At 34.6% G+C, this 70,527-nt stretch overlaps 2 protein-coding genes and 1 non-coding gene across 3 annotated transcripts; 2 read left to right on the top strand and 1 right to left on the bottom strand.

The window, feature by feature from the left end:
* Positions 1 to 29,231: 29,231 nt before the first annotated feature.
* On the bottom strand, positions 29,232 to 30,072 carry LOC112127800. The gene has a single exon (XM_024229246.1). The coding sequence runs from the start codon at positions 29,949 to 29,951 to the stop codon at positions 29,247 to 29,249; it is 705 nt and encodes a 234-aa protein (XP_024085014.1). The 5' UTR covers positions 29,952 to 30,072; the 3' UTR covers positions 29,232 to 29,246.
* A 26,154-nt stretch (positions 30,073 to 56,226) lies between these two features.
* Positions 56,227 to 56,299, top strand: Trnag-acc. The gene has a single exon. It is a non-coding gene; the product is annotated as a tRNA-Gly (tRNA).
* Positions 56,300 to 62,688: 6,389 nt separating this feature from the next.
* On the top strand, positions 62,689 to 63,458 carry LOC106662442. Its single transcript, XM_014386534.1, has 2 exons — positions 62,689 to 62,899; positions 63,125 to 63,458. Exons 1-2 carry the CDS (start codon positions 62,875 to 62,877, stop codon positions 63,412 to 63,414), a joined length of 315 nt encoding a protein of 104 aa, XP_014242020.1. The 5' UTR covers positions 62,689 to 62,874; the 3' UTR covers positions 63,415 to 63,458.
* Positions 63,459 to 70,527: the final 7,069 nt, after the last annotated feature.

Genomic DNA, 70,527 nt, shown 5'->3' with positions numbered 1-70,527 from the left:
ATTAATTAAGGTTTTTAGTTGAGATAAAAAAGTCAATGGCACGAGCGGGATTCGAACCCACGATCTTCGGCTAGATACGCCGCTGCTCTACCACTTGAGTTATCGTGACCTCGATCCCCTCGGACACTAACTTCCCATCTCAACCACACCTTTTTGAATTTTCCCTCCTTTTTGCCAATTTTCAATAATGGATAATAATAGAGGATCGAGGTCACGATAGCTCAATTGGTAGAGCAGCGGCGTATCTAGCCGAAGATCGTGGGTTCGAATCCCGCTCGTGCAATCGACTTTTTTATCTCAACTAAAAACCTTAATTAATTGTAATATATTAATTGGTCAAGCGGACCACGAAATTAGTGAATTTTAATTAAATAGTATTTATTTAAGTATATATTTAATCTTCTAGAGTTTTCTGGTCTGAAAAATTTTCATCCTGATCTGTATGTTTTTCTTCAACAACCTATGTTTCTGTTTTATCCTAGGTTAATCAAATTTAATTTGTTCTATTGTTCAAAGGTTAACCAATATTTTTCAAATTTCAAACAACATTACCCAATTTATATTTTTAAACCACTATTTCAGATTTATTTGTATAGTATGCAATGACCAACATATTAATTGTTTACCCTGTCAACCTTATTAATTATACCGTTGTTTTAAAAATGTCTTTATCGCTTTGTCTTGCTTGTTGTCGTTGATAAAAAATATATGTGTTTAGTCATTGTTTGTGAAATGTTTTATTTAAATTTTTTGTTACTAGTTTTCTTCTAGTAAGAATACTTGTGGAGTGTTTCCAGGCGGTGATACTCAGTGCGATCAGCACGGGATATTCCACAAGTAAGAAAGAAAAACAGTAAAGTATAAGCAATAGCAATTAACTAAAAATAGAATTTTTCGTTACCTTATACAAAGTGTTCAAATTTTGCTTTACAACTTTACTTCAGAGTATAAATAATGTTGCTAGGTCGTATTATCATCCTTTTTGCTAGTCATCGGATTTTCTACTCGAAATAAATATACTTTATGGGCAAAAAATGACTTCTGGTCCGCCTTTCTCCTTTCCAAAACATGCGATTTGTTGTAGTTCTAACGTATGTCATGTCTACTTTTTTTCACACATAAATTTCACACATCTTGTTTTATTCAGAATTTTTTTTCAATATGAACGTGAATTAGTTTTAAGGATTTGTCTTTAATGAATAATGCGTTGTCAGATCTTTAAAATTACAATAAGTATGCATTAAATTATTAATCTAATATGTACTATACAAGATTGCTGCGGAACTTCCCAGAGAATGGTAATAAATAATGAGTTTATTTCATTATTTAAAAAAACTACGTGGAAATATTGTCTGACGTTAAACGACAAATTTTGATAATTTAAAGTTCAAGTTAAAACAGTATTTTCCAGATAGGTATGAATCTGCATATTTTCCATTGCTTTCTGTCATTTAAAGCAATATATCTGCACCCTTGAGACAAAACAGTATATATAAAAAACTCAACTTTTCAGAATTGCAATTTTAAGGTTTATACCTTTAGAAGAACTTGAATTTTTGTGGTAACTTTTTTCATTATGCTCCCATTTCATCACAATAGGTGTTTTTTTAAATTTATTTACTATACGTAGACATTCTGGTACTTATAATACTTATGGATCGGCACTTTAGATAAGTTTTTATTACAAATTTAGGAGTTTTGCCGGATTTAGGCCGATAAAATGGAATAAGACAAGTTGGATTAAATATTTTCTGGACAGATAACTGTTCATCACAGACTTTTTTTCTATCATACATAAAAATGTACTGCTTTTTGAAATATTACTTGTTTTATTTTGCCATAATTTTATCCAGTTTTTACCCGAGGGTGAAGATAAAATAAAAAATAATTTGGGGGTTTCGAAAAATCATTTTCTTTATCGTGCCAACGTTTCGATTTTTATTGAGATCATCTTCAGGGCCTGGAATTTACAAACATTGTTTACATTTAACAAATACATTTAGGATGTAGAAAAGTGAATTTATACAATGCAAAATATATTTTTTATATTCAATCAAAGTATTTCTACTCACTCAAAGTGTTTGTCTTCTGTGTAATTGTGCCATTCTTGCGTGACGTGTTGAGAGTGCCAGTGAGATTTTGCTGTTTAATAACTTCAAAATAGCTTTCCAGACTGCATCTCATGATTTCTGAGTATTTATCGATTAACGGTCACTAATCACCACACATAAAATAAAAAATAATTTTTGGTTAAGTAGAACGAATTTGTTATTTAGATTTTTAGTTACTGTATTAACCAGGGTATTTTGACATTAATTAACGAAATGTAGCTGAATGTTGGCTTTATCGTCTCGCTTTTCGTAAGTTCGCGGATTTTTATACCCAAACTTTGGCAAAGCAGTCGTTATGCTACGTGGTTAATGATTCATGTAAAACTTAGTTGGGTTGTTCCTGATCTCTGTAATTCTTCTTTTAATCATTTAGCGTGGTTCTGATATGGTACCCATTAAAAGAGCCAAATGTGTCGTAACGAAAAGGGGTTTATCAAGAGTAATAGAAACGACTATCATGATTGACAGTTTGCCGAAGATCCGTCTGTTTGAATGACTATAATTTACTGCCGTGACATTACAGAAGCCAATGAAGGCTTCCAAGTTGACGTGACTCCACGGCACATCCTCCCCAGGACCCGACGATTTCGACATAGGCCGTCAATCCGGCTGTCGTCCCCCCGAGACCATGGAGGCCATTGTAAGAAAACCTCCATTGTTTCCTAAGGCTCAGAATGGTAAAAAATTAATCACGGAAGCATTAGTCAAACCCCGTGACAGAATATTAAAAAGGGAGTTTTTTCCAATCGATCCGCCGATACGGTGCACGGTAAGGAAGGCTGAAGGGCCAAATTGAACTGTCAACATGGAGCTGCCTTCAGCTGATTACCGCACGATCCATCATGCAACCTGCATCGATCCTCGGCCCTCCCACGGTTTAAAACACGCCCGAACCGCCCCCGCACCGAAACCTACGAATATCGATCCCAGGGGCACATTAGAATTAACACCGCTCCCCCTTTAATCAAAGCACGTAATAATGAATGTTTGTTTTAACACAGGATACTTATTTTTATCGAATAAATTGCAATTCAATAAAATACTCTCGAGGGTTAATTAATGTACTTTCACATTACAGCAATTAATATGTTTCGCGCGATATTGTTTAAATTATTTGCGGATAGAGCATGTCAGGTAAGTCCGAAGGTTATTACATTCTTAGGAGATTCTGACAAAGAAGTCATGCATAGTTAACCTTTCTACTCTAAGCTACTTACACTAAAAATCTCTGATAAAAGTCAGATTTGAATTTTACAAAACGAGAATATGTAATATGAATTAATTACACCATTTAAGTACGTGTTATGAAGCTATTCACTAATGGCTCTGGTTTACAAAGAACCATCTAATACTAAGTAAGCTTATGCGAAAAGCTGCAAAATGCTATTATTCATGAGATTTCGTTGATTTATTTCGATTTAAATTTATGAAAATATTAGCTGAAAATTTGGCAGAATGTTTAAAAAGTATTGAAGAAGGAACGTTAACACGAAGATAGGACCTAAAAGTCTTTCAAGAATAATTTAAATAAAAGTTAACAATCCAGGTCTAATCCAATGGATATAACAAGAAAGATTATTGTTTTATCATCAAAATTTAACCCTTTATAAATAAATACAAAATATGTTGAAAAAATTGGTTTATGGTGTAAAATCTCGAGACAGGCGAGATTTTATCTAATTATAAAAGCATATATTCACCATATGATGAACTATAGTTTAGTTTGTATAATGTATTCGTTTTTTCTATTTCTATTCAGAATGTGTGTAATTATTTTAAAAATTTTGCTTGGACGAACATGCATGTGATATTAATAATAAATTATACGTAACCTACGTAATGTCAACTTGTGTTTAGTTAACTAGTTGTTTGTATAGTTTCAAATATTTCGAACAACATAATTATTATAGAAATTATCTTTTTAAATTATTGATTATATGCCATCAAGTACTCCACATTGATCCATTATAGATTATAATAAATGCAATTATGTCAGTTAATTTTATATATCTGGTGCTATTTAATTAAATAACTACTTTAGCAAAAGGAAAACAAGGCAGTTTAATTCTCCTATTTATTCTGTAATAAATGTATTTTTGTAGGTATGGTTGTAAATTTTCAAATCTTAAATTAATATGTGGTGTTTAGTAACCGTTAGTTTAGTGATTGATTATTCGGAGATCGTGAGATGCGGTCTGGTGTGCCGTAGGTTTTAGAAAAACATTTTCTTTATCGTGCCAACGTTTCGATCTTTATTGAGATCATCTTCAGGGCTCAANAATGAGTAATCCTGTAAACGTAAACAGAATATTTTATATAGATTTTTTTTAATGAAAACTTAAAATCCTGCATTATTTTCCGGACAACCCAATATAATGGTGCAGAAAATTAAAAATTCTTTGAATACCTTTATATGGCCTTTTGTGTAAAAGTGTAAAATCATTAATCCAAAACCTCTTTTAAATGTAAATAAAAGCTATCTTAGCCGGAAGAAACTAATTGACAGCCGGTTTCCCGGGGGTCGGTCGGAAAGCCGTGAAAAAAGCCCGTTCCGTCCGAGGCGGTCCTTTTTAGATTTCACGCCGGCTCCCTAATTCCTGTCTTCTTTATCCACCGGGATACCCGTTTTCATTTTCTTGCCACCTTCCATCTGGGTTTTTTTACCCCTTTCTTCACTACTCTTCTACGCTCCTATTCAATCAGGAGCCGATGTGTGTCGCGCGACCACTGGAAAATTAAATATTGACTTTTTGGACCCACCGGGGCGTTTGGTGTGCAAGAGGGGTAAAAAACCGTTTCCTTTTTGGTTTAATTGATATCTCCCAGCTTCGGAATCCTGAGACGTTGTTCTGTTACCTACAAGGCCTTCGACACATCGATTAAACTGTTAAAATAAGCATTTATATCCTGTTGCGTATATAAAATGGACACCAGTTACGGTAATTCTTAAACGGACATGACTCGTAGAAGAGTTATTTATCTTCACCCTATTAAGAATAGGCTATGCGAGGTTGACACACGAACACTTACTTTTGGGTGAGAGTATGAACGGACTAAGGACTGCGTTGCAGGCTGAAATGACCTGCTGTTGACAGACCCCAGAGCCCAACCTCGGCTGCTGGACGGTAAGACCGACGCCAAACCAGGACCTTCCAACCCCTGGGGTGTATGATTCTCGAGGCCATGTTACTATAACTATTATAGAATAATATTCTACTTATAATAAAAATCTAAACACCTATTACATAGGATTATCTCATCCAGATCTGACAAAAAAAGAAGCAAGAGACGAAAGCAATTCCTTCAAAGAACTTAAGACATCAGAAGAGTCAAAATCCCAGCATGCAAAACATTGCCATCCTGTTTTTCTAACATTCTAACAGCTTTTATATAACTGATGTTTTATGAAGCAAGAAACAATTTGGAAGAACTAACAGACAAAACTTTAAAACTAAGTATGAAGATACTGGGCTAAATTATTAAATATATTTTTTAAACTTTATTCTTGTCCTATTATTCTAAGGAATTAGATTCACTAGAGCTTTTCATTAAGTAAAAATACAATAGTTTTAACGCTAAAAATCAAATTTTGATAACAAATAACAATTAGCATGTTCTATAATAAAGAAGACCAATACAACAAACAGAAGTGATGACATTTTTCTATAAAACCTTTGGCGAATAAAAAAAAATAAAACTTCCGAACTGGAGTCGTCTTTAATCTTTTCTAAAAGTTGGTTTATTAAAAGAAACATACTTCCCATGGTTAGCATAATATAGAGAATTTATTAATGCCATCATAAATTAGTCATCACCTTATTGTAATCGTGCTAAATCTAGGTCGGTCGTCCAATAGGATATGATCTAGCTCCCATACCGCTTAAGTGTAAATTATTATACTAACTGCCTCATTTGCATAACTTATTTTATGTATAAACTGAGAAATTGTGATGTTTTAATAAATTCATTTTTAAGCCATATTTTTAATTAAACTAGTAATTCTTTTGTTTCTCATCTGGTACGGTATGTATAAAGTCCCATATCCGAATCTACTTTTTCTAAATGGACTTGATTACATTTTATAAACGTATATAAAATTATATTATACAGGCAAACAATAATTAATTAGCAATATATAATAGACGATGTGAAAAAATTAATTAGAAACGTTTTATATGTGGGTAGGGAATGGTCGTAACTCTCAAGTATAAATTATTATTGTTCTACTTTATTAAGTTAATGTTTTATTTTATGTGAAAAAGTCCAAAATTATTAATGGTCTCAATTTTAAAAATGATATATTTTATAATGCAATATTACTAGATTTTTTCTTTTACGGCGATGAATAAATCAGTCATTGATTATTGTTCAATTTCCTTGGTATGAATTAACAATTTTTTTAGTAAATTGAATTTTTTCAAGTTTAAAACCAGACAAAGAAGGTTTTATGAACCCAGTGGTGTTGTTTTGTTTTAACTGATTTTTTTACCAAATTTAATTCTCAACCTCTAGTCTGTTTCTCACGTCTGGCAACAAAAGGAGGGGGATCCAGTTCTTAATTAACCGACTGTCTTTTTTCCGCCGAATCATCCATCATCTTTAATTACAAGCCGGCCTTTTGTGTGTAAACACCGGAGTAAGGCGCTCCTCACCGCAGGCTGGTCGACAAAGGACGAATTAAAACAAAAAGGGACAAAATTCCCTACGTGTCCTCCACGAGGTGAAAATTATTCGGATTATTCTCAGAAAGGTTGCTGACAGGAAACTTGAATATTCCCGAACCGTGAGTCAGAACGGCACTAATGATTTGTATTGTCCGGGACTGTTTTGTGAGGTGTTTGCACGTGGAAAGCACCTAGGAGTGAGTAACGCCTTATAAACACCGATTTGCCTCTTTAAAGTTGAAAAGAAGAAATCTTTATCTTGCCGATAAATAAGAAAATCGTTAAAAATTTCATTTATTAAGTTGACAATTTTTACCATAAGTAAGAGTAACGTTGGTGGCGTCGGTTACTGCAACGATCAAGGCGTTGACACGGACACCATCATTGTAAGGTTAATGGTTCCGGGTTCGAATTCAGCCGCCTTGCATCGTCTTTGTTAGAAATGGACTTTTTGCAAAAACACCGGCACCTCAGTGTTCAACCCCGTAAAAGGCAATTTATATAAGTACAACACTATCGCAAAGGGTATCGTCATGTCGTTCTAAAAAGTTTAATTTTATATTAGTTATTTAAACTAGGCTTTAATTTAATGTAGGGAAGGCTGATATGAAAAGTGTCACGAGCAGTACTCGAACTCACGACCTCTGTACCTCGGCGTTTCTACCACTTGAGCCACCATCTCAGCCGACCTTTATTTAAATTTTCATCATATAGCTGTTTAATGACGTTATCGGCTAACGGGAAATTATCGATGTAGAGGAACAAATTAATTATCTCTAATTAGTTATCTCAACTAGTTTTTAATTTGATGTAGAGAATGCTGATATCAAAAATTAATCTTTCAATTAATTAAGGTTTTTAGTTGAGATAAAAAAAGTCAGTGTCACGGGCGGGATTCGAACCCACGACCTTCGGCTAGCTACCCCGCTGCTCTGACCACTTGAGCTATCGTGACTTCGATCCACTCGGACACTAACTTTCTATCTCAACTCCAACTTTTGAATTTTCCCTCCTATTTGCCATTTTTCAAATGTCATGACATTTGACACAAAAAGGTGGGTTGAGATAGGAAGTTTGTGTCCGAGTGGATCGAAGTCACGATAGCTCAAGTGGTAGAGTAGCGACGTATCGAGCCGAAGGTCGTGAGTTCGAATCCCGCCCTTAACACTAACTTTTTTATCTCAACTAAAAACCTTAATTAATTGAAAGATATTAATTGGTCAAGTGGACCACGAAAACTAGTAATTCAAAAATTAATGTTCAGACGGGACTCGAACTAACCACTTTCGGATAGTACCACTTGTGTTATCGTCACTTGAGCTATCGTGGGTTCGAGCCCCGGTCATTTTTCATCTCAGCCTTCTCTACATTAAATTAAATACTGGTGTAGATAGCAAATAAATAATTAATAAGGTTAACGTTTTGTAATGATAAAAAGTTTTTGGGTTTTTATGGGATTTGCCTATAGATCAATATTATTCCAAGCTATTCTCTTTGGAACAAATGTAGTTAGAGAAACTTGAAGGAATAGTTATTTATTGGTTACTTATTTTAACTATTTATCGGATCAGGAATGCACTTCTCATAAGACAACTGCCAGACCACGCAAAATTCTCCCCTCCCAGAAATACTCTAACAAATGGCAAATCTTGACGTGTGCAAATTTATTTATAAATAACGAAACGACCAACTTCTCCCCCAAAGGGCTTAATTATTCCGATCCTATAAAAATGTAATCCGATTACATTATTATTAACGGGGCTTGATTTAACTCCCTACTCAGTTTATTTTACGCAAAGGCACCGACAAACGTTTCACACGGTGAAGAACAATGAGCCGTCCTTCGATAAATCATCGGACAAAATGTATTCATCGTCCACGTGATGTCGTACGGGATGATATATTGAGCTAGTTCCGATACCCTGGGGTATCATTAATGTTGGCGAGTTGCGCACAAGAACACGACACGGAGCATGATAAAACCTGTTCGATCTGCTTCAAAAAGCAAACCGATAATTCGACATTGTACCAGTATTAACAAATAAAACACTGCCTAAATTTCTTATTAATATTTTATGAAGATGTAAATTGAATGTCAGTCAAACAAACCCCATCGAATGTTAGCATCGAAACAAATGATTTTTAATTGTTCTATCAAATATATATATATAACACATATTATCATTCCATCGTTTAAATTAAAATGAAAATAGTTGAGCTTTATGTTTTATTTAATTAAAAGTATTTATAAGACGCAAAAACGAGATACCTAACTCGTATCGTTCTGTTAACAGCCAAGTAATTACTTAAAATACACAAGATTCTACCCTGAAATATTATTAATGTAACGTTAAGGTCACTTAAAATTTAATGTCTATTTATATATTTTCTATTTCTTTTTATGAACTCTAAATAGTTTAAAGTATAAAATTAACTAAAGAGAATGTACAATATGAAAGTGAATTCCCACTCTGACCATCTGTCTCCTCTCAATCACTTTTTCTCACTCTTCTCTCACTATTTCTTTTTCTGTCTATATAACCCTATATCTATCTACCTATTTGCATATTGAATATTTATTTTTATATTATTTCAGTCTTCTCTATCTATTTATCTGTATATTTTATATAATTTGAATTGTAAAACAAACTAAATAGAAAGTATTAAGATAAACTTGTCATTTCCTCTCTCAAGATGGTGAATATAATCTCTCTCTCTCTCTCTCACTCTCTCTCACTCACTCACTCTCTCTCTCTCTTTTTCTCTCTATCAATCTATATCACTCTGTCTTGGACTATTTGTATGAACGTACTGTTAAATCAATAACCTTATTGAGGACACCCCACAACCTGCTTATAACCCTGACTGCGGTCCTTAAAAAGAAATTTGATTATTTTTATTATTTAATTTTTTTAATTCAGTCTATCTATCTTTCAGTCTCTCTTTCTTTCACACTATCTCTCTCACACTCACACTCACTCTCTCTCTCTCTCTCTCTCTCTCTCTCTCTCTCCCTCTCTCTCTATCTCTTTCTCTCTATCAATCTATATCACTCTGTCTTAGACTATTTGTATGAACGTACTGTTTAATCAATAACCTTATTAAGGACTCCCCACAACCTGCTTATAACCTTGACTACGGTCCTTAAAAAGAAATTTGATTATTTTTATTTCATCATTTTATATATATGTATCTTTTTCAGTCTCTCTTTCTTTCACACTATCACTCTCTCTCTCTCTCACTCACTCTCACTCTCGCTCTCTTCTCTCCCTCGTTCTCTTTATTTTCTCTTCCTTTCTCCTTCTATCTATTTATCTATGTGCATTTTTTATTCGTTTTTATACAATAAATTATAAAACTAATATGGAGCATGAGCGAACGTTATTTTTACTCTTTTCACTGTCTCACTTTTGTAAGACATTATATTGTTAATATTACAATCACTAAAGAAACATTCAGAAAATGTTCTTTTAATTTAGAATTTAAAATTAATTGTAAGTATAAAATATTTTTGAAACGTAATAATATTATATTTATTTTTAGCCATAAATCAGGCTTTGGGTTGTAAACAATACATTACTAGGCTTATTTTCTCCCCTCGTAGTTTACATTTTATAAATTACTTGTCACCAGAGAAAAAAACTATTAAGGAGATTAATGCATTGAATTGTTCTGTAGTTCTTATCTATTTTAAACTAATTATTAAGCCTGTTTACTCTGGCAGGGAAATTAAATTTATCAAATTAGCTTTCACAGATGAAATAAATGATAAAGGTTAATTCAACGAATTAGTCTGACATGCTGACTGTTGTAGCAATTTTGAGAATAAGAGGAAATTAGAATCTCCCCAAAAAGGAAAGAAGAAAAGTGCGGTCCTAGAAACCTCATTAAAACAAGGGATAACACGATCGAACGTGTAACGGAATCGTGTTTTAATCGGGGGCAGAATTAAAGCCACAGCAGAATGTCAAATTGGGCCATTTAACCGATCGGGACTGGTCGTAAGGCGTTTCGCGAAAGCACAAAGGGCCGAATCTCGAACCAATCGTAATGGGAAGAGTGAGAAAAAGTGAATTAACCCTCGTTACATGCGTTCATTAACATGTGGCCGACACGTGTGCCCGACTCAGACATCAAAGCGCGAAGAAACCGATGAATTATTGCCCTGTCCCTTTGTAGCTCCCACCGAAAAATTTTCTGACTCGCCCGTTTTTTTTTCATCATGTGAATACAATTACCGGTAAATTCTCGGTCGGTGTATCCTTTCTTGATCTACACCGTGACAAATAGTCCTAGTCGTGGGTGACCAAGGGGAGGCCGGACGATTTGATCTGGGAAATCGTCAGCATTTCAAACGGAACTGGTGTGAATCAACAGCCCTTGACCACTGGGCCCAACGAGAAAGAACCGGCTCCAAATCTAACTAGCTGTTTCGTTCCAATCCAAGAGGGAAAACTCTATCGTAACTGGAAAAATAACAGAAAGGAACTTATGAAATCACTCTAGGAGGTGAGGAACAGTTTTCAGTAGATTCGAGTTTGAAAGAAGGTGAATTCTGGACAGCCTTATCCTTTCCAGTAGTCACGGTTCTTTCCCTCTTAAATTTCAAAGGATGTCAGAAAATCTGCTTAAAAAATTCATTGGTTGAATACAACGACGAGAAAGTTCATTCCGTTAAGTTCAGACACACAATTTTATTGCATAACTAAATCCTATAAAAAAAAGAACAATATAGCCAGAATCAAACTTATATGCTTACTTAATATTTATATATGCTTACTTAACATTTATATATTTTATACACAGGGTAAATTATTTGAAAGGACTTAATTTTACTGCTACAAAGAAAAAATATTACACGATAAAGAAAATGTTTTTCTAAAACCTACGTCACGCCTGACCGCCTCTCACCATCTCCAAATATTCATTAATTACTTTATTTAAAAAATGTCAGTTTGTGTCAGGGGAGAAATTTTATTTATTCGGTTATTCCATTCCAATTTATAAAACATAAATAAATTGGTAGATTAAATGCAAGATACGCCGTTGAAAAATTCTATCTTTTATCAACTATTTAACAATTTGCATGTTAGAGGGTTGAGAGTTTTATTATTATTTAAATTTTGGAAAATCTGTAGTATTTAGTAGAGTGAAATTGAAATGTTGTCAATTGGCTCTTTATATTTGATAAATATGTACATGGAAAAACAGGAATACAGTCATTGATGCGTGCTCAACCCTGACATATAACATCCATCTGCTGTCATTGTGGATTTGGAATTGCCATAAAGTATAATTTATGAGCTGTAATTGCATACATATATATAAACAGGAATATGTGGTGATTAGTGACGGTTAATCGATAATTATTCAGAAATCGTGAGACGCGGTCTGGTGTGATGTAGGCTTCAGAAAAACATTTTCTTTATCGTGCCAACGTTTCGATCTTTATTGAGATCAACTTCAGGGCTCAAAGTGTTTGGCTTCTGTGTAATTGTGCCATTCTTGCGCGTCGTGTTGAGAGTGTTTTTCTGAACCCTACATCACACCAGACCGCATCTCACGATTTCTGAATAATTATAAACAGAATGTTTATTTGTAATTGTCAAATTACAGACCATTAAAATAGAAAAAAAGTATCAAAGGAAGCTTTCATGTTGACGATCGTAAATTTAAAAGTGACTATACTTATTGAAAACACAAGAAAAACAAGACAGCAGACATTACCCAGAGGAAAGAATTATGATGGGAAACCATGATTTAGAAGAAAAAATGTAATACTCATCACCTCGTCAAATTATCTGATAGAAACATGAGTTAACCCGGCGAAAGAAAGCCTTCCTTGTAATCACCGGGTGCTTGTAACAACCCATTACACGTATGAACAAAACGACTTGTAACGATCGCTCTGTCCTTCATGTTTCCTGGTCTGTTCCATACGACCAGGTCATACAACGTGTTAGGCGAGGGACGATCTTGAAACAATCGGAAAGTGACATTATCCCTCTGGGTTCGGTGCGACGAGGTGATTCAAATCAGAGCGCAGGAATATTAAGTAGGACGGAAACGAATGAAATTTCAATTGACTTCATGTCACAATTGTGAAAAAGATTGTGCGAAGGACAATTTAAACGTGATGAACTTGTGATTGATACGGCGTGTCTCAAGAATATAAATGGCGTATAAGTATCGGATGGACTTGGCCATCTTTTTGTATCTAGTATTATTCACCGTCAAATCCTAAGCAATTCAAATTAATCTAAGGCAGTGATAATTTGGCAAAAAAATGCATCTGTACCTTGAAAAAAAAAATTACAATTGAAAAGTAACCCAATCCTTGAAAATATATATCTGCCGAAATATGCAATAAATCTATTTGATGTTGGTGTCATTTATATTTTATTTATTTAAATATTTTATATAAAAAAGCAAATTGACAAAAGAAAATTAAAAACTAAATTAAATTACCTTAAATTTAATCTTTTGGGAAAATTGGAATTTCAAAATGAGGTTCTTACATGTAAAGCATAATCAGTAATTTATTTTCATTATTAATTAAAATATATGAATATACGTACGAACTTAGAAGATCACGGAAGTTGAATATAGTGTGTGTGTGTGTGTGTGTGTGTGTGTGTGTGTGTGTGTGTGTTCTAAGAATTCTAAGGAATTCAAATTCATACTATTTATAAATTGATTTACCTGTTATATTAGTCGACAGATTTATTTTATGATTTTATCTCCAGTGTATATCTTTTTTCTGTCAAATTAACCCTTTATCACTTCAAATTAACTCTTTTTTATTTTAAATTAACTTACTAAAAGTAAGTTTACTATTTCCAATTAACATTTTTTTAACTTCAAACTAACAGTTATAATTTCGACTTAACCTTTTCTTAAAACATTAAAAAACGTAGGAAATGGTAATATAAACATGTAAAGTAAAATGCCTATGTATTTGAATGTATTATATATATAAAATAATTGGGCTCTTAGACCATAGAAAAATTAACTACACCATAAATAATTAAAAATTTTATAAGATCAAATATTTTATAAAAGGCTCTTTTATTTTGGAATTTTTTAAAATATAAAATAATTGGGCTTTTAGAAGGCCATATAAAAATTAATTACACTATAAATTAAAAATGTCATAAGATTAATTCCTTTAAAAAATCCTATATTTTGGGATGTTTTAAAATAAAAAATAATTGTGCTCTTAGAAGGCCATATGAAAATAAATTGGTTAATATTAAAAATTATATACAATAAAATATATAAACAAAGGATTCTTCTTTTAAATTGAGAAATGTGAAAAATTGTGTTTTTTAAAAGCCCAATCATTGTCGAAAAATCTCAACATAAAATCAAGAATAATTTTTTTAATGTATTTAAATAAGAATAAATTATTNATATATAACATTTTAGCGATGTAGTTTATCGACCAGCTACTTTAATGCTCTCAGTTATCGGGTTTGTGGTCAATATTGACCACAAACCCGATAACTAAGAGCATGTACATTTTACACCATATACTAGGTTTGGTGCTTTAATAAAAGGGTTAATTTGAAGGTAAAAAAAAATAATTTCAAATTATTAAGGGTCACTGACGGAATAAAGCTATATTGACAATTTTTTCAGTGAAGATGGCACAGCGCGTTTAGACGGACCAAACAACAATACAAAAAAATTTCTTTTCATACGAATCAACCGAATGTAACACTATTTAATTTCCCGAGGAAATCGTCTAAAAGAGGACATCAAAGGCCCGTGACAAACGTAAATTGAAATAATTGGCTATTTTCGTCCCCGGGGGCACTTGCCCGAGAAAATAGCCGAGATATCTATGAAAAAGCCAGTAAAAAATCCATAGTTAATGTAGCCGCAGACACCTCGGTGAGAGGATGACGATAGTTAATATTCTGAGATGTCCTGCCTTCCTAATGAGACATGAAGCGGTTTGATGTTTTGTATGTACTGGAACTGGTCCAAACTTGTGGAACGATTTACAACAACTAGGCTATCATAGCTCGAGGGAAACCGGCCAAATGTCATGTGACTAATTGCGACCAGTTCACCTTTTTTTTTATTAATAAATGACTTTACCAGGGCTAACAATGTTCTTATTAGAAGGCTTTAGGTAATTAATTTCCCAAATTGCTTCCATGGGGGTTATTTTTGAAACACCAATTAACCCTAGGAAACAGAGTCTTACCGGTTAATTTCCATTGTCTTATACAAATCAATTCCCATGTTAAACGCGTTATGTATAACTCTAACGTTTTAATCGCCGGCCCTTTGTTAAAAGGATTTATAGCCTTTGTAATATCAGCAAATTGGGTGTCGTGAAATGTGTGAATGTTCCAATTGTGCACTAGAAAAATCGCTTGGTGTTCACTATTATCAAAATCAAAAATAAAACCACATCTGTGAAATAAGTATCCTAATATGCTGAACATCACAATAAAAAATATTTGTCATAATCTATAAAAAGACGAAGATGAATCCTGAACGATTCAGCAGCTCAGAACAGGAGAACTCAACGGTAAAAAATAGTATTTAACTAAATTATATGTAATCCCCCTAATAAAATATGAAATTTGGTCTATCTAACCCAAGGGTTGATCATGGACGGTTATAAGATTCTTTTCATCGATAATTACTTTTGTATATTTTATATTACTCATTATTATTTCTAATTATCGCCTGTATTACTTTTCATCAAATTTTGAACTTGCCTGGCATGGACATCAATTTAATTATGAAAGTATGTGCTATATGTTTTTCCCCCACATCGCTGTTATTTTCATAATTTCATATAAACAACAATACTTCCCATTTTTAATATTTAATATTTGTCATTACGTAAAGGGATTATTCAATAACGTTTCCAAAAAAATTCTTAAAATCATTTCACAGGATTTTCGTTTAAGAAAAAAATTATGTCTCTTATACAAGGCTAAAATTAACATATACAGATCGAGGATTTCTGCCTTTTTTGGCTACCTGGAAAATATTGTATACAGGGGATAAATTCTAATAAAGTATTTTAGGTGTCTTGTACGTTGTCTACGAGAAATCGGGATTTTTGTAATTTGTTTTCGCCTCTCAAAAATTATATATAATTTTAATTTTTTCCGTTTTAAAATTGCCTGCTATTGTATAAAATACTGTTATCTTAAATAGTTGAACACAAGCAACAATAATTATAACTCTCTTGTAGCAACGCCATTTTTATACTTTATTGTATCAAACGTTTCTCTATGCGGATAAAATAAGGTAAAATGGAAAGAATAATCAATTAGACTTCGTGGTCCGACTGACCGAATAACTTTTTTCAATTTATTAATCTTTACGTAAGGTATTGGTCGAGTCAAAAAAGTCAGTGTCACGAGCGGGATTCGAACCCACGACCTTCGGCTAAATAAGCCGCTGCTCTACCACTTGACCTATCGTGACGTTCGGCGTATTGAGCCGAAGGTCGTGGGTTCGAATTCTGCTCTTGATACTGACTTTTTCATCTGAACCAAGACCTTAAATAAAAAGAATAATTAATTGAAATAAGTAATTTGGTAATTTCGATCCACTCGGACACTAACTCCCCATCTCAACCACACCTTTTGAATTTTCCCCTCCTTTTTGCCATCTTTCAATTCAAAAGATAATGGAAAATTCAAAGGTGAGGTTGAGATGGGAAGTTAGTGTCCGAGTGGATCGAAATCACGACAGCTCAAGTGGTAGAGCAGAGGCGTATTTAGCCGAAGATCGTGGGTTCGAATCCCGCTCGTGACACTGACTTGTTTATCTCGACCAATACCTTACGTAAAGAAAAGCATAACATTTTCCCTTTTAAATTTTTTGAAGAGGGCTTTGAGATTTTTAGTGTGAATAGGAGCACAGCAAGAATTGAGTCCTTTGCATGTTTTCTTACAAAAATTTCTATGAAACTAGTGAAGGAATGGACCTTTAATTGGTATTTTGGGAATGATTTGTACTATAAAAAACTTTTTGACTTAATGGTTAATCTATTATTCGCGTTTCGGTAATTTGCAACATTTGCTTGTAAACAACGCCGTTAACGATGACAAACCCGAAATTGTAAAAATGAAGAAGCGCAGATCAAAAAAGCAATTTCATCGAGTTTTTTAACAAATGATCTCCCATTATATAAAATATGATTGTAGAATCAGTTTATATTTTAAAAGATGAACTGGAAGTTATTGCATGTTCTTCATTTTGTTTGTGATGGAGCCTTTGTAATCCAGGATACTTGTAGGAACGGAAATTTTCGTTTGATCACTCTCCTTTCGTTCCACCATTGGCCGAGGGGAGATTGGCTATCGGCGAAAAAACAAAAAGATCGGTTTTAAGGAAATAGTTGAAGAAAACGACTATAAGAAGCCGGATTGTTTTCCTCCCGATTCACTGAGCATGAGCACGTTTTTCAATTTGCAATTAGAGCCCAGACAGCAGGCCGCGAGCAGGACCCGTTTAACCCTTCGCCCGGCGATCTTCTCCCCAAGAAATTCGTACCGGATCGAGAGACAAGAAATAGGAAATCACCGTTGGCTGTTGAAAACCGTCGATCCCGGCTCGACGAAGCGGAACAGGAAAAGAGTGATTAGGAACTCCCCGAACACAAACTATCTAGGATAATCGCGGTTTTCGTGAAGAAACATCGGATTACTTAAAACAGGTGAAAACTAAAACTACCCTGGTAGAAAGTTTTGACGATTATGTTGATTCCAGAAAACCTCAGAACAGAAGTGTTTTTAAGTCTAATTATATCGGCCTGGGCGAATCGCTCCGACAATCCGGTCCGCCTGTTTTCGCCAGTGTGTGGTATGTTCGAGTGAAAGGATACATTTCAACAATTCAACTGAAGAAAAACAGCGAGGCACGAAAAAACCAATTTATGTATCATCAAATTCAAATCATTTCAAAGTACCAGTCTGTTCTTTTTCACACCATAATGGGATTAAATGGTTAGGGATGTAAAATGTGCGTTCATTTTGTAGTAAAAGCTGTTGTCATATAGTCTTGAGTAGGTAAGTGGTCTGTTTTAAATATTTTGAGTCGAGTGAGGGAGTTTCAATTAAGTCTTTGTGGATATGAAGTCCCAAATTTTTGGCGACAGTACTTACCGGAGAGGTGTTTACGGCAGGGGGCACGGATTTGGTTTCAGACTCAACGAATCCTCCAGATCTGATCAGATTCTGATCCTCTAGTTCACCATTCTACCAAACAAGAGAAATAATCCTTTAGGTTTCTGAAGGTCACTATTAGACCGGGTTAATAACGGTATACCGAATAAAGAATGGGACCATGGACGCTGCCTTGCAGAACATCAAAGTGCATAGTGTGTAGAGAACATAGTTTTTAACTAATCTACAAAATACATCAATACCTATATATTTGGTACAAAGTACTTTAGTTATTATTTACTATCATTATTGGCCGACTCGACTGACGCGCGACTCAAGCCGACGGTCAACCGGTGGAGCCCGGCGGGGATATCTCGAAGGGAAAGCGTTATCCAGACCCGCCTGCGGATCGGTCACACACGTGCGACTCAAGGGTCCTGTTGGTTGGCGCGAGTCGACCTAGGTGCCCAGCATGCCAAGATTAACAGACTCACGGTGTCGCACGTGTTGGAGGGGTGTCGCAGCTTGGCCCCGTATAGGGACCGAAATGGATTACCGCCGGATTATAGGAGAATGCTCGAGCATGGATGGCAGCGAGTTTAAAGATTTTTTAGGTCTTAAGAGATATTGGGATAATGGGGTGTACATAGTGGGGTATTTATTTCATAGGTTAAAGTTTAGATTTAGTATATGTTAGAATAGGATTATGCTGGGCGGCGGTGCAGCATAATATTTCAAGGCTCCACCGCTGCTCCGCTAAGCCGGGACGGGGCTTATCGAGTACTCTCTGACCAGAATTCCAGACAGAGGATATGCATGTGTGATTGAGTTTGTATAGAGGAGTATGTATGTATTTATTGTATGAGTGAGTGTGAGAATGACTAGTTTTAGGGAACGTAAGAGCGCCGAAATGACCAAAGAAGTCGATGGCGCCCGACTAGAGCCCAACCTCGGGGTCGCTCAGGCACCAAGGTGGGTGACTCCCCCTGATCCATCAGGGAGAGGCCAGAGACCTCCTAGGAGGTTTCGTAATTCTATTTTCTACTATCATTTTTTATATTTAAACCGATTTTAACAGATATTGTTGAAAAATTAGTTACATGTAGTTGAAGAACAGGGGACGACTTTGTTTAAAAATACGTTATAAATGGAACGTTTTATGGCACACATATTGATATCTATAATCAAATTATGAGTATCTGTGACGCGGTATTCCTCAGAAACTTTCACGGTTTTCATATTTTACTTTCATATTTTTATCACTATTTTTATTAAAATAATATAATTTCTGTCTACATTATGACTGCAGCGCGTAAAACTTGTCTATGTTCCTTTAAATAGACGTATGTAGGCCCATTTTCCTACAAGAGAAATCGTTATATTGTAAAGCTAAAATTGTTAAAATGTCCTTTTCGTTCTATAAAGCCCTGAAAGACTGGAAAAGTAGTCGCATAGACCATATCACTGATCATTTAATCTTCTGGTCATTATTTAATCCTCACGTGGTTTTAATAACGTTATAACTGAAACATATTACTTTATAAACGTAGCTATGTCATAAAAGAGGAGCGTGATACGAAGAACACTGTTATGCTTTAATGTTGTTATGGTTTCTTTAGATTCTTCCCCTATTTAATAATGACCGTTGATTATATCGGGTACCCTTTCCGTTTCGCACGGCCAGTTTTTCTTTTTAAGTTTAAAATAACTTAATATAAAGGCATCGTTCAATTCTTTTATCTTAAAAATATATAATTTAAATTGATAATAATACTCTTTGAATAAGGATAAAAAATATGCCGTATTAAATTGGTTTTTTGCTTAGTTGTCATTACTAGGTGTTGAACCGTGCCCATACATAAAATTATGTCTTGGTAATATAAAAACAGTGAGAGCCGTTTTATTACAAATTGGACAAAGCATGTTTTTATGCGATGTTTTGTTTATCAGCTTTTCCCCTTTCCGGTGTCTTTTGCATATCTGACGGTCGCCTATTTAGCGCGAGTTACGAGCCGGTTATCACCTTCGGGGTTTCATTATTTCGTAAAATTAACGGCGCATTCTGTATAATTTAGGTGAGAGATAGCGGCGGCGCCGGCATCCTTTTGATCTTGACGAGCTAATGGATGCAAATTAATTTTGTAATTTATTGTCACTTTATTCGACCCTCCTCTTTCCTCCCAAATCTTGACGGAAGGCTTAGTAATAAAAAGGAGCCCTCTTACGAATTTTTATTGTATGGAAAATTCTTCCAAATTTGCAAAAGGTTTTATAAAAATTTTTATTTCGCTAAAAGAAAATACCAGCCGACCAAATTGCATAAGCAGACAGCCAAATCTTCTAAGCCAGAATCCTCTTTCCTCTCAAAAGAGAGGAGAAAAAAGAAAAAGTTTCATTATTCGTTAATGAAATGTACTTTGTAACTTCGTAGTTTCCGAACCTCGCTGTTTTTTCTTCTCGCCATATTCATATAAAAGACAAAGTTCAAAGTTCAAAAGCTAGCGTTCCATGGACCAAAACAATGATAGGCGTACAAAAATGGTGAGCAAACTACAGGTTTATTATCCCACAGTCCCCAAGAGAAAACTTCACAACGAAAAATGCACAGATAATTTCTAAAAAAAATTAAGAGATATTATTCGGGTTGAAACATGGAACAAATATGTGTAGCGAAGTTACTCTGTAAAAACAAAATTTTAGATGCAAATTTATTCTGTAGCTATTAAGCGAACTAATTCGTGTCACGCTGAAGAGTTCGATGTTCAACACCCGTCGTGGACGAAGCGCCAAATTGTTCATGCTATTATCGATTGAAATGCCAAGGGTTATACCGGGATTCGAACTCACAACCTCGACCCTGCCAAATACGGGTCGGACCAACCTCACGGCCCCGACCTCTTATTTTATAATTATTAAATAATGATATAACCGTTACAATATGATTGAAGCCAATTTTTAAAAAAAATATCTGTATGTTAAAACAACATATTTTCAGTTTTTGTGTCTGTTAGAAAATATAGCATTTCCTAATCTATTTGAACCTTTCACGTCAAGTGTAACCTTTTACAAATTAAATGTTGTCTTTCTAAGCCCCAAGCAACCCCAAAGCATATGTAACTCTTTACAACTCAATTTTAATTGCTTTATTTCAATTGTCCTTTAAAACAATTGTCCTGCGGAATGGTAAAATTTGTGCACCAGAATGCACCGGGAAAAAACAATCGAAATTTTTCCCCTGAAAAATGTTATTAACACAAATATACAGCATATTAACGTAAATTAATTTTCAAAAAACTATGTTTTTCTTATTAAACATAATTCTTCCTTTTTACAAAAATGAAAAAGAAAACAAATGAAATTAATCAATTCCCGAAAACACACATACATGTAAACTGAATTTTGCAAACTACGAACATTAGTTAACTATGATCAGTTTTTTTTTTTAACAAAAATTATATTTATAGCACAATTATAGAAATTGTTGTTAAATTCAGTTTTTCTGAGAAAATGTACGTTTTGATTTTTTATTTTTTCCTTCATTTTCCTAAAACAGAACAATTATGTTAAATAAAAAACATTGATTTTTGAAAATTAATTTATATTAGTTTGATTTACATATGTACTAATAAAAGTTTTGAAAAAAAAAATGGCAATCATTTCTCCTAGTGGATTCTCTGGCCCCAATTTCATCGATTGCACATTATATCAAATCTTTTCATTTATTTCAAGGGTAACAATTGAAATAGAAACGGTTACAACTGAAATAGAACAGGTAACAATTAAGTTGTTTACGGAAAGAGTCACATATGCTTTGGAAAGGTTTTCAAATCATATGGAAAGGGTTTTGATTTAGAAAGAGTTACATTTGACTCGGAAATGATATACATAGTCTATCACACTATTCCAAACAGTGCGCGTTATGCTTGAATAAAATGTGCGTAAAAGAGAGAAACGTACGACGTACGTGTTATTAATTTCTTCTCGATTTTTCTTTATTCTTTCTTTTAAAAAATTTATGGCATTAACCAGTCGTATTTTTACACAATGTACGCTAGTTTTTTGTGAAAATGTTTAGGATATTAAAAATAAACGTAAAGGTACAGGTGGGAATCAAAGCTATTGAGTGTCCTTATCAATTTTTGTAACCAGAAATTCACACGCTAAGAATTCAAAAATGGCCAATGCGAGACCAATTTATTAAGCAAATTATTTATCACACCTGTCCTTTTTTTTAAAAAAGGAAGAATGTACTTAAAACAGAGGCAGGTGTTTCCCGGGAATTATAGCATCACAGTTATTGGGTTGTCCGGAAAATAATGCAGGATTTTGGTATTAAACAAAAAAAAAGAAACTAGTTACTTTAAAGCAATGTTCTTTAATCAAAATAATTTCCCANAAACAAACAATATCATTTGGAAGAGGATTAATAAGTGTTGACATTCATACAAATGAGTAATCCTGTAAACGTAAACAGAATATTTTATATAGATTTTTTTAAATGAAAACTTAAAATCCTGCATTATTTTCCGGACAACCCAATATAAATTACTATATATTGCCGTTTCAGTGGGGGAAACCTCAAATGACAAACGAAAAAGAGAAAAGAGGAAAAAATTTGTGAGAACCGCGGGCGATCGGCGAAGGATTTGCAAGGTAGACAAATTCATTATCATGCTTAATAACCAGCTTTCGCAGTTATCTCCGGAACGGCGGGTAATTAAAAGTAGAAATGTTTAATAATCGGTTTCCGTGCATTGACTTTACATAAATTGTTCAGGCTTCGTAGTAAAAAAGGGTTTTCGGTAAAAAAATGTTGAAATCAATTAGGAACCGTTAATTATTTTTGAACTGTGTTATTATTATTGTTATTATTATTGACAGGAGGAGAAAGAATTTTTTAAATTGAAATGTGACCATTAAAATTCATTATTTAATCAAACAAGGCAAAATAGATTTATCGATCTATTTTTGGAAAACTAATAATACCGGAGTATACAATAAATTATGACTGAGGAAACTACTCTAGAAAACAGAAGACAAACTAAACGAATAACTCTTGCGTTAATAATTAACAATTAGGTCCATTATAGAATAATAACCAACTTCCTAACAGGACACACATGATTAAAAAAACATGAATAGAACAATGAAAATACGTAAAAACATTTAAAATGTACATGTTATCGTTAAACTTCGAGCAGAAAAAACAGACCGAAAATATCTTCTTTATTTTCGCCACTAAACGGAACCGAAAGTTGAGTGTTAACTTTAACCCTAGTTTATCAGTATGAATTAATAGTTAATTAAATCTCAAGAACATAGAGGTCGACGGGACCGGCCAAAAAGGTGGACGTGAGAAAAACCAACACGAACTTAAACATGGGCGGAATGGGCGTGTTCGAAATACAATTACGGTAAGATCAGATAGCCAAAAAAAGAGCCCAAAAGTAACCAACACAATGATTAAATTCTAAAATTAATTAATTATATTATAAAAAACAAAAATCAATCAGTGTACTATATACTTTCAGACTAAGAAATGGAGGGGTTAAATCTGTCACAACTATGTTAAAAAATTCACACCTATATAATTCTTAATGGTAGAAATGTTTATTAGTTTTTTTTTAAATACAGTATCTCTTCAATATAAAATTTTTGGGTTCTTGGGTATGATATTGGATGTAAATTATTTTTTTATCTAAAATTTTTTGTTGAGATGATAAATTAGTGTCACAAGGGGAATTCGAACCCACGACTTTCGGCGCAATACGCCCCTGCTCTAACCACTTGAGCTATCGTGTCACGATGGTCTGAGCAGCGCCGTATTGAACCGAAGGTCGTGGGTTCGAAACCCGCTCTTGACATTAATTTTTCATCTCAACCAAAAACCTTAGATAAAAATAATGTGTGATATTTAGTGACTGTTAGCCAGTGATTATTTAGAGATCGTGAGATGCGGTCTAGTGTGACGTAGGTTTTAGAAAAACATTTTTCTTGTCAACATTTCGATCTTTATTGAGATCATCTTCGGGGCTCAAAGTGTATGTTTTTTGTGTAGATGCCACTCTCAACACGACAGACAAGATTGACACATCTACACGGAAAACAAACACGTTGAGCCCTGAAGATCTCAATAAAGATCGAAACATTGGCACGATAAAGAAAATGTTTTTCTAAAACCTACGTCACACCAGACCGCATCTCACGATCTCCGAATAATTTTAAATTAATGTTTGAAAGTTATATTGTTATTTCATAGTAAAAAATTGAATTCGACCTGGGATTTATAAACATGATGACTGATGATAAACACACGATAAAAATAATTATTAATTGGGATAAATTAATATATTATTTTGAAAACGAAATTTCATTTGGGGCAGCCTGGTCGTTGCCAATTATAAATCGATATTTCACTGATGTTAGATTTATATTTATTATTTTCTAACTATCTTTCTAACACACATAATTTTTAAGGGAATGTTAGAGGATAAGGTTAAATTAAACGTTCTTTAAATTAAGTGTTCTTTGGGTATCAAATTGGTTATTATAATTTTTTTTAGATTAGTAACCCTAGTTGCTATTAAGTGGTTTATTACAAAAATTGCTTTTCTTTATAACTGTTCAAGTAAAATGTTCTCTGTTTGATTTATATTTGCTACTAAGTCTCCGAGTTTGTACAATTTGTTTTTTTCTTTATTATAAAGTGTACATAAGCAATAAATGTTCTCTTGGTTGTTGTAAGTTTATAAGATTATTTGGAGATCATGAGATACGGTCGGGTGTAACGTAGGTTTAGAAAAACATTTTTTTAATGGTGCCAACGTTTCGATCTTTATTAAGAACATCTTCAGGCCTGAAATTTATAAACATTGTTTAAATTATACAAGTACGTGTAGTATGTGAACAAAACTTTATTTATATAATGATAGACATTTTAGACTCAATCAAAAGATTTGTACTCACCCAAGTGTTTGTTTTCTGGGTAAATGTGTCATTACTGAGTGTCGTGTTGAGAGTGCCAGTGTGATATTGATGTTTTATGTTTATATACGTTGGATTTTTGAAGGGATGGGGAGGGAAGTAGGGAATAGAAAGACTTTTTTATATGAGAAGTCGGCTTCTTTGAAACTGGGAAAAAATGGTTAATGGTTAGGCCTGATTATGCTTTCAGAAATACATAGACGGGAATAATTATGGAAAGAAAAGCCGAATTGTTCAAGAATTAGACTATGTAGAAATGTTTGATATATGTTATATGTGATGTAATGATGATATATGTATGTTATCTATATTGAATTTGATTAATAATATTAGCGTAGCTGCTACTGAGTTTATATGTCTCTAGTCTGTAATTCATGCTGTGTTTATCTCAGTTGATGTAAACCATTTCTAAAAAGTTTTTATTATTGTTCTGTTCTGTGTGTAATATTTTTGGATTGTTGGAGTTGAAATGGTGGGTAGCCAGTGTTATAGGATTTTGTTTGTAGTTTTACCCTTTATCCAGATATTGGGAGGAAATTCCGATGTAAGTTGCCGGACAATTTGTACAATTGATTTTGTAAATTATTTCAGACTTATTTGTTACTGGTGGGATCTTTAATTTTGGAAACACGTGTGTGAATTGAAAGCTATGTTAAAATAATCAGAAGTGACAGAAGTGTGTTTAATTTATGTGATAGGCCGTGAATGAATAGCATGGAAATGGAATGTATGTTGATTTGTCTGTATGTGATAGATTTGATGTAGTATTATTAGTAATTATGGATGGTGTTAGTGTTGAGTTGTAATTGCTGATTATTCTGTTGATTATGTGTTTAGGGTAGTGATTGTTATGGAGGATCAATTTGTATATCTTTATGTTCTTGTGGTGAAAAGATCATGGCTCAGGGTAATAATTCTGCGAAGTAGCCCAGTAGCTCATTGGCCGTGATTATTATGAAGGGGATGGTGTGATGAAAAATTGAGCGATCTATGTTTCTAGGTTTTTGATACCAATCTGGGATTATGTGCTATCTGATTGTTTTATCAAGAGTGTATCTAAAAATGGTATTTTTTGTTGTTGTTTCGATGATCTTATGATCTTGTAATGAAAAGATTCATGGTTTAGGGTAATAATTCTGTGAAGTAACTCTTTGGCCGTGTTTATTATTGTATGAAGAGGATGGTGTGATGTAAAGTTGAGGTAGCTATTTGTGTTTCTTGGTTTTTGATATCAATCTATGATTAATGTGTACACAACACATAAGTTTATCAGGTTGACTTTGTCCACATCCCTGATAACAACCAAGAGAACTGCATACGTCATAATCAGCATAAGTTGGTCGATAAATGTACAACACATCATCAATAAAAGACAAACTTATGATTCTTATAATCTGTGGGATGATGAACCTGTAGTTTGGTGTTTCCTGATTATTTGGTCCACCTTTTTCGCTGTTTTGCTCTGTCAGACAAGCCCAAGCAAAAAAATATCCCCATTTTGTGTTGGTTTCAGTATAAAAATTTGATAAGATTTTCAGAGGTGCGCATGTCAAATTAAATCGGCTAGTTTACAGTTACGGGCATGGGACTTATTCGGTGATATTAATCCGGACGCCTCCGGCCGCGGGGCTACCGACCGGTAGCCGAAGCCTTTAATCATGTCTCCTCGAGGCAATTTACAAGCGGTTTGATGGGACTCTATGGTATTCCATCATTAAGGCCGACGGAGGCTGATGGGCCTTGTTACCAAGGTAACAATCAGACTTCTGACGACGTGGCTTACCCGTCATTTTTGACCTCGGACCTCGGCCCGAGCGGCGGAACACGGACGATTCCGGTTTTACACCTTACAACCTTCAGCCGGCCGCAGATCGGTGGCCAATTTATTAAACTTGCACAGATTAGCCGAGAACGACACGACCGGTTATGTCATTGAACGCTTTCTTCATTACGAAGTTCAAAAAAACCATCTGTTTATCATTTAAGCAATTTCCAAAACAGAATTTTTTTAAAAACCTATATTTAGATTAATTAGAGAAATTACAAGGCGGTTTGCAAATAGACAAACTGAACATAGTTAATGTATGAAAGACAATTTTTTTCTGTCTCGCTGTTTTTTTATCAAATGACTCCCGGCTTAATCTTCATTACACGTCCACGTTCCCACTACGTAACGTCAAATTAATCAATGTTGGCCAAGTGTTATGCGACTAGGTGACACCAAGTCCTTAATTTACACTCTTACAAGATTGGATTGACCTGCGCAATCCTTTTGAAGTGCTAATTTTAAAACGCGTTAAGATTTATTTATGAAATCGGGTGTTCCTGACTATGCTCAGTAGTTTGATCACAATTAGCCAGTTAGTTTTGAATTTATCTCACTCTCGGATCAATTAGAACGATTATAATTGCAGTTGATCGTCGGCCTAGAAATATTTCAACCAGTAGATCGACTTATTTGAATGAACGCGTCGATTATATATTGACCAAGGCGCAAAAAGCGAGAAAATCCGGACCAGAAATGTTCAAATCCGATCAGGCCTGTCAAATTAAATCTGCTAAAATTAACCTAAATTGTCTAGCATGCAAAATTACTCTTTCTCAAAATTTAGTTTACAATTAGGCAAAAAAATTCTTAAATAAGGAGTGTGGTTGAAATAATTCTTCCACGATAGGTTTAGTCTTTCAGGAAGCAACTGTAAACCATGAAAATTCTCTATTTAGGTTTAAACCAAGCCAGGATTAATGATAACTTAACATAATTAAATGAGGCAATCAAGCTAGATATAATTGTGCATATTATTAGATAAAAATGATGGGCCTAAAAATATAAACACTTCAATTTACTGAATATATCCTAAAAATAGTTTCTCTCCTTTAGTTTCTAAAACAAACTTTTTTATTATAAAATTGTAAAGTGTATTATTCGCGGAATGTAAAATGTTAAAAAGCCATGAACATCCTGGGCTGGGTTTGTAAAAATGCCAGATTTCTGATTTAAAAAATATGAAATAAATAAAAAGTTTTTCCTCTATAATTTATATACCTCCACGATTCCTAATGAAGGAGAGGGTAGTGCCTCAAATAAAATCATCGGTCAAGATCAAAAGAGGCAGTTTAAATCCCTAAGCCGGACAGCGGCTCAAAAGATTTTCATAATCCAGTAAAATAAAACCCAAATGAATGGTAGATTTTATATCTGAGAGTCCTTCTTTTAAGAATGTAGGTATAAAAATTTGTAAAACAAAGACAAAATATAGAAGAGAATGGAATTTGTTTTAGGGGGACCGCGGTAGCCGAGTGGTTAGCATGAGTGGAATTTGCCAAATCATCTCACAATGGATGACTAAAAATACTTGGATTTTGAAAAGTCAAGCTTAAAAATCAAGCTTGTCTATGATATGAAATAACAGAATATTTGATTTTTAAAATATCCTGCCTAAATTAAACTTATAATAAAGATAAGGCGAAGGTCGTGGGATCGAATTCTGCTCGTTACACGTTTTCATCTCAAACAAGACCTTACATAAAAAGAATTACTTAGAATATTTATTTAGAAATCGTGAGATGCGGTCTTGTGTGATGTAGGTTTCAGAAAAACATTTTCTTTATCGTGCGACGTTTCGATCTTTACTGAGATCATCTTCAGGGCCTGGGATTTACAAACATTGTTTATATATTACATTTTGGATATGGAATCATCTCACGATTTCTAAATAAATATCGATTAACGGTCACTAATCACCACACATTACTTAGAATAGAAATTGATTGAAAGAAGTAATTTGGTCAATTATGCCACATAAATGGATTTGTAAATAAATATAAGATTAGAAGGGAAAAAATTTGGTTTTAATTTACTTTTGAATTATACATTATTATAATTGTACGGTAAGATTAGCCAAAAAAATAGAAAACTACAGAGGCCAACCACTGAAAATTGCAAGAGGCCGAATCGCAAGTGACAAACCAAAACAGAAAGGATAGACAGACCAAAATGAACGGAAAACAAAACAAAATACTGAAGCGGATTGTGCTATATGTAACTAATCTTAAAATATTTTTGACTTAAAAATCACACTTATCCTATTTTTATTTATAATATATCCTCCCAAAAGTTTCATATTATCCCGCTTAAATCCGGACAAAATGTACACAAATATCCAAAGACAAAAATAGCTAGTACCGTCGTTTTCACTGCAATGTATTACATTCATTCTGATTGACCCGTGATTATCAAAATAAAGAAAAATTAAAGAAGAAGAATCATTAATATAGTGTTAGCTGTCCGGTTTGCGATATCACTGGCCTATCAATGTTTGTGTTGATTCGAAAGCAAAGTATTAGTCGGTAGCATTAATCCGTCGGCCGGCGGTAAATATGGTCAACATACCTTGAGATTCTCCGTTTAACTCTTCGAAAGTTTTAGAAGTCATCTGGAACAGAGCGTCGAGGGGCGAGGTGTCGTTTTTGCCTCCTTTCCTCTGTTGTTGGGCCTGTGGCCTCCGCGGGCTGACGATATCGGGCGAGGTACAGCAGTCGGATCCGGCGGTCGAGGACCTCCCGGAAGAGCAGGTTTCGTAAAGTTCGGCGGACTTGGGCCTAGAAGCCGGAAGGCGGTAAAGCAGTGGCGGGGGCGGCAAAAGCCCCCTGTGAGCCGGGGGCGGGAGGCACGAGGAGCCCTCGGCCCTCCCGAAGTCCCACGGCCGGACGATCCGAGTCTCCCGAGCCGGCCTATGGTTCAGTATGTCCAAGATGGAAAAGCTCTTGACACCGGCCTGCTCGTCCGGCAGGCTCTGCCTCCTGGGTCTTATCCTTTTAGTCTTCTTCCCGGGCATCGAGTAGCTGACCTGCTCGATCTGCATCATTTTCAACCGTTTCAGAGGTTTGAAATAATCGTCCTGTCTGTCCTCTTCCGAGCTCCTCGATCTGTCTTCTTCCGACTCGGAGTATTTCTGGGCAGGGGACGGGCAGCCTACGCTTATCTCGTCTTCGGATCGTTCCTCCCTTTCCCTGAAGAGACCTTCTTCTGCCGCCATATTCACCATTTCGAGTACATAACGCGCGCGCTTCTCTTACTAGACTAAGCGCTTCCTTCGTGCTTCTGCTTCTGAGAGGGGGAGGCCACGCCTTCGGAGGCGTGCTGTTTACCCTGGGTCACGCCTACGCCAATCCCCACCGCAAAGGGGACATCAAAGAAGCCGACGTTCCCCTTCCAGCAAACAAGTAATAGACCTTTCGTTTATTACCACGGCCAAATTGACGACCCTTATTACCAGTTACAATCCCTCTATTGTCAATCTCCTTAACCACATCCTTTTCCCCCGATCGTCCTCTGACCCGAACCGCCGTTCCTTTTTATCGGCAACCGACAACGTCTACACCTTGAAAATACGATTTCTGACATCTGGTCCGCCTACCCTACATGTTTTCAAGAAAAATATTTTTCCTTTTAAATCCTTGATGTAAGGTGATCGATCAGCTGTTATTTGGTAGGATCGGGGATGTGGTCCAATGAATGTTCTGGTGTTGAAACTAAGCCAAGCATTCTGTGTATTATTTCACTTTCCTAAGGGCTCTACAACGGATACATATGCATATAATATTTTATAATTGCTCATCTGTGTAAGTCAGAAAGTAAATCAGAAATCAACTTTTTTATAACTTACAGATCCAAGGTTCAGGTTGATCAGCTCAACATTTCCCAGATCGTTACATCTTTCAATATTTCAATTTTTCATTTAGGTACTGTGGAAAAAAAAACCAAGTACCAAAAAAAGTTTAAACTTTAAAAATATTCCAATTAATTATTCTTTTTATCTAAGGTTTTTGGTTGTGATGAAAAAATAGTGTCACGAGCTGGATTCGAACCCACGACCTTCAGCTCAATGCGTCGATGTTCTAACCACTTTACACATGACATCCACAAAACCAGCGATGTATTGAGCCGAAGGCCGTGGGTTCGAATCCCGCTCGTGTCACTTTTTTTCATCACAACCAAAAACCTTAGATAAAAAGAATAATTAATTGAAATAATTAATAAGCTCAATTTGATCTCTAAGCAAATATGGATTAATTTATACAAATATTCTTATATTTTATTATTGATAGGGTTGGATTTATTAACGATCAAAGAAAAATATGACTAAATTAGATCAATTTAAATTCATAAATATGTATTAAATGAAAAGCATCTCTACTTATGCAAAACATATCTCTTTATCATTCTTGCAATTAAATATTTCCTATCTTTTTTGTTATGTGTGGTGTTTAGTGACCATTAGTTAATGATTATTTGGAGATCGTGAGATGCGGTCTGATGTGACATAGGTTTTAGAAAAACATTTTCTTTATCGTGCCAACGTTTCGATCTTCATTGAGATCATTTTCAGGGCTCAAAGTGTTTGTTTTCTGTGTAGTTGTGTCATTCTTTTGTGTTGAGAGTGCACTTGTGTCGTGCTTTTTTTTATTATCAATATTTTTTTATTAAAAAAGAAAATTAATAATAATCGACCGAACGTTTTTTATCTTCACAATTGTTAATAAATAAATAACTCTTGAATGTGTAGAGATTAGTGACCGTTAATCGATAGTTTTTCAGATATCGTTAGATGCGGTCGGGTGTGATGTAGGTTTCATTTCCAAAAAAAAATGTTTTTCTGAAACCTACATCACACCCGACCGCATCTCACGATATCTGAATAACTAACTCTTGAATGAAGAAACCTGAAGGAATAAAAAAGTCATTCACCTGTTTTCCATCAATACAACACGTTAATCACATACAAGAATAAATCAGTATTAAAATAATCTGATAAGAACAGTGTAAATAAATATATAAAATGATATTAAAATTTGTAACATTTGGCTGATCAAAACGATCAAGTCGTCAAAATATTTTTCTCACCAAAATATAATAAACACTTATAAAATTTATAAATGCAATAAATACACAGGAAGAAAATATTACGCCTTACGGAAAGTTCATCTCAGACATGATCCCATTTGCAAATCGCAAAACAATAAAAAAATCAATAAACACTTTTTTCCTTTTTTTGAGTTATAGATGGGTAAAAATAAAAGTTTATTTTTTATTACAAAAAGGTATTATTTACAACAAATTAATAGATTATGGTCAATCAACAGATTGTGAGGTAGTTTTAGATTATTTTTGAAGGCGAAATAATAAAAACAACATATAATAAAATACAATCAAACACTCGAGACCTATGAATCCAACTTAATTGAAAAATGTCATTTCTTGTGTCTATATGGTGAGCATGAAGGAGTGCCATCCAAATGACTGCTCAGAACTGCTGTTTTATTGTATATAGTAATACTTTGTAGATTCTCATTTAGTGTTTTTTTTGTGAATATTTAGAACGAATGTATTTATAAGAGTGAAAGTATAATGTCAGAGAGCCGTGGGTTATTGAGTAACCCACAGACCTTTCAGTTATTATATTCACCTATTATGTGTAAAGACGTGATGGAGGAATATCAAGTACTCCACCACCCTAGTTGAGTAAATGTAAGTAGGAAAGAATGTATTAAGTATGAGTGAGAGTGAGTCGAGATTTAAAAACGGCATTCTTTAGGGGCTGAACGGATAAGACCGAGGTCTGAGCTATTATACAACTAACCGATGGTCGATGGGTACTCAGTATTCCGCCACCGTCGTATTACAATATATATTCACGCCAATAAATACATTCACAGTCAACACACGCTAGGTGCACAAACCTATCTGTACTTTACAAGACCAAGCAACCCTGTTTCCTCCAAAAATAGGAACGGGAACCGCTTATTCTCATATCGAGTGGCACTAAGCGCTCTCTATAAGGAGCCAACGAATTGCATCATTCAATTAGGTGGGAAACTTTCACTAAATATTAGACACATACACCGGCTTTGGCCTAAAGGAAGTGTCCTTGTGTCAACCTCGCATGGCCTATTGTTAATCGGGTGAGGATGACCCTTCTTCTTCGCTCATGTCCTTCGTTACAGTTAAAAGTAAAAGGATAATGTCTAAATATTAAAAAAAATCACAATAGCTATTTCAACATTAGTCCAGTAAGACATGCTGTGTTACTTACACAAGATTTTTTTTCGCAATCTGATCAACGTCGTTATTTATGTACAAGTGTCTTGGTTATTATAAATAAAAATAGATAAAACGAAAAAAGGAGGAAAAAGTATAGTATAATAAAATATGTAACGTGATTGATAAACGGAAGCATTATTAAGCAGAGATTTTTTCTGGTGTTATGTTTCAGATTCGAGTTTGTCTAACTGCGATCGACTTTTGATCAGCCCATCATTCCTTTTTTTTAAAAGCAGTTTTGGTTTTTCATCCTTTTGTCAAAATCTGCTGTTGTGTGTCATAAATCTTAGTTAGTAGCTGTTAATTTGAATCAACAATCGATCTTTCGTCTAAAGTGTATGGTCCGCGTAACCCCACTGTTTGTCTAACTGGATGGAGAAGTTGACTTGAAAACAAAGAGGATTCCAAATGAGTTATGTACAAACCAGTTTGTACAGTCATCGCGCTCACACCCATTCGCACTTTCGTAAAAAAAAAAAGAACAATCGACCATTTCAACTAAATGTTTACATGTACTTCTCAGAAGGCGCCATCTGTAGGTATAATTCGCAGGTCAACAATTGTAACCGCCACATCCGGAATTGCCGAAAATGTGAATCATGTCCGTAGATTGTCAAGAGATGACAGACGTTTTATCGAGGGAGAAAGCAAAGCACCTTTTCAGATCGTCAACCCAGAAATAAAAATTGCTGTTTGGTCAATAAAATAGTAAAAACTCTCATCATTATGATTATTTGGAGATCGTGAAGTGCGGTCTGGTAGGACTTAGATTTAGAAAAACATTTTCTTTTTCGTGCCAACGTTCGATCTTTATTGAGATCATCTTCAGGGCCTGGGATTTATAAACATTGTTTAAATTTTACAAATACATGTTGGATGTGGAAAAAATTAATTTTTACAATGCTAGAAAATTTTAGATTAAAAAAAATTAATTTATACAATGCTAGAACATTTTAGTTTAAAAAAAAGAATGAATTCATACAATGCTAGAAAAAAATAATATTATAATAAAATTTTCTAGCATTGTATAAATTCATTTTTTTTCACATCCTATATGTAAAATTTAAACAATGTTTATAAATCCCAGGACCTGAATATGATCTCACTAAAGATCGAAACGTCGGCACAATAAAGAAAATGTTTTTCTAAACCTACGTCACACCAGACCGCACCTCACGATCTCCAAATAATCATCGGCTAACGGTCACTAAACCCCACACATTTCTCATCATTTTCTTGAGCTGATTGATTTCAGCCTTTATGTTTTACTAGAGTATAAATAATAATGGATAAGGCGAATTTTAAATAATGAAAATACACTCAGTTCTTTCGTCAAGCTTTCGAAAAATATACCACCTTCATCAGGACTTAGAAACTATTTCTAATGATTTACACAGTTAACAAATATAAACATCTAATTCCAATATTATGAATTATGAGTTGAATTATGTTGAAATTTTTAATATTGTAAGTAGAAGCTTATATTTGTTGAATGGGATTTCGTTAAATCCAGATACGATGAAACTACTTATTCCTCTATAAGATTTTCTTAATAATGGGAAATATGAAAAAAGTATTTTATTCTATTTATTTACGTCTATTATTTATCTCACTTACTTATGATTTTAAAAAACCTGGATAGGAAAATCCGACAAAACCTGGATAAATTTAAGAGAAACTTATTCAGCAATTGTAGTTTGATTTGAAAAACTAAGGCAGATAGTTAAATTTTAGCTGAAAAATTATATTAGTTTTAAAATAACTAAAAGCTTGTTTAACAAAAATCAGTATAAAAAAGTATTTAAAATTACAGGATAGGTTGGTCGTCGATCTCGTTCCTCTAATAAGCTCAACTCATTAATTAGTTATGGTTGAAGCCATAATTTTTAATACTGTGAGTAGATATTTACATTTGTCAACCGTGTAATTCATTAGAAATAGTTTCAAAGTTCTGATTCGTCGAAAGTTTGACGAAGGAACAAGTATTTTTATTTTTTTCCTTGTTCCTTAATTTTTATATACCAAACATATTATCCACTTGCTTGTAACATGGTACATAGTAAGAAACTTTATAGATGCTTTGATATAAATGTTCACACAATCACAGACAACATTTTGGGCTTTTTGGTAAGCAGATCTAAAGAAAATAACTGCTTTGATATAAATCTACACAAAGAAACAGCTATACACAACATTTTGTGCACGATAGTCAATACATATAATAAAACTTAATATAAATGTACACTCCTACACACTAATTTTACTCTGTCTGTACTGATTACTGATTTATGATAAGGTCTGCGTTGAGCCTATCACTTCTCGCAGTTTACCGGCAATTTCACTTTTTGTAATTTACAATGAATTACCAGCAGGCTTTGAGGATCATCTACCCCGAGTGTTGGCACTCCGATGTTATACCTGGGTCTTATCCCCAGCCACAGAGGTTGTTGGATTCAGGGACTATCAGCATACATTTCAACCCCCATCGAAATTCACACGCTCTTAAATACATTCTTTCCTTTCTACATCCATTCACTGAGAATGGTGAAGTACTCAATATTCTTCCATCACCCTTTACACCTATTATATAAGTAACCTAACTGATTGTCGAAGGGTACTCAATATTCCGGCTTCGACCCACACGCTATCCATTTACGCCAATAAATACATTCACTGGCAACACTCTCTAGGTGACAGCAAAATTGATACAATAAAACAACCCTATTTACTTCAGGAATCGGTACAGGGGGCCAATACTCTCTGCCCTGCTCAAGCACAATATCGGGTGGCTTTCCCACTCTAAATGGAGCCAAAAAGCAACTTTTGTCTACATGCTGGGCATATACGCGGGCTTTGACCCAAAAGGAAGTGCCCATGTGTCAACATCGCATGGCCTATTCTTAATCAGGTGAGGATGGTTCCATTCTTTCGAGTCAGATCCTCCGAGAGCAATCTATCTTACTCTTGAAACGTGGTTGCTTTCCTGCCGATCCGACAGTCGACGCTGCCACTTTCTTTTAATCATGTTGAGACGCCCTTGTCTGTAATTAAATAGAAAGTGTTAATTTTGAGTCCTTTTTAACCAATTTTTCTTATGGATTTTTTTTTTAAAGCTCTCCAAACAGGTTATCTTTCAACAAGTTTTCCTTTTCTTTTTATAGATTTGTATAAGTCGTGAGATGCGGTGTGGTGTGATGTAGGTTTCAGAAAAACATTTTCTTTATCGTGCCAACGTTAGATCTTTACTGAGATCATCTACAGGGCCTGGGATTTACAAACATTGTTTACATTACAATTAATTAAGGTTTTTAGTTGAGATGAAAAAAAGTGGCACGAGCGGGATTCGAACCCACGATGGTGGGGTTGAGACGGTAAGTTGATGTCAGAGTGGATCGAGGTCACGATAGCTCAAGTGGTAGAGCAGCGGCGTATCTAGCCGAAGATCGTGGGTTCGAATCCCGCTCGTGCCATTAACTTTTTTTCATCTCAACTAAAAACCTTAATTAATTGGTCAAGCGGACCACGAAATTAGTGAATTGTTAAATTTAACAAATACATTTAGGATGTGGAAAAGTGAATTTATACAATGCAAAATATATTTTTTATATTCAATCAAAGTATTTCTACTCACTCAAAGTGTTTTCTTCTGTGTAATTGTGCCATTCTTGCGCGTCGTGTTGAGAGTGCCAGTGAGATTTTGCTGTTTTCTGTTTATATACGTTGGATTTTGAAGGGGTGGGGAAGGAAGTCGGTATTGAAAAGACATTTCCACATCCAAAAGGTATTTGTTAAATGTAAACAATGTTTGTAAATCCCAGGCCCTGAAGATGATCTCAATAAAGATCGAAACGTTGGCACGATAAGGAAAATGTTTTTCTGAAACCTACATCACACCAGACCGCATCTCACGATTTCTAAATAATTATCGATTAACGGTTACTAATCACCACACATATTAAAAAATGTTAAATTTGTTTACAGATTTAATTTATTATTCAGGTTTATTTACTTTCATTAGTCGTATTTTTTCAAAATTTACATATAAGATTTTTAACCCGCACAATTATTTATAATTAATTATGTCAAAACACGTTGTGCTCGGACCCCTTTCAAGTTTACTTTCAACAGATTTCAAATTAAATTGTAAATAAAATTTGCATATTTTTAATTAAATAATTATCTGTTGTTATACGGAAAAGTTATCATGTTCCACGAGCATAAATATGCCGAAAATGTTCGATTGGAGGAAACACGACGCTAAGAATTAATCTTTATAGAAAACGTGTTATTTCAATAATTAAATTGATTGGTCCAGACATCATCTATAATTGCTGGTTGCTTTACTGTAACTTACGAGCTTGATAATGGCTACTGATTTGTAATGTAAATAATCAAAAATTTCCCACCTGCGTTATCATACTTGACCTCCTGTGAAGTTTGGTTCGAACGTGGATATTGCTTACTAAAGACTGGTATGGTTGGAAAATTTAATCCTTTGAGAATGAATAATTTTATGACCTTTATCAAATTACATGATTTATACTATGTACCGTTATAGAGGTTTAAAATATAGAAAAAAAGATGAAATCTCATTGATATGAAGTAAAATCGGGTTTTGAAAAAACCCGGAATCAATTAACCCTTCAGCCGCCTCTTCCAATTGGAAGAAGTCCCGCTGTTAACATCAGCTCGGAATAATACAGAAATAATTGCCAGCCGTGCTGCCAAAGCTGAGAGGGGTCATTAGAGAGGTTGAAATATATCAGGAGGAGGCTAATGAGGTTTAACGTTTTCCTCAAGGGTAGTACTTTGTACTAAGCGAGGTGGGGACTTCATGATAGTGGGGACTTGGGTCCGCCGATTGGAGGACTTTGCCCGAGTGCACGCCTCTTTTTATACCGGAGAGGGGCCGATGTTAATCGGCATGTCGACAGGGACTTGACGTGTCTTCATCCACTTAGGCTTGCCTATCCGCGGTTGCCGGTTTTAACCAGTACCTTGATTTTAATTAATACCTTGATTTTAATTTAATTTTTTTGGCAGCGGTTTGCTTTCAGCCGTCGGGAGAAGAGGTCCGCTCGATCTCGCTCTCTTGTGAGGGATTTCGGGCCAAGCCCTAAATAACAGCCGACAGTCATTGTAATTTTATTTGCCTTGAAGATGATCTCAATAAAGATCGAAACGTTGGGACGATAAATAATATGTTTTTCTAAACTTACATCACACCAGACCGCATCCACGATCTCCAAATAAAGATTGTAATTTTAGTTGGAAGAAGACTAATTTTTAATCATATAAAAAAAAGGAATAATTCTTATTAAAGTAGTTCTAACAAAAATTTGATTTTTTGTACAATTTCAAATTTTAAATATATATTTCTTATAAGGGACTTACTTGATAATCTACTACGTTGTCCAAACCTTCACCATTTTATTATGTCTTGTTTTATTATATTTTTCTTTAAATATTTATACTTTTTGTTAATTCATATATCATTTGTTTATTGACTCTCTAAATGTTCGTATAAATTATACATGGAATAAATTATTACAATTTACATTTATCTAGCTAAACTCACACGAAATGCTTAACAATGATTTTTGAAATAGCAAATGTCTTTAATGATTTTTTTTCAAATATGGGTACTGTTATTAAAGATCAAACGAAATATAAAAATCTGACCTTATATTTTATAGCTTTATTTTATTATTTATTTAATTATTATTTATTGAATCTCACTTCCTTTAAGTTGAACCCAATTAGTTTTGAAAAACTGCAAATATTGTTTAAAAACCTTAATATAAAAATTAATTATTCAGAAATCGTGATACGCGGTCTGGTGTGATGTAGGTTTCAGAAAAACATTTTCTTTATCGTGCCAACGTTTCGATCTTTATTGAGATCATCTTCAGGGGCTGGGATTTACAAACATTGTTTAAATTTAACAAATACATATAGGATGTGGTAAAAAATGAATTTATACAATGCAAAAAAAATATATTTTTTATATTCGATCAAAGTATTTCTAGTCACTCAAAGTTTTTGTTTTCTGCGTAAGTGTGCCATTCTTGCGTGTCGTGTTGAGAGTGCCAGTGAGACATTGCTGTTTTATGTTTATATAAATATCTCACTGGCACTTTCAACACGACACGCAAGAATGACACAATTACACAGAAGACAAACACTTTGAGCCCTGAAGATGTTCTCAATAAAGATCGAAACGTTGGCACGATAAAGAAAATGTTTTTCTGAAATCTACATCACACCAGACCGCATATCACGATTTCTGAATAATTATCGACTAACGGTCACTAATCACCACACACTTATATATAATAATATAAAAACTCATTTTTTGATAACTATCTAAAAATCCATCTACTTAGATTGACTTTAAATCTTTACCATACCTCCCCTTCTTGTTATACCATTATTTAAAATTGAGACAAAATTAGATATCAATAACTATCAACCCATTTCTTTATCTCTATCCTTAGCGAAATGCATGGGAACATTTCTCAAAAATCGAATAATTAAATTTCTTTACAAAAATAATATAATTTGTTACAATCAGTTTGGTTTTCTCCGTAATCAGCAGAAAAAGCCTTATTTGGATTGCTCAAGAATTGGGTGCTAAAAAAAAGTTTTTGGACGTTACGAAGGCATTTGATTCTGTTGATGGTACAATAATAATTCAAAAATTATCTGAAATGGACATCAATAGTACTGTTCTTAAACATTTTAAATCATATCTTTCTGAAAGAGCTCAGAAATCTGAAAATGGATCTTTTATACACTATTAACAATTAAATGTGGGATAACACAGGGTACAGTTTTAGGATTATCTTTTTCCTTATTTAGAGTAACTATTTAATAAATATGAACATGTTCTGGGGAAATCTTTATTTTTCATTTTTAGAATTACTAATTCTAAATAATAAAGAATTTTTGATTATAAAAGATTGGCTTGATCAATTTTTCCGCTTTTAAATATATGATTTTTGGAAGAAACAGGAATGTTTCATTGTACATAGTGCTTGTGTGACTTTTGTACATTGAGAGTGAATATATTTATTAGCGTAAACGTTTAGTGTGAGAGGGCCGATTCAATGAGTACTCTAATGCGTGTAAATGGGAAAGAATGTATTTAGGAATGCATGAGTGTGAGTGTATCTTCGTTGAAAAAGACACTCGAAGAACGTTCGTTGGGAGCTGAAATGACCCAGCTGTTGACATCGCTGGAGATCGTTCGTAGGTCTGACCCCAGAAAGCCAAAACACGAGTGTGTGATTCGCTCGCTGATCGATAAATAATAGTTATGAAAATATAAAGCAAAAAATTTAATGAACCTAGTTTCATTTATCTACAGTACTATTTATGATATTAACTACCATAAAAGTATTCCATTGCCCATGAGAAATTTCAATTAATAATAAATCATGTAAAATTATTATTTATTAGCTTGGTGAATTAATAAATCAATGTTTTTATTTAGATTTGGGCATAAAAAGGTAGGCATACACCGAAGTCAACAGGACCGAATATATTCAGTACTAACTTTTAGATATTACAAACAATACAAAACACGTGGACCATGAGAAACATCTGGAAATTCTCATATTAATTTTGTGCCTTCAGGTTCTTGGTGTTCAGGTTTTTCAACAAATTCTTCCTCTTCTTTGGGTTATTCTTATTTTTCCTTTTCTTCCTATTCTCCTTCAGGTGGTTGTAAACTCATTTCAATATTTACTTGGGAGTTCTTGCCTTTCTCTTGGTTTTGAATTTTTTAATATTTTTTTATCTCCCCTCCCGGTTTTTCCTTCAATAAATGCAATGTCCTTTGAAATTCTGGTCCTCTTTACTCAGGTAGCCAAACGCGATACGCTTTATATTCATACAAACATGGATTCTTTAGATTTTCGATCGAACTTTTTCCTTTGTCCCTTATTCAGTATGTAAGCTTAAAACCACATTTTCTGAGATACCTGACTAATGTGGGCTTACCAGTCCATTTAGAAAGCGGGGTTTTCTGTTAGGACCGTTCGGGCAATGGTTTTGGATATGGCACATTTCTGCTTCAGGCTAGGCTCAATGTGGAACTATAGCGACGACGGGTAGTATAATGTGGTTAAGGCTCGGGTCCCTGAAAAGGGGCATCTCGTGTCCACATCCCCGTCCCTCTCTCAATCCAGCTTCCTTCAATCTTTCTTGTGAAACCTCCAAAACTTTGGTTACAAGGGGGGGGGGTGTCCGGGCACAAAATAACGGTGCAGCCCTGAGGGCGTGGCAACCTCTCTAAAGCACAAGCTGTACTCGTGTCGGCCTCGGGACGGCATGGACGCCGGGTGCCTTATAGAGGATCGTGTCTGCATAGACGGGGGAGGGTGCATAACCATCTGTACTATGGGGTAACAAAAATGTTCCAAAATCCAGCCCCTGTTACACTGGGAATAGCTTCGTAGTGGTACGTGGCGACGGCCCTGGCGGGAATCTAGACAAGAGGCTGTCTTCTAACTGTGACTTTCGCATGAAACTTGCGTGTGACCTCCGTTATACACCCGGCCTCACGAGATACGGCGGATCGGACGGCAGCGTATAAGCGTTTAGGACGCTATGATTATGCTGAAAAGTCCCTCGAATGCGTGAGTAGTGGCGGATGGGACCGGGTAGTGAATCGGTTGCTCCTACTCGAGTATGCTTTGCACGTAGGTGTAGACTGAGCTCTATTGGAGGCTTTTACCGTAGGCGGTACTCCTCTAGGGGGTGGTTAGCAATTGCAAAATCATTTTGGTTCTGTCGTATGTGGAGGTGCGTCAGCTCTCATCTTGAGAATCAAAACGTCCGATAAGGCCGAATAGGCTAGGTGCGGACGTTAAAGATCCGCACTGTCCTTTTAAGCATGCATCAGCCTAGAAAGAACGATCTAATTGTAAGTTGTATTTGATATGCAAGCTCCTGGCCATTTCCACTAGTGTCTTTTTGTGACATTCGGCAACCCTATTTTGTTGTGGACAATAACGGGCTGTGTGTCTCCTGGCTATTCCTTCCTTTATGAGGTACTCATCGAAATCCTGTTGCAATATTCCAGACCATTGTCTGACTAGAGTGATTTGATTTTTCTGTCAGTTTGTTTTTCAGTCATGTTCTTGTACTCTACGAATGCACTAAGTGAATACGATTTTCTTTTCAAAGATTTTGTACGCAATATCTTGCCAACAAATCTGTGTAATTGATATCCGGCTGTTCGTCAAACGGCTGAGTGAGGAGCTGCTAACATTTTTCACTTAGGCATACCTTGCAAACAGATCAATTTTCCTTAAGGAGGGCTTTATAGAGTATAGAATTTTTGCTACCATTTCTTTCAAATCTCTTACGTTCAGATGGCCATATCTTTCGTGCCATTGCCGTAACTGACTCCTGATGTTTCGAGAAATTTCATTACTATCTTTTGGAAAGTTTTCAAGATAATAAAGATTTCCACTTTTTACCGCCTTAACAATTAACTTGCCGTCAGCATCTAGAATTTCTGTCCCCCATTTTATGAAAAAGAACTTTATAACCCTTATATGCGATTTTTGAATTGGAAAGTAAATTAGGTTACAAATAAAGGACTATCTTTTTTCATCGTGATTTTTTATAAAAACTTTTATATCGCCTTTTCCTTCTATGGTAGTGAACAATGATATGTACTGATTATGTGCTAAATCTAAGGAATTATTGGATGGAGTAAAATTTTCGAAAGAGGATTTTTTGTTCGACATATTGCATGTACATCCACTATCCAAGCACGAACTATCCACATTTTCATTACTGGTTTTTATTATAAACAGACATATTTGAACGGTGCATCCGTGCATTAAACGTACTTCGCCAAATGAGGCTCTAGCTTTGGCTTTTAAAGGACAATTAATAGTTTTATGGCCTGGTTTTGGGCAACGATGACATTGAAATTCAAAAAATACCTGATTGTCATTTCTAGCTTGTTGAGACTGGTCGGCCATTCCTTGATCGTATTTTCTTCTTCAATCCTCCGTTGATTTTCTCTCTCTCTCTCTCTCCCTCTCTTTCTCTCTATCTGTCGTTCTCTCTCTCTCTCTCTCTCTCTCTTTCTCTCTCTCTCCCTCTCTTCCATTTCTTGCAGCTTATCTACTTATCGTTAGGCTTCATTTTCCCATCAATCCCATTCGTCGCTAATAGGCCTTCGATTGTATTTGCCATGTGACATAGTCGTCCTTCCCGAGCATTTCCAACACCAGCTGTTGAACTCATTTTTGACTACCTGGGGGCGTCGGTGGCCGCAACGGTTTAGGCGTTGTCACGGCGCTCATCACTGTAAGGTAAAGGTCCCGGGTTCGAATCCAGCGGTCCTGCATTCGAACCAGAAATACTTACAAATGTGCTTTTTTTTCAAAAACAAAAAAAAAGATTTCACAAGCAAAAAAAAACTTTCTGGACCTATTAGCCTAAGGTTTGGGATTAAAAAAGGTAGTCACACACCGAAGTAAACAAGACCGAATTTAGCATTAACTTTTAGACATTACGAACGTGGAGCGCGAGAAACATTACAACTTGAACAATGCTTGTTAATTAGCGTCCGTGATGTGGCACAGTGAAACCAACAGTGGTTACATCGGTAACTGTGTCCTCTTCAATATTTTTTATACTAAAAACAAAAAGATTTCATAGCTCAAGCTTTGGCCTATTTTAAATTCCAGAAGGCTTAATACCTTCAATAACATAGTGGCTAAATACAATTTTATCATAGTACAAGTTTTTTGCTTAAGGAAGGAGTTCTGGTATTTTCGAATTTTCTACAACCAACAGGCTTTTGTTTGTAGGTGAAATGTTGGAAATAAAATTTTACAAACTGGACTATTGTATCATTCCGATTCCTCGTAAGAATATACTCGTTTTTCATTTTTTCGTTCCGAATTCAGTTCACGAATTGTTTGATTTTCGTAAATGTAGTTATGAGGAGACGTCCGATCCGCTCACATTTCCCCTTTTGATTCAGGCGTAAAAAACATAAATTTTCGCCATTGAGCATGATGTATCGCAGGCAAGTTGTTGAGGTGGCTTCCTAATCAGTCATCTGTCCGGATTCGTTTCAGAAAATAAACTCAAGAGGGGCGCGGTGAGTTCACCGTGGGAAAGAGTAATCACTGCTTTTTTCTGTCTCTCTCTTCTCCAGGGATTGTTTGTCTTAATTTCCTCCTCCGACAGGACAAAGAATGCGATTTAAGCACGACTGCTTAACTAACAATACAATTTGACCCTCAGTTTGGACAAAAAACAATGAGTTATTAAAAAAATAGTTATAGACAACTAGGATGATTCAAAACGAAAATTTTTCACTGTGTTTGTAGTACAGTAGCTTATAAATAGATCATTTAATAAATGTCAACTACCCAAGATTGGTACAAACATTTTACTTAGAAAAACACTTATTCTGGTATCTAAAGACCCTACTAGTCCTAACCCCTTAATATTCATATATGATTTATGTTATTTATGTTTTATGTTAATATTCATATATGATTTATGTATGTTGATTTAATATTTTATGATTTATGTAGAGATTAGTGACCGTTAATCGATAGTTATAGGCACTCTCAACACGACACGCAAGGATGGCACAATTACACAGAAGACAAACACTTTGAGCCCTGAAGATGATCTCAATAAAGATCGAAACGTTGGGACGATAAAGAAAATGTTTTTCTGAAACCTACATCACACCCGACCACATCTCACGATATCTGAATAATTTATGATTTATGTTATATTTCAAAACACTGAATGAAGAATCAAGATCAAAAAATTTTATTTCCAGATTTTTGGCACTTTGGTAGGCTGAGCATGGGTTTGCAGGGCCAGTGTTTCCTTGGTGTGCCTTGGTGTTATGCAAGATCTTGATTTCATCTGGTAGTTTTGTTAACACGAAAGTTTTAAATTTGAAGCTTACTAGAATGAAAATGTCACTTGTAACGTAAATATGTGTTGTTTAGGAAATACAACTTGGCTCCATTGACTTAACAGCTATTTTTGATTTCAGGATTTAACTTAACAAATTGTAATCCGTTTGGGCGAGGTCAGCCGAGAAGAGAGTTAATTTTTAGAATTTCTACCCATAATTGAAATTTCTAATATTATTTCGGATCATTAATTTAGATTCTGCTCATTTGTTGCTGTGCTGAATATCAGAATATCAGCTCTTCTCTTGAACAAACAACATCATTGCTTAGGTGTCTTTCTTACTTTAGTGCAGGCCTTCGATTGAGTCAGCCACTCGGGCTTGCTTTGGAAATAATAATATCCTCCCCAAGCATACTTTCTCATATTGAGATCATATCTGACCGACCGATTTTGCCGAGTTCGTCAGGAAACTGAACTTTCATCTTATGCATTAAGGCGGTGTTCGTCAGGGAAGCATACTTGGCCATTTTCTTTTTCCGTATACGCTGCAGATACTACTACACCTGTTAACATTGCAACACATGATACAGCGATTCTTATACGTAATACGGACCCCTCCATAAACATACAACTCTTACAATACATGAATACACAATGGTACAAAATTTAGAATGAAAATAAATCAAACGAAAAGCGTACAGATAAATTTTACCTCGCGTAAAATTTCTGCCTCCCCCAAGCGAGAGTAAATGGAACCCCGCTGCTACCAGTGAACGTATCAAAACGCAAAACTTCTAGACTTTGACACATAAATAAGTCAGTTAGCGAAAATAATCGTAATTATTTGCCATATTTCTTATTTTCTAATCATGCTATTATTAAATCCATAGTTAGGTTAGAAGAACCCAGTTCTTGCTAGTGTCGAATTTGGTATTGGTATTTAAGTCACAAAACCTCTAGAGTATAACACACCTAACACGATTTGCTCAGTTTGCGTGAAGAGCCTGTAAATTTATCTGTCATATTTCTTATTTAGTAATCAAGTTACTAATATCATTATATATTATACGAATTCAATATATATTCTGGTTCGCAGACCCCAAACCTTACTAGAGTGACAAGTTTGGTACTGACTGAGGTAAAACATTTCGATCGTTTTTAAGGCATTTCAGGAACATACAATCATTTTGACATATCATTGACTGAAAAACACCTTAAAAACTATCTTAAAATAAGCGAACAACCACGAAGGAATAAGAGAAGAATAAATAAAAACATTTAGACACTAACATACTAAACACGATTTGTCAAGTTTGCGTGAATTATTGTAAAATCCAAGCTTTAGCTCATAATTTTTTTCCAAATCTATCTTGAGGAACCTCTGCTTGAATCTCTGGCCTCGCGGTACGCACTGATTTTGTTGGATAGGATTATTTACAAGTATTCATTTTTCATCGCTCTTCCAAAATCTGTCATCTTTTCGATTTTGAAGCAAACTTTTACAGGTATCAACTCGGACACCAACTTCCCACCTCAACCACACCTTTTTTATTTTCCCTCCTTTTTGCCATTTTTCAAATGTCGTGTAATCAATTCGATTCTCGGCGACAGATGAAATGGCCACGGAGAGCTTTTAGTGAAGGTATACTTCATTTTAAACTTATTCAATTCACTAATTTCGTGGTCCGCTTGACCAATTAAAGACCAATTGAAAATTCAAAAGATGTGGTTGAGGTGGGAAGTTGGTGTCCGAGTGGATCGAGGTCACGATAGCTCAAGGGTACAGCAGCGGCGAATCAAGCCGAAGATCGTGGGTTCAAATCCCGCTCGTGCCATTGACTTTTTTATCTCAAATGAAAACCTTAATTAATTGTTAAATAAAGGATTAATCAATAAAGGATTGATCAATCAATCAATCAAGGATTACTTATGTGTGTTTCTTCTGGTGGCAATTGTGCCATGAGGTTTTCTATGTTTACGTGTTGATGATGGGCCGCAGGCCCGAAACTTATGTAATAGACAAAATTGAATAAAATATTTCAACCATGGAGAACTTGGGATTTTTCAACCTTTGGATAACAAGTAATTAATTAATGCACAAAGACTTTACAAAAAACCTAGCAGTAATAAAATTTCTAGGGTTTTTTATTTATCATTTGCTATGATTATAAAAAAATAAATTGGCATGCATCTTTAACCCAACTGATGTCTACACTATACCAATTTATGATTAAACTGTTACACGATGGTATGCCCTATCCATTGTTTCTCCATTGTTCAGTTTTCGGCCGGCCTGACCCCAGCAGCCCTGTAATCATGTGATCATGATAGTCAGATATATAATTAATGGCGCGGAATGTAAATGTAATTTTTGCCCAATACGAAAACATGAGGTGTTGGGAACATTTCGTATTTCGATACAATGCGATCTCCGAAACAGGAAACCGGCCGAATAATTACCTAACACCTTGCTACACACGGCTCCTAATAATCGACCGCAGTAATAACAGTAAATAATCTATCAGCATCTGTCTTTCGGCGGGTTTGGGTCATGTTACGCCGAGCGGATGGCCTAATGCACTCATTACGGACAATTGTATTTGATAGGAATTTTCCATCTGAGAGCTGTAATATTTATCTATCTAATATTAGGAGGCTAATGCTTCTCACGCTCAATTTCACATTAGGGATGAACGGAAGCCATGCCGAACAACAAAGGCGTCATAATTGTATTTGCCCAATTAAGAATAATCGATTTTTTTAATGTATCAACATCCAATCAAAAAATATCCATCAATTTGATCGTTAGTTTACATTTTATTAGTTAATTTTATGACCTAACAAAAATTTTGAGTAAAATTTTGTTTAATAACTATTATTTTACAAAAATTTTGCTTGATCCTTGATTATCATTTCAATAAATTCTGAAACTTACTGTTTAAAACTAAATCATAATTACAAGTTTATGATCATATTTGTCTACCTGGGAATGATTAACAATAGTTTAAAACCGCGCAGGTGCCCCTTATGCAGAGAAAGGTTGCTCGATGTGTCCCACGTAATAGAGGCGTGACATGCCTTGGTTCCATACAGAAAGCGTGTAGGCATGCCGCCGGACTTAAGAAGAGTTCTCGAACACGGTAGCGAGTTTCAGAGTCCCCTGTTCCGCTTTTTAGGGGAAATTGGGGTTGTTTATTGTATATAATATGTCTTATGTGTTGTATCTGTATGTTTTGTCTGAGTGCATGTATTTATTAGCGTGAATGGCGAGGGGTGAGGGTGAGATATAACGTAATCATCGCCCCTCGAACGTTGAAAGCGTATGAGTGTGTGTTCGGGGTCGATGGCGGAATATTAATAAAAGTACTCCTTCGACCCCAATCTAGTTTAGTTTAAGAATAGGTCGGTGGAGGAATATCAAGTACTCCACCGACCAAACGGAATGAGTGTACTGTATGGATGTATTTAAGTGTATGAATGCATTTATTTGTATGAATGTAGTGTTTGAAAGAGTATAGAATATAGGATATACACTTAGTTGGGGGCTGAAATGACCTAGATGTTGGAAGCCCCAGTCAAAAAAAAAAAAGTTAAAAAGTCCAGATGAAGGGAATCGATTTTTCGAAAGCTGGATGAAGTCAATTAATTAAACAAACATACTGTTTGAGAAAATATAACTTTTTTTCTTTTAATTTCGTCGCTATTTTCATTTATGCACAATGGGAAAAAATCTTATTTTAATTTTTTTTTAATTCTTATAATTCTATTTTTTTTAATTGGCCAACGATTTTATGCTACCGCAATTTCTAATAGCGCTAATAATTGATAAACGCAAATTATGTAAATTTTTCGTTTTGTCGGCAGCACGATCATTAGTCATCATTACTCGGTCCGCGTATTCTCGCTCTTTATTCCCGGGTCAGTTATGTTTCGGTTTCATGTGCATTCATCGAGGAAGCTTGTAAGTGCATCAAGTATAAGCATATAGACCGAGAAGAAGTATTGGAGTATAATCAATAGTGATCAAATTTATAATCACCAGCCAATCAATTGGCAGACCACCCATCAAAACTGCTACGTTTCTTTTTTTAAATATACACGATTTAAAGTTTATTCATTATGTAAATTAGTAACCACGTTGCTGTTAATGAACGGCAATTGACGCATCTCCGACTTTCCAAGTGAAGGACTAATCGATTTCCAAGTCTTATGTTAATCAGGACGATGAGGTAGCTTTTATTTATTATTTTCTCCCCAAGCATGTTACTTCGATTTATTTCCGAACACCTGGTAAATCCTCCATTAAGGCTTATTGGCCGATTACCACCCCAGAACGGATCGGATTGATAAGAGGGGATGAAAATTTGGAGGGTGCGCCTGAACAAATCTGGGTCATCAGCTCTTATTGTAAATCCAATCGCCCCAGATGGGAATCTAATGGTTCACGATGACAATGACAATTTTTAAAAAGGAAATGGACGGAGGGTCCTTTGTGATAGTGTAAATAATTTTCAAATAAAAAGGAGATCGTTATTTATATATTTACCGTGCTCAAGCTGCAATTGAAACTGGAAGTACGTTTGTGTTAACCCTGGGTAAAATTAACTTCGCCGGTCTCTCGTTAAATATGAAATCTTAGGAGATATTTCGAAATGGGAGATGAGCGTGGGAATTTTCCGAAATTGCCCTTTCTATATTTCTCCTTCATCAGATAAAGGGCTGAGGGAATTTTTGATCAACGAGAAAACATCAGATATTTCAGCCCACAAAAAGTACATAGATTTCCTTCTCTACCTTGCGTTACTTCTTACACTCCATACATTTCAGTACGATTATTATGATTTTTTAAATGTAGGAATTGAAAAGATCCCTGTCTATTCCTATCTTAATAGAGGGTGTAACTGTTTCCATTATTTTTTAAATTCAGTTTCAAGAGAATTAAGTGTCATTAGCAATGTGATTTGAAACCATGTCTTGTTTGGCTTGTAGGCTTCTTTGAATAGACGTTGAAAGAATGACTACTTAAATGTTACTTACTATAATAAAAGTTGAAACTATACAGTTTCATCCTCACACAAGACTGCTTATTTCAAATTGTTAAATTAACTAAATTTTTTGTTGTGATTTTTGTTAGTAAAGTCTTAGTACAAATGACGGAAACCGTGGTTCGAAAAGGTTTGCCAATGTTTCCGTCACATTATTCGGTTTTGTTCTGTGTTGGTTTTCTTTTTTATTTATTTTATGTCAAAGTTACTTAAAACAGCGTGAGTTTGATTACATTTTAGAATGCTTTTTTGAATTTTTGATCAACGAGGAAACTTCACAAAAATTCCAAAGAGTTTTTTTTACTTTGATTTGTATTTATTCTATTCTAAGTAAACTTCATACACTATATACATATAATACAGTTATTCTGATCTTTTTAGATCCAGTTTCATAGCAAATAAACGCCTTCAATAAGCATGGACAATTTCCTGAATATTTATCTACCTTACAAGCCAATACGTATATATGTGAAGGACTTTTTGAGATTCTGAGAGATCATCTTATAAATGTACTAAATGCGTCCAGGAAAGATATACATATGTTTTCGATTGAGATTTGTGAGGTTTTATTTATGATTAAGGGCGATAAATTAACAAAGCAATGAGAAAACGCTTTGCTTAATTATATGTTTAAAAGTTTCTTGTAAGAAATAGTTAAATGAGTATTATGTTTCTAAAATGGCACACTTACTAGAGTCAAGTAAGTTTCCCAATTCTTTTCGTTGATTGATAACGATTGATGAATCGTTTCCAAACGGCTAAAGATAAGAATAGCTGAGTTGTTAAAATGTACATGTTTAAAAGTGCCTTGCCGGACTCCTTTTAAGGGAAATTAATTTTATTTTGCTCTGATCACCTTTTATCTTACCTTTCTCCATCGAACTTTCAATCTGACTGATTTCTTATTCTTTTGTACACATATTCATTATAAGTAACATGCGGTAAGTAAATATCAAAAATGCTAACGAATAGCACATTTGCACACCTGTTAACAGCCCCGAGCTGTTGTCGTGTGTGCTAATTAGTTCTTCACAAAACCTCTCGACTCAAAACCCATTTAAAAGTAAGATTTATATTCACTAATTTCGTGGTCCGCTTGACCAATTAATATATTACAATTAATTGAGGTTTTTAGTTGAGATAAAAAAGTCAATGGCACGAGCTGGATTCGAACCACCATTGAAAAATGGCAAAAAGGAGGGAAAAATTCAAAAGGTGCGGTTGAGATGGGAAGTTGGTGTCCGAGTGGATCGAGGTCACGATAGCTCAAGTGGTAGAGCAGCGGCGTATCTAGCCGAAGATCGTGGGTTCGAATCCCGCTCGTGCCATTGCCTTTTTTATCTCAACTAAAAACCTTAATTAGTTGTAATATATTAATTGGTCAAGCGGACCACGAAATTAGTGAATTTAATGATTTAAAATGAAGTATACTTCACTAAAGCTCTCCGTGGCCATTTCATTTGTCGTCGAGAATCCAATCCGATTACACGACATTTGAAAATGGCAAAAAGGAGGGGAAATTCAAAAGGTGGGGTTGAGATGGGAAGTTAGTGTCCGAGTGGATTGAGGTCACGATAGCTCAAGTGGTTGACCAGAGGCGTATCTAGCCGAAGATCGTGGGTTCGAATCCCGCTCGTGGCATTGACTTTTTTATCTCAACTAAAAACCTTAATTAATTGTAAGATTTACATTTTGACTTTTTATTTTCTAATCATACGATTATTTGATATATCTGGTTAGCATACTCCTGAAGTTATAACATACTCCATTATAATGCAACTATTCAGATTTTATAAATACAGGCTTATGGCAAATGAACCTCGTCAATAGCAAGGTAAATGTTATGTTTACAGAATATTTTGTTTTCAAGGTAGATAGTACTTTATATAACTGCATGACCTTTCGAGAATTTGATATGCTAAATGTTCTAACAACTTCAAGAAGGCTTTTCACAATTAAAAAAAGTACTTGTCCGTTATTTATAACGATTAATACATTTTTGATATATTAACCATTATCCAGCATTGACTCCCTTATTTATCCTTTCTTTTCTTCATATGCCTAATTTTTTCTCCATTTTCCCAACTTTTATGACAAGCGTTACGAAAACGAAAGCCTAACCTTAAACAAGTTTGCAAAATAACTCACTTGCACACTGGTTGACAGATCTCAAATCTTGTTAATGTCACAAACCATCTCGGCTTTTACACACTTAACAGGAATAGAAACTTGTTCTTCGCTTATTTTGTATACAGGGTGTTTGGCTACTCGTGTTACAAACTTCACCAGTAGATTCTACATACAAAATTGAACCAAAAAGTGCTAATTAACTATGGTCCCTAATCTCAACAGTTTCGGAGTTATTTCACTTTTTCTGACTTTTTAAAATTTCACGACCTTGCTTCGAATAAACAATGATAACTCCAAAGCTAAAAGATTTTGGACAAACCCGTTAATACCATTGGAAACTAGGTTAAATTTCCAATAAGATATGGTCAATACTAAACATGTAAATCTTCGTGAAATAAGAATAGTAGTGAGAACTTTGAAAAATATATATTTTTTTAATGTTGAAAAATTTACAATGGTAATTCTAAACTACTATTTTCAAACCTAGAGACCAGTAAGTATTTCAACTTTGAAAAAAAAAGATATTTTTCAAAATTCTCGCTAATAAAACGCTTATTTCACGAAGGTTTACAAGTTTAGGATTGATCAAGTCTTATAAATTTAACGTAGTTTTCAATGGTATCAACGGATTTTTTGAAAACCTTTTAGTTTTGGAGTTATCATTGTTTATTTGCAGCAAGGTCGTGAAATCTTAAAAAATCAGAAAAAGATAAATAATTCGGAAACTCTTGAGTTTCGGACCATCGTTAACTAGGACTTTTGGAGTTCCTTTTTGAATGTAGAATCTACTGACAAAGTTTGTAACACGAGTAGCCGAAGACCATGTATATTTCAGTGCCAAGTAATAAAAAAAGGTTTATAAGTAATATACTTAATTCAAAAGCAACAAAAACAAACCTTCAGCCAGTAAAACTGAAAATGAAGAAAAACAATAGCACATAAAAAAATCTTTCATAGGAACGACGTAGGTTTTAGAATAACGTTTTCCTTATCGTGCCAACGTTTCGATCTTTATTGAGATCATCTTCAGGGCTTAAAGTGTTTGTTTTCCGTGCTGAGAGCGCCCATTAGACAATAATGACACATCTACCCGGAAAAAAAAACACTTTGAGCCCTGAAGATAATCTCAATAAAGATCGAAACGTTGGTACCACAAAGAATATGTTTTTCCAAAACTACGTCACACGTGACTGCATCATACCATCTCCGAATAAGCATTAACTAACGGTCACTAAACACCACACATTTCATAAGAATATGCAATTAAAAAAAAAATAAAACCATAAACGGAAAAAACCATAAACGGAAAAAAGTATGAAATACGACTATTTAGAGCTGCATACTTTTATTATTATGTATTCGAGTCTGCGAGGTGATGAAAATTTCTATATTAAAAATCAATGATAAGGCCAATTGAAAAGAAAAAGGTTATTTTCTCCGTCGAGCTTTCTAGAAATGTATACCCTTCATCAGGACTTTCAAATTACCTCATTTCTGATATAGAATGGACAGATCACTGTTGGTCTCATTAATCTCATTATATTTAATACCATAAGATTCAACATTGTAAATAGATGTTCTATTATTAACTTTCTAGATTAATATTGGGTTGTCCGGAAAATAATGCAGGATTTTGGTATTAAACAAAAAAAAAGAAACTAGTTACTTTAAAGCAATGTTCTTTAATCAAAATAATTTCCCCCCAACGTGTTGGTAACTTATTAATTCCGTCTGAGTAGAATTCAGAATTTTTAGAATTGATAAAGTCAATAAATGCATTTTCCAGTTCCGTTTGATTTTTGAATATTATGTGTTGTAAGTAGTGGTCCAGGTGTCTAAAAAAATGGTAGTCAGTAGGCGAGAGGTCCGGAGAGTAGGGTGGGTGAGGCAAAGTTTCATAGCCAAGCTCCAATAATTTTTGTGACGTTACACGTGACACATGTGGTCGAGCGTTGTCATGCAACAAAATGGGCCCTTTCCGATTGACCAAAGAGGGCTTCATTACTGCCAATTTCTGATGCATGGTATTAATTTGGTTACAGTATGATTCAGCATTGATGGTTTCGCCAGGATTTAAGAAGCTGTAGTGTATTAAACCAAATGAAGCCCACCATACCGTAACCATTACCTTTTTTTGATGAGTTGGGGGCTTTGGAAAATGTATTGGAGCTTCTCCTTTGTCGAGCCACTGTCCAGAACGTCTAGTGTTATCGTAGAGAATCCACTTTTCGTCACATGTAACAATTCTGGCCAGAAATGGGTCATTTTTGTTTCGACAAAGAAGTGATGCACAAACATCAAAGCGCTGATTTTTTTGGCGATCGTTTAATGAGTGTGGAACCCAATTTTCGAGTTTTTTCACTTTTCCAATCGCCTTGAGGTGGTCAGCGACGGTCGTTTTACTGACTTTGAGTTGCTCTGCAAGTTCTCGAACAGTTGTTTTGGGGTTTTCTTCCACCACTGATCGCAGAACATCATCATTAAGAGAGGAAGGCCTTCCACGACCTTCTTCATCTTCAAGGCTGAAATCTCCCTCCCGAAATTTTTTAAACCACCTTTGCACAGTGCACTCATTAACACAACCCTCGCCCCAGACTTGGTTAATGTTTCTAGCCGTTTGGGCTCCGCTTCGGCCGAGTTTAAACTCGTAAAAGAAAATCGTACGAAATTCTCGCTTTGACATTATAAGGATGACTGAATTATTTCCAAGTAGCGGAATGCTACAGAGGTAAACAAACAATATCATTTGGAAGAGGATTAATAAGTGTTGACATTCATACAAATGAGTAATCCTGTAAACGTAAACAGAATATTTTATATAGATTTTTTTTAATGAAAACTTAAAATCCTGCATTATTTTCCGGACAACCCGATAATTATATTTTAAAAGTCCTGATGAAGGAGACATATTCCTCAAAAACTTAAAGACGTGTTCTTTTCAATTGGCATTAGCCTTGAATTTTAATATACAATTATAATATTGAAGGCTGATATAAATTATATCGGAGATCGTGTTGTTTTGCAATATGATCCGATTGACTAAATATCATACTGACCCAATCCCTGAAGAGGTGGTCTTCGTCTAACAGATCAAAACGAAAGGCACCGACTCAACTACATAGGGAACAACGTAATATTGCAGTTGCTATTATTAAATAAATAGCCACAAAGACCATTGATAATAGTTAAATTATTAAGAAAATCATTAAATATGAAAGCAAGTATGGAAAAATTAATTGTAATTTGAAACTTTTCACTCTGAGTTGAACTATACCCTAATAGAAGTTATGCCAAAACAAAAATCATTTGTTCTTTATTCATTTTCCTTTCTTATTCCATTAGCCATCATTTTACCCTGCTGGCTGTTTTATTCAATCGCATTTGAATAAATTCATATCCCGCCTTAACGAGTCCGTATCACGTAGCTGTTGTTTGATTTATCACGAATTCCCTGGACGGAGGAAGCAGTTAATTTAACCTAATTCAACGCGTTATCTCAATCTCGGTGCACGAATCGCATTTGAATATCAGAGATAACCATATAAAACAAAACGAAAAAAAAATCCACTGAGTAAACATTTAGTTATAAAATCGTATAACCGGGGGTAAATTGTTCATTACAGAAGCTAGAGCTGCCACGAAAATCGTTTTATACTGATTCATTATTCATTTCATGTGATACCCTGTAGGCTGCCAGACTTTCATAAGAATATTTTTTCTACAGGACTTATTGTATTTTGAACCCATTCCAACTATTTATACGATTTTCATTTATTCAAATTGTATTTGTCGTCCAATTAGGTAAATAAATAATGAAACAATCGCACAATAACCCCAGGGAAAAATTTTTCATTTCTTTTTGAAAATGGTACAATTTATGGTAATTGTACACCATACTTAGTACAGAAATATCAAAATGAATTTTAAAGAAATTGTTCCTGTTTAAACAAAATAGGCGAAAAATATCTAATTGTAAAATGAGTATTAATATCAATTTACTAGTTTTCGTGGTTCGCTTGACCAATTAATATCTTTCAATTAATTAAGGTTTTTAGTTGAAATAAAAAAAATTAGGGAAAACTCAAACGGTGGGGTTGAGGTGGGAAGTTAGTGCCCGAGTGGATCGAAGTCACGATAGCTCAAGTGGTAGAGTAGCGGCGTACCTAGCCGAAGGTCGTGGGTTCGAATCCCGCTCGTGACACTGACTTTAAAATGAACTATACTTCACTAAAGCTCTCCGTGACCATTTCATTTGTCGCCGAGAATCAAATTGATTACACGACATTTGAAAAATGGCAAAAAGGAGGGAAAATTCAAAAGGTTTGATTGAGATGGGAGGCTGGTGTCCGAGTGGATCGAGGTCACGATAGCTCAAGTGGTAGAGCAGCGGCGTATCTAGCCGAAGATCGTGGGTTCGAATCCCGCTCATTCCATTGACTTTTTTATCTCAAGCAAAATCTTAATTAATTCAAAAGAATTTATTTGGTCAAGCGGACCACGAAATTAATGAATTTAATTAATTAAAATGAAGTATACTTCACTAAAGCTCTCCGTGGCCATTTCACTTGTCGCCGAGAATCGAATCTTGATTACACGACATTTGAAAAATGGCAAAAAGGAGGGAAAATTCAAACGGTGGGGTTGAGATGGGAAGTTGGTGTCCCAGTGGATCGAAGTCATGATAGCTCAAGTGGTAGAGCGCGGCGTATGTAGCAGAAGATCGTGGGTTCAAATCCCGCTTGTGACACTGACTTTTTTACCTCAACCAAAACCTTAATTAAAAGATTAATTAATTGAAAAGAGTTAATTATTGCATCTAATTCAAAGGGGGTGTTAATTTTGAAAGACAGCTGAATTTTTTAAAATTTATATAACATTTGAAAGATATAAAGTATATGAAGAATTTAATATTTAAGCAGAATAATAGTACATAAGAATATAAGAATTATGTGTTTATATGTCCTACCTTGGGGTCTTGTTCCTGCGTGGACTAATATGATGGATAAATTTATAAATAAATAACTAGTAGCCGATGAGGGAACGTGGGGACAGTGCTGAAACGTTTTAGAAAAAAAAACCTGCTGTGATGTGTATCATAAATTTATGCAAAGCTGCACTTGTAATGAGCATTCCTCCATTAATCTTCTTCATACAAATCTTTAGTTTATTCCATATTTATTTAAGTTTATTGATATAAATTTATACTAATTATTGTTATTCGTATTAAATTTGAAGTTAATTTCTTTATAGTGTTGTAATAAATAACTTATTCATTTCCGTTCAGTTATATTTCCTTCACCCCTTCCTCTTCCTGAAGATATCAAGTTAAGATTTTTTGTCTGATATATGTACAGTGTTGGATAGCCGAAGATACTCACTCGCCTAGGAGAAGTTGTTTTTCCAAATAGACAACCCCCGGGTGTGAATTAGCCGTCGAAACGGACAAGTTATTGTGAGTGATTGATAATGAAATGATGATAAAGACTTATTGACTATCTGGCTATCGACAGGAGCAGACGGTTTTTCTTTGTCCGCGGATGACAAATGGGCCGAAGACGAGCCGAAAGAGACTTGCTTAACCCGACCGGCCCCCGATGCCATTAGGATGGATGACTCGGATGGGTTTACGGACAGAATGGACGTGTTATCCACGCTCTATCATTCCTACGATGTCTCTCTTTCTTACTTCAATTCCACTTAGTACAATACTGCTAATGACCTATTCAAAAGGGCACCTGCCTTTCTGTGAGGTCCGTTTCTTTCTTCCTTTGTGGGGGTGGAAAGATCCTGTTTTCCAAAATTAAGTATACTTTTCTAATATCTGCCTTTCTTTCTCTATTTTGTTACTCTCTATATATTTATTCATCATTCCTTTCTATTTTCGCCCCTCTTTCGATCTTTCTTTCTCTCTTTTCTCCTTTATCTCTCCTGCTAGATATATCTAGGTAACTGTATTTAATTGTAATAGATCCATTAATACGATTATATGTTTACTTTGATATCCTGTTTTGTTCATCCTTAAACTAATCTCTCTCTCTCTCTCTCTCTCTCTCTCTCTCTCTCTAAAATATTTTTTTCCTTCTCTCTCTCTCTCTCTCTCTCTCTCTCTCTCTCTCTGATTCTTTCATTTTCTCTCTCACATTCACTCTTTCTTAATCTCTTTTTCACTTTTCACCTTTCTCCCCCTCTCGAATTAGTTCGTTCCTACTCCCTCTTTTATTCTCTTTAATCCTCTCTCTCTCTCTCTCTCTCTCTCTCTCTCTCTCTCTCTCTCTCTCTCTCTCTCTCTCTCTCTCTCTCTCTCTCTTACCTCTGTCTTACATTCTCGCTCTCGCCCTTTATATTACCAATATTCACAATGTTCATACATAAACTAGCAATAGTTATATGTGCTGAATATTAAAGNTCTCTCTCTCTCTCTCTCTCTCTCTCTCTCTCTCTCTCTCTCTTGCTTTCTCTCTGTATCTCTCTCTCTCTTTCTTACTCTCTTTCTCTCTCTCTGACCCTCTCCTCTAAATCTATTTTCCATCTTTCATCTATCCCTCTCTCGAACTAGTTCGTTCCCCCTCACATTTTTCTTTTCTCTCTTTATTACTTTCTCCCTTTCTTACTCTTTCTCTATCGCTCTCTCTACCTCTTTCCATCTTTATCTCTGTCTATCTGTTTGTCTCTCTCTCTCACTCTCATTCTCTGTGGTTTTCAATTTTTCTCTTCTAGCAATCTAAATATATATTAATATTTTGTTCAGTAAATTAATTTTTACACTGTAATTTATTTACGTAACAATTTTTTGACTAGATTTGTCTTTAATACAATTGTAATATTATCGCATTTAATTTTTTGTTACAAAGGTTATTACAATATTTTGCCGTCACTATCATGCTTGATTGCGTGTTTTCGTGTCTTCCTTGATTCAAAATGAAAAGAAATGATCGCTTTGTTATTGTTGATATCATTTTATCAATGCAATTGCGTAATGTATTTAGATAGGTTTAATTTCTTAATTTTCAATTATTGGTTGGCTGGATAATATTTTTTATAAATTAATTAAATTGACAATATACGTATAGATTTGTTGTTTATGTGTTGGAATCATTATCAATGTTCTTTGTATGTTTTCTGACGTCAAAACCGAATTCAGAAAAGGCAGTTATAAATCATGAATATATTATGTATTTGAGTACATCGTCGTGTTTAAAGATTTTTATTAAAGTCTGATGGTGGAATCCTTGGTTGATCAGGATAACGATCAAACTGACGAAATATTTTCAAAAATTATCAGAGCGAAAAAGAACTTTTAATAATTTTCACGCTTAATTTAGTAAGATTAATATTGCAATACATATATTTGAATTAATTAGTGTTATTTTTTAACCAGGTCTGAAGCAATCAAAGAAAACAACGAGAGCTTTTGTGATGTTAATTGTTTATATTTTTACACGGATAAAAGCAATTTAGGCCTTTACAGTTTTGAAATATATTTTGTTTTGCATTTATGTCTAATTAATTAAAACCGAACAGTCATGCTTTATTGAGACCCACCGTGTACAATCGGGATATAATTTTTACTTACAACGGCTTTATTTTCCACTAAGCTGAGATAAGAAGCGGTTAACGTGACGACCGGTAACAAGTTTCTAGATCGGGTTAGCCCACTTTGCGGGTGGCCACTGGGTGGTGCGCACCGCTACGTAATTACCAAAGGTACAGTACCTATCCACTAAATGATCCGGTCTAACACTGACGGGGTTTTAAAAAGGACAAAACTCCTATTTAATTGTAGCCCAACGGCACGAATTTAACTAAAATAATCACCATTCAGGACCGGTTGAAACTTCTACAACAGATCCGAACTCAAGTCTCCTCCATTTAATGGAATACCACCCATCACTTAATGGTGTTGGTTTTTAAGTACGGATATAATCATTTACAATAGTTTCAAAAAGACTGCTCATTTCAGGTTTTAAAAGTGCTATTAATAAACAAAAGGTAATATATATAAAATAAACAAAAATAGATAATAGGTGCACAAAAATAATAATTTTATTGGGACTAATATGTCAGAACGTTGCCATATCTATGTGATCAGCCAAATCAGCGGGTAACGGCAGACCGAATAGAATGGAAAAGACCAAACTACAGGTTCACCATCCCGCATACCTCACGAAGATTTTGAGCAGTATAAATATGGCGATTTGAAATCGATCAGAAGAATCATACAGCGAGAATTGGTGAACCAGGAAGGCAATGGACGATCAAACTTGATAAATTTTACAGAACAGTTTTTGTAGGATGATTAAATTGATTAACCAGGCTGCATTTTTCGTTTGTGTTTGTTATAAATCTAGTTCGTTTAATCATGGCTGAAAAATGGTTAATATATTTTCTGTTAAACTTTTGAACGTTTCTATGCTCTTGGAATCAATATTGACAAAGGTTTCTTTTATATAAAGCGAAAAAGGCTTTCAACGATTGGTCTTTTGTCCACTTTGAAGACAGCCGATGGCGCTACCGTGGCACAGGGGCCATTCCGAGCGGATTGGTCCACGGGCCATTATAAACCAATCGATCCTAATCGGCAACAATGTCCGCGCAGATGGGAGCGACATTTCGGAACGGGAGGCGTGAAATTTTCCACATAATAAATTCCACTGGGTTCAAATATTCAAAAAACCACCTGGCCTCAGGCCGAATGGATCTGAGTTCATCAAGCGGTGATTGTCCCGCCTCTTCTCGGTTAGTCAAGGATGGTTTGTGCCACCTGGGTGGTTAATATGGAGCGAAAGAATACCAGGGTCGTGAAAGGGGAGCCGCCCGTTTCGCCCTTTGGTAGGGAGAGGTGAGAAAAGGCACGTCCATGGGTGGTCAATGCTTGCGATCCTTGTCGTAGTTTATGTTCCTTTTTAAATTGCTTTTTCATGCCTTCCCTGTACAAACGTTGTCGTCACATGGACACACCGTATGTCCTCTTTGTTATCCTCTCCTTTCAACAACTTATTCACAGACACCGAACAATTGACTGCAAAGGCTATACAATAATAAATGCCAGTTATTAATGTGAAATTTATTTAATTGCCCTCAGTTGAACTGCACAAACACGTACTTTTTTAGAAAATCGATTTTAATACTATTATATATACATAAAAATCAACAAGATGTTCAAAATGCTGAATAAAATTTAAGCTTACCCAAATACCACTTGGACCATTTCCAAAATTCTGAATTAATATTACAAACCCGAACACACTCTACTTATCTCATTAACCTGTCTTGCTGGTTGCTTTATTTAAGCATAATTACGAACATGTGTAATTAAAATAAAAAAAGAATTTTATTTTTCCGTGGCGGATATCCAAGCCCTAGGCTTTTGTGTAGCTTCTTATGATATTTAAATTCCTATTGAATTTTATATATAGGATCCTATTGTTATTATTTCTGTTTTTATGTCGATATGTCTGTTAATCTCTCTCGCCACTGTCTCTCTCTCTCTCTCTCTCTCTCTCTCTCTCTCTCTCTCTCTCTCTCTCTCTCTCTCTCTCTCTCTCTCTCTCTCAATCTACCTATGTATACACATTACTATTTTGCACTTTTTTTCTTCGGTCTCACACACGCTCTTTCACTCGCTTTACTATCTTTTATTTCTGTTTCTTTATTATTCTTCCCTTATTTTGTACCCTTTTCTCTCTCTCTCTCTCTCTCTCTCTCTCTCTCTCTCTCTCTCTCTCTCTCTCTCTCTCTCTCAATCTACCTATGTATACACATTACTATTTTTGCACTTTTTTTCTTCGGTCTCATACACGATCTTTCACTCTCTTTACTATCTTTTATTTCTGTTTCTTTATTATTCTTCCCTTATTTTGTACTCTTTTCTCTCTATCTCTTCCTCTCTCTCTCTCTCTCTCTCTCTCTCTCTCTCTCCCTCTCTCTATCTCTATCTATCTATCTATCTCTCTCTTCCTCTCTTTCCTTTCCTGACATTGTACTATGTATCCTGATATGTAACTCTGTAAGAGTCTCTTCTACATTTTAGGTTCTTCTCCACTGAATTGTTCATCCACATTCGTTCCCGAGTTTTTGAATTATTTTTTTATCTCCCATTCTTAATCCTTATCCAAACCAAGTCCCCTCTCCTTTTTGATTTTTCTTTGTTTCATACGGAAAAATAATCAAAAAACGAGGGTGTCATGAAATAAAGAATTTCCCTGGTTCAGCTTAAAACGCAGACAAAATTACATATGGATCAAATCCGAATAAATTTCGGATAAACGCCGTTTATGTAGCACAGTAAATAAATATCAAAAGGTTACTTCACTGCGTTAATGCGTTTCTCTTGAATGGGGGCGATGCACTTAAGTGCTTTCTACGACAATGAAGTGGCCGTTCATTCCAGGCCGTAAAAACATTTCAATGGTGACCCGCTGCAAGCCCATCGTCCCACGAGCAACATTAATATAAATATATTGAAAAAAACTCTGTTGATCGAGAGAAAGAAATTTTAATTTTTCTTGCTTACTAATAAAATACCTATATTTATATGGTAAACTTGAATTAAATTCATAAGTCATATTTAAAGAATATAGTTTTTCTATTATAAAAAGCGAAGTTTTCAGAGACATGTGGTTTGTCATGTGACACAACGACTCGTTCATGCCTGAAAGCTTACATTTTTAACAATATTTGACAAACAAAGAAAAAGAAAACAACAACAATAACAACACTGAGATGCGGTTTTAGCGTTGAACGACTAATTCAGAAGCCCATGGCTTCTTCATCAAGATGCAAAATTCCAAGGAAAAGATAGGTATTGATATTTTAAAAGTATAAATTTAAAGTTTTTTAACGCAATCTCGATTACTGGTTATCTGTCGATTTGAAGACTTTCTAAAATAGTTAGCCCTGCCCTTTTCATTCGTTGTATTAATCAAAACGCAACCTCCTTGTAGTAATAATTAAAGAACAAAACTGGGCAGTTACGTTATATTGTTGAAAGTTGGTTGCGTTTAATCTGTAAAAATTTTGATTTTAGATCGTCTGTTATCATCGCTGCTCCTAGAAAAAAAGGAGAGTTGTATCGAGCCCTCTATTAAGCTTCAAGATAGCACAACGGAGCCGGCCACCCTTAAAGTTGATGCCGCCAAACTTGAAACGGTAAAGAATTTTCAGTCGTACTTGAAGAAAGCGGCGGGAGGTCAAGACGACCAACAGAAAACGGATAAAGTCGAGGAGCTAAATAGCCATAAGAAAAAGCAAAAGAGGAAACCCAAGGGCCCAAAAAAAGAAAAATGCAGAACTCCAATTTCACGTAAAAAACTGTAATATCCACAAACATTCCACAATCCAAAGTACACCTCAATAACGTACAAGTTTGTTTTTCTTTGTGTAAATATTAAACGATGCAGGTAGAGATAAGAGGACTTTACCCTTCCTTTATTGGTTTATTATTTTTCCGGATTCTACTTTTTTCCTCCCTTCTACCGTTTGTAAGTTGATTGTCGGCAGGAAGACCTCCATTGAATAGAAAAGATCGTTTTGACCCGTGTCCCGAGACCGGGGTTCTTTGAGGTCTGTCAATGGAGATAACTTCTGGGATTTTTTGTTGCCCTCCGCCCTCCCGGATCCGATTGTTCTCGCCTGGAAAGTTTAGGTAAGATTGCGCTTGAGTGGGTAGTGGCAGAAATATAGGGATAACAACTGAATTAGCCGACGCCGAAAGCAAAAACTTCAGCCTGAAAAAACTACATTACAGTATAAGCTGTCGCACCATTATTATTTTTTTAAGAACTGCCACCATTTCGTTTAGATCAAGCCATTGATTCGATTTTTACAGTTATTTTTTAAGAGATTAAGTAATCTCTTTCAATGAAGACCATTAAAAATCAACTTACATTACAAACTTAAACAACTTAACCCATGAAGTTAAAATCATATTTGTAAATAAACATTACTTTTGTGTCTTAAGTCAAATAATTATTATGAATAAGAATGAATGAAAATGAAGGAAAAATACAGGGAATCTGATTGGGAACAGGTTCAACAGTTTATATTAATTCAAAATTTTTATTTTAAATATGTATTTTCTTTTCTTTTAGTTTTTCCCACCTCTTGCTGTTTCAAACTCCATGATAAGAAAGACAAGACAACAGTTGTCCAATTAGGGATTACAAACAAAGAAACCAACTTTCTATTTAGTTCAAATGACAAAATATTGTGAAAACATAAGCATCTATGCATTTTCTTTAGAATTTCACTCACTTGTCGGCTCTATGAAAGTAGTACATCTAGCACTTTCATTTTACTTAGTGAAACAAAATTAATGTTATGAATATTGTGTGGTGATTAGTGACCGTTAATCGATAATTATTCAGAAATCGTGAGATGCGGTCTGGTGTGATGTAGGTTTTAGAAAAACATTTTCTTTATCGTGCCAACGTTTCGATTTTTATTGAGATCATCTTCAGGGCTCAATAAAGATTGAAATGTTGGCACGATAAAGAAAATGTTTTTCTGAAACCTACATCACACTAGAGCGCATCTCACGATCTCTGAATAGTTATGAATATTCAAGGATTGCCTTCATTTTTTGTCCATTAAAAGATAAATTATTACCATCAGCCCAGATACAAATACATCCAAATTCACTTTACTATCCTCTAACTTACATTTTTAAGTACATGGAGGTAAAATTTAGAGGTTATCTACATTACAGAGTTGCATACATCAAATATTTAAAATAATTTACAGAATCAGATATTATATCTATATATTCCTACATAGATTGAAAATAAAAGTAGATATTATACAGATCCCTTAGGTACTTCTCGCATTCCCAAGGTTTCCATTTGCCTCAACCACTGCTTGCTTTCTTTCAGTGACGTATGTTTCAAATTATTTAAAAAATAATTATTCAGAATAATTATCGACTAATGGTCACTAATCACCACACACTTATTTAATAGAATTAGTCGAAAAATTTAACGACTAACATATGCAGAAGTAACCATTAAATAAGTAAGTAGTAAGAGAGAAAATGAATAGTTCAAGGAAGAACATAAAAGATATAGATGAAAGATAACAGAGATATCAAATAATAAAATATATTCATGGATAAATATTTTCTTTTTTTCAGAGAAGTATGAGTCAAACTATTTAGTAAAAAAACTGAGTCAGTGTGATAGATGGATAGATAGATAGATAGATGGATAGATAGATAGATGGATAGATAGATAGATAGATAGATAGATAGATAGATAGATAGATAGATAGATAGATAGATAGATAGAGATAGAGATAAAAGATAGAGATAGAGATAGAGATAGATAGATAGACAGATAGATAGAGATAGATAGATAGATAGATAGATAGAGAGAGAGAGATAGAGATAGATAGATAGACAGATAGATAGAGATAGATAGATAGATAGATAGAGAGAGAGAGAGAGAGAGAGAGAGAGAGAGAGAGAGAGAGAGAGAGAGAGAGAGAGAGAGAAAAGAGTACAAAATAAGGGAAGAATAATAAAGAAACAGAAATAAAAGATAGTAAAGCGAGTTAAAGAGCGTGTGTGAGACCAAAGAAAAAAAGGCAAAATAGTAATGTGTATACATAGGTAGATGGGGGAGAGAGAGAGAGAGGAGAGAGAGAGAGAGGAGAGGAAGGAAGAGAATATTTAATAAAGAAGTACATTAATATATCGTAATTATTCGGGAATCTTCTTAAAAAAATCATTTTAAACGAAATTGATTTCAGAACAACTATTTCACAAAATCAATTTTATAAGCAAGGCAAAACTACTAAAAAACCTAAAAAATTACAAGTTTAAAAAAATGAACCCTCTAAATAATCGACGAAATAGTTGAGAGCAGAGGCATATTACCTGAACACATATGTAGATAGGTCAGTTTGAAATAGTTAATTTTTTTCTATTTATACACTAATGTTAATCATGTACGCATGTATAATTTAGATAGTCCAGTTGAACTATTTCAAGTCACTAGGTTATCTACTTCCATTTTCAAATGTAATATGACACGAATAAATTAATTAATGCATCTGTGCTTTGAAAAAGAACGATTTGCCTCACCCTGCTTATTACCCTGATTTTGCACGAGTTCTTGCCGGCCAATGGCATTTGTATTGAATTTAAGGCAAATGTAAAACATCAAGTATAATTAGAAAGTTGAATCATTCGAGACCACCGTTCTACCTTGTCTGATTTTACAAGTTTTTTTACCCTCTTCAACAGTAAAAAGCTGTTGGATCATAGATGAATGACATGTGAAAAGAAAGAAATGATCAGCAGTGATGAAACATCTGTTAAGCACATTGTACGTCCGTATAAGTATACATCTTATATCATAAGTTATGAATTTTTTTTTTTGCTTTATGAGGGGATGTGAGCCAAAAAATACAAACGTACTCGATTTCCATAATTTTAAAGAGTTAATTTGCGAGACAGCGATTTTGCTGCTTTTTAAAGCAATAAACGGTATGCAAAAGACTATGAAAACACTTAGTATTCTAATCTACCTGTTAAAATTTTGCACGACAGGTTATTATAATCAAGGTAAGATTGTTGGTTGAGCCAAAAAGTTCAAAAGTATAATGGTTAAATGGAAATAAAATATTTGTTGTCTGGATAGGGATTGTTGTAAAGGTCTGAAGGTGCAGAGAGCAGCACGATCCGATACACTATAGCTGTAATAGCATTATGATTGCTATTTAGGGGCCCTCCTCGTATAGCGGTGGGATCCTTTGATCTTTGCCGACAGTTTGCCTTCTCACTTTCCTTTTATGCCCGTCTCTCTCTCTTAGGAGGTCCTTTTCCTTTATAACGTCTTGTCGACTCCTCGCTAATTTTATAGACGGACTACCGTGGTGCTCGGCCCATCGCTCCCTCTCCCTCTCAATCTCCCTTTTTCTCTCTCTCCATCAGCGCCCACCCAACTTGTAAAAACTGACAGGTGGATTGGCCTCCCTAAAATATTTCTGGCCCGGCCTAACACCTTCGGGTCCCTCGTTTCTCTTTCAATTTATATATCCATCCGAGGGGCAGGCGGCCGTTTAGAAATGAGAATGTCACGTCGGTAAAGGATTCGAAGGGAGAAAAATTACCATTTAGTTTTAATATTAGAAATATGATGAAACCAGTTGCACTGTTGTTTTAAAAGAGAGTAAACTGTCAATTTTGACAAGCAGGAATGTAAAAATCACATTTATACTTTTCAAAAATATCCCATATAAAATACATATCCCACATAAAAATAATTTACAAATTCTAATTTCAGTTCTGTTCTAAGAAAACCATGTCCAAAAATATATCAGTGTTACAAATATCGACCACTTTTTCACTAACGAACACTGAATCAACGTATGGTCTTGAAGAAGAGAGCAAAATCAGTTACTGCCATGCTTTTGACCTATATTAAGGACATCATCAGGGCAAAACAATCTTAAATATGTCTACAGATATTTAAATTTTCTATTTGCGTTCTCAAATTTTCTTTAAGACCGTGTCAGTCCCAACATTTTCAAAGAATGTAACCGCCGAGTAAAAAAGTCGTCGACACTGCTAATACTGAAATTAGTCGTATACACATTGGTAAATAATGAAAAATATATACAGTAGCAGTAAAGCTAATTGGCTTGAAACATGTGATGATTCATGTAAGCATATGCTCCGTGAAATAAAGAACAATGTTGCAAAATAGCCATCATCGATCAGTACTCACATATCAACTATTATTTAGGTAAAAAAGACCAGATATTCCGTGGTAGTTCAATTTATTCGTGTTGATGGACGTTTTGGAATAGACAGCCCATACGTTATAGCAATCGGAATTTATTGCATTTTCGTTTTTAATCGGTACTTGATTGCAGAGATACAATAAAATATACGTATATTCAAGAAAAAATAATGCTCCATGACTTCCCACTTAATTGAAGGGTGTCATAGCTTTACAAGCATATTTTCATATCTTGCAATCAAATACCAATAAAAACAAGATTCAATAAATTCGTATAACGTAAAATGAGGCTAGAACAAAGCATTATATAACAACATAGTTTATCGCATGAATTTATGTAAAAAAAAACCGCTTGAACCTGTTAGACTTGACCGTTGTTAGAATCGTGTTTTTGATAGCTTTTGTGTGGTCTAACCAATCCTGTTCCCATTTCAGGGTTTGTAAAAATGCCATAAATTTTTTCCGTTCTTATTCCAACAAAAAATAATTATATCGAATATATATTTTTTAATTCGTAGATTTTAATGAGATCATAAAATGATAACCATTTTTTTATTTAAACATGTCAATTTATCGTCCTCAAATTAGTTGGGCACTACGTTTACGTTAAAAATATTTTTGGTATTTTTTTTAGTACTGGATCCTATACTTGATTCATACAGTTTATATTTTGTTTACTTTGAAAAACCCTTCATTCAACAATAAAACATTGAAATATATTTTGCAAGAAAAAAGTTTGAAAAATGTGTGATCCGAATTCTTAAATATATTGTGAGTGTGAAGGAAATGAAATCTGTACTGTGGACGGTGAAGGATGATTACATGGTAATACGACAGGGCTTTGGTTCACCACACGACCCAGACACACAAGATTTCCAGATGAGCTTTGGTCTGGCCGTCCTTGCTGGTCAATATTTCTGAAATACGCGAAATATTAAGCTAGGATTCCTTATTCAAACATTCACTCTGTCAATCTCTGCTTAAGTATACTACACAATTTAAAATATTACATAATAGGGTTTTAAATAATACACACCGTAAGCAACCGATACTCCAATGCAGGGATTTTTTTTCAAATTCTGAGCTTCCTTAAGAAGGAAGGTTCAAGCGCTATTGACTTTTAACTTTATAATACAGTAATTGATAGTATAAGAGTAGTTTTTTAAAAAGAAAATACCTTAAACTTATCTATAAACGATTCTGCACCATGACTTTTACTTATCTACAGAAAAGAAAGGAGTAAGATTCCTTCCTCTCCTTGCTTATGTGCCCGCCTTTTTTCCTACAGCCTGCAGAAAAATGATTAATTCTTATCCGAGCTTAACATACCAACGCGATGAAATAGGGCTTAGACGTTCTGTCAACTTCAATTAATTACCTCGATTAGTTTAGCTATATACTATATGTAAAAAGGGATGGTAGGCAAATAGGAAAAAAAATTTTAAAATGTGTGAGTGTGAGTTTTTTTTACGAGGGTTCGCAACAGCAGAGATCATATAAACCCTCAGGGTGCCGGTGTTTTTGAAAAAAAAAACCATTTGTAAGTATGTCGGGTTCGAATGCAGGGCCGCTGAGTGTTTATAAACTGCATACGTTAGGGGCTCAAATGACTGACTGTTAAAATCCCTGGGCCTTAACTTAGGTGGCGAGAAGGATAAGATGAAAGTCTTACTATCAAAATCAGAAGTATGTGATTACATAAGCTTAATTCTGTACAGTTAACATAATACATATACATAACTTGATAGATAGATAGTTATAACGATAGATAGATAAATAGAGTGATACATAGATAGGTAGATAGATGGATAGATGGAGAGAGAGATTGATTGACATCGCTTTGTTTAACCACGCAGAATTAGGAGTGGTTAATACTTACCTTCTTGGGTCTTACATCCAACGTGGATAATACTTCATAATTTACAATATATAAAAAAAAAAACTTTAAACTGTCTGTTTAACATACAGTATGGTAGATATCCATTTACCACATCAATTTTTACATTTATAGTTTTACTTTTTGGAATTACAATATTTTGCTTAACTTTTTTAGTGTTGTATCTAACAGATCCATTAAAATTAATTATCGTTTAAATGAAACCAAGATTTTACAAACATATAGAAAAATTAAATTCTATAAAGTTTTCCTCTATACAAACGCAAGTTTAAAAAGTTAAATATATTCTATTAATCATGTTAGGAGTACATACATGGGAGATATTCTTTTAGATCTTTTTTATACGAATTTTGAGATTCACATGTTTTTACATAATTGGGAAAATTAATTAAGGTTTTTAGTTGAGATAAAAAAGTCAGTGTCACGGGCGGGATGCGAACCCACGACCTTCGGCTAGATACGCCGCTACTGTACCACTTGAGCTATAGTGACTTCTAAGCTATTATTCAAGTTATTTGTGTGAATTTATACAATGCAAAAAAACATTTTTTATATTCAATCACTTTTTTCCACATCCTACATGTATTTGTCAAATTTAAACAACGTTTGTAAATCCCAGGCTCTGAAGATGATCTCAATAAAGATCGAAACGTTGGCACGATAAAGAAAATGTTTTTCTGAAATCTACATCACACCAGACCGCATCTCACGATTTCCGAATAATCAATTTGTGGTTATTGTTGAAATTTAGATGTGATATTATATTACAACAGAGAGAGGGATGAAATTACG

This window comes from Cimex lectularius, unplaced genomic scaffold (assembly GCF_000648675.2).
Source record: "Cimex lectularius strain Harlan isolate CLEC.00 unplaced genomic scaffold, Clec_2.1 scaffold240, whole genome shotgun sequence".
Lineage (NCBI taxonomy): Eukaryota > Metazoa > Arthropoda > Insecta > Hemiptera > Cimicidae > Cimex > Cimex lectularius.
This window is presented reverse-complemented; position numbering and strand designations above follow the sequence as displayed.

Excerpts from the sequence above, each read along its gene's own strand:
- LOC106662442 (XM_014386534.1), top strand. The coding sequence starts at position 62,875 with ATGCAAAATTCCAAGGAAAAGATAG. Across the intron at positions 62,900-63,124 it reads AAATTCCAAGGAAAAGATAG|ATCGTCTGTTATCATCGCTG; the intron begins GTATTGATATTT and ends TTTTGATTTTAG.
- LOC112127800 (XM_024229246.1), bottom strand. The coding sequence starts at position 29,951 with ATGGTGAATATGGCGGCAGAAGAAGGTCTCTTCAGGGAAAGGGAGGAA.